Below are 72,089 nucleotides of genomic sequence, written 5' to 3'. Positions count from 1 at the left end.
ATATCTCCGTGACAGGTAAATAAAATAATCATTTACAGTTTGATACAAGAATGTATAAATAGCATGACATAAAGTAACTTTAGAAGGGGTAGTGAATTTACTTACTTCTAGACTGTAGCTAAAAAATGGCCTGAAAGATCTAGTTGCTCCAATCAGACTAACACCACTAGTATATCTTTTGAAACTAATTTCTCAAGTCCGTTCTCGATCTCTCGTATTCTTTCTTTCTTGCAACGCTTTGTCTCGCTCTTTCTCTCTCTGTTTCGTATAAACACTTTCAGAAAGAAGAAAAACCGAGTAGAAAACGGAAGAAGGAAGAATATGTGAAAGAGAAGGGAGATGAGTGGTGAAATTTGTAAAGGGGAAGAGCTCTATTTATAGGAAAAGAAACCAAATACTATTCTACCTTCCATTTTACTATTCCATCTACCAACACTATTATACCTACATTTATCCATCTACAATTCTACCCTCATTTTACTATTTCATCTACCAACACTATTATACCTACCTTTACACATCTACAATTCTACCCTCCTTCTACCAATACTATTATACATATCATTGACTATTCTACATTCCCTTACTATTCTAGCTACCAATACAATTCTTTTTACCATTTACTATCCTATTATTTCACCAATTATCATTCTCTGGTTATCACTCTCTATAACACCATAAATTTCCCAAAAATCATTGGCTAAAATTAATATTAAAATAACATCATCATCAAAATAATCTCTAACTTTGAAAATTCTGGGACGCTACAATCTTTCCTTCTTATTGGAATTTCGTCCTCGAAATTAAAACTTAATTATCACTTTATCCATGAAAGGAGAGTAGGCCCTGATGAATGATTGAGAGAAATATTTTAATTCTAAATCGCTCAATTTGAAGATTGGACGATAATATTATAGGCTTTAATTTCGATGACGAAATTTTAGTAAGGAGGGAAGATTGTAGCGCCCCAGATTTTAAAAGTCTTATTTTAGATATATTTATTTGATGATGATTAGGTAATGGTATTTATTCTTGAGGAATTTATTAGATCATATGATATTAATTTGAAATTATATCTGATTATTTTATTGGGTGATTTAAGAGATATGATAATTGATGACTGATTAATAGAATTTGGAGTATGATTATAATAGTTGGTGATTGATTAAATGAGGACAATAGATAAATTATTTTAAAATGCGAGTTAACCTACAATACTTGCTCATAATCACCTTATCTTTTTCTTTTCTTTTATTATTACTTTTTACTATTTTTCCCCACAACTTTGCCGACTAACCTACCTAATTCTTATTTTTCTTTCTTCTCATTTCCCCTTTTTTCTTCACAGCAGCCCCACACCCACTTGTTCTCTTACTTTGAATTATTGACTAATGCTTTGTGCTTTACTTTCTCTCTCTCTTTTCATGAGGCCCCTACCCCACTTTCTTTTCTTCCTTTCTTATTTTCTACCAACACACTAACCCTTCTCCTCCCCCACTTTCCCCAATGCCACTTATTACCACTCATTGCTCCTTCCATTTTTCTTCCTTCCTTCTCTTACCACACGGTTTGGACTTTCCTTTTCATTTTCTTGACTTCACATACTCTCATTTCTTATTACTTAACGGAGAGTAAGAAACAAGAAGATAAAGAGAGGGAGCTTTACGGATGTAAGAAAGAGAAGACAGAGGGAGAAAGAATGTTGCAATAGAGTGAGAGATGGACAAAGAAGCATGAGAAAGAGAAAGCGGGTGAGGTGCTGAGGGGGAGAAACAGAGATTTAGAGGATGACCAAAAGAGAAAATCGCAGAATAATAAAAATGGGTTCTTCAAAGGTAAAATTCTTCTTCCTTTAACTACGGGTATTTGATTTTAAGTTGAGTAACGGGTCTTAGATGAGAACCTTGCGATTTAATCAGGATGATATCGGGTGGTTTCACTCTTGAGAATTTTGAATTAGTGTTGAGAGTTGATTCTCTATTTTTGGGCTGAGTTATAAAATGTTTTGGGTTGGATTTTAATGGGTTAACTTCCCTAAAGGAGTAGACTGGAGTTAATTGATTTTCGTGAATTGTTATTAATTTAGCTGTGAATAAATAGAGTGGAACAGCAAGATATTTTTCAAGATGATTATTTAGCAGTTTAAAGACTGCTCATAGCTTCAGTCTAGAGGTAAGTAAATTCACTACCCCTTCTAAAATTACTTCATGTCATGCTATTTATTCATTATTGTATCAAACTGTAAATGATTATTTTATTTACCTGTCATGAAGATATGTTGCATGCATGAAGGATTTCTATTTCTTTAAATGCTTATCTATTTCTCAACAAGATGATTATTGTTTCTATTTCTTTAAATGCTTTCTAAGCACAACAAGTTTATATTTGGAAAAGTTTCCATTTTGAGAAGAGAAAGTTGAGAAATGATGATGATTATAAGAAAGAAGAATGATGATAAACCCTCCTACATGTTGCCCTAAGATGCATCAAAAGAAGTACAAAGAAAAATACAAGAAATGAGTTAAATGTTTATGAAATGAGGGCACATGTATGGAGAAGAGTATTTTTTGCCCCAAGATAAGTAAGGATGAGAGGAGTTCGGTACCGATACTCGGATGGAGGTGAAACCACTGAAGGAGGCTATGCCAGAAGGTGGTATTCCATCAACATGACCGTTGAAGGCATCAAGAAAGGAGTTAATTGACGGTCGAGCATGGCTGAGGCCACAGTTCAGTGCCATGGCCACAAGGACCCGCAACCCTCGTACACAGAGGTAACAGTGTACATGGGCCCTAAGATAAGAAAATGATATACTATGATGATTTACAACAATGATCAGATTTTAAAAGATATATATGAAATACCAAACGGTGATGGAATATTAGGGCCCATGTACACTATTACCCCTGTGTACGAGGGTTGCGGGTCCTTGTGACCGTGGCACTGAACTGAGGCCTCAGCCATGCCCGACCGTCAATTAACTCTTTTCTTGATGCACTCAACGGTCATGTCAATGGAATACCACCTTCTGGCATAGCCTCCTTCAGTGGTTTCGCCTCCATCCAATTATCGGTACCGAACTTCTCTCATCCTTACTTATCTTGGGGCCAAAAATACTCTCCTCCATACATGTGCCCTCATTTCATAAACATTGAGCTCATTTCTTGTACTTTTCTTTGTACTTCTTTTGATGCATCTTAGGGCAACATGTAGGAGGGTTTATCATCATTCTTCTTTCTTATAATCATCATCATTTCTCAATTTTCTCTTCTCAAAATGGAAACTTTTCCAAATATAAACTTGTTGTGCTTAGAAAGCATTTAAAGAAATAGAAACTTTCTAGATAGTTCTTTTACAAATCCTTCATGCATGCAACATATCTCCATGACAGATAAATAAAATAATCATTTACAGTTTGATACAAGAATGAATAAATAGCATGACATGAAGTAATTTTAGAAGGGGTAGTGAATTTACTTACCTCTAGACTGAAGTTATGAGCAGTCTTTAAACTGCTAAATAATCATCTTGAAAAATATCTTGTTGTTCCACTCTATTTATTCACAGCTAAATTAATAACAATTCACGAAAATCAATTTACCTGTCATAGAGATATGTTGGATGCATGAAGGATTTCTATTTCTTTAAATGCTTATTGTTTCAATCTTTCCTCCTTATTGAAATTTTGTCCTCGAAATTAAAGCCTATAATATTATCATCCAATATTCAAATTGAGCGATTTAGAATTAAAATATTTCTCTCAATCATTCATCAGGGCCTACTCTCCAATATTCACTTTTATCATGTTGAAATTTCATCTCCTTCTTCTAGGAGTAAATCTTATTCATAGTCTAAAGTCTCGATTTCTGCAATCGTTCATCAGTTCACACTAAAACCTTACCTCAAAATCTTTTCCATTTTTTTTTTTTCAATCTTAATGACAACAATCAAATTATTCATCTCCTTATATAAGACAGTCTACAGTCAAGGTTTAAACATCAAATTAAATAAAAAGTCATGTGATCACTAGTCCATACCTCCAAACATCATAGTCCTCCTTGCAAGCCCACAATAATTTCCTCGATCTAATTTAATCAATCTTACCAGAAAGGTGTAAAAATCTTGAAGAAAATAGAGATATTTAGCCTGAGAAGCATGATCAAGGATAATCTTGCTTCATCAGAAAATAGAGATATTTAGCTTGAGAAGCATGATCAAGGATAATCTTGCTTCATCAGGACATGATCAACGATAATTTTGCTTCAATGGTTTACTTCTGAGAGTATAAGGTGTTGGGTTTGTGAATCAAGTCTTGAGGCTGCATTTTTCTCTTGAGGATATGCTCAACTAGGAGGAAAAGTCGAGCTTTCATTGTATGGAAGGCTATCAGTAGAAGATCTCAGGTGAAGGGGTATGATCAGAAGGCATGTGTTGCAATGGAGAAAGAGGTATGAATTTATAGGAAGGATTTTTGGATAATGAACGAGCGCGTGTGCTGCGCGTTGGCATGACAATTCATTCGGTTGCTCATGCATGGAATTCAAAGTTGTTGAGTGAACAGTAAGTTTGAAAAAATGAGTTCAGTTGAATTTATGACAGGAGAAAGATAGTTAGACTTTTATTAGAACACAGCAAAGCACAGCATGTATTAGAGTGATATCACTATTTTCAATTTCTAAATAATTATTTTAGAAATCCTTCATGCATGCAACATATCTCCATGACAGGTAAATAAAATAATCATTTATAGTTTGATACAATAATGAATAAATAGCATGACATGAAGTAATTTTAGAAGGGGTAGTGAATTTACTTACCTCTAGACTAAAGCTATGAGCAGTCTTTAAACTGCTAAATAATCATCTTGAAAAATATATTGTTGTTCCACTCTGTTTATTCACAGCTAAATTAATACCAATTCACGAAAATCAATTAACTCCAGTTTACTCCTTTAGGGAAGTTAACCCATTAAAATCCAACCCAAAACATCTTATAACTCATCCCAAAAATAGAGAATCAAATCCCAACACTAATCAAAATTCTCAAGAGTGAAACCACCCGATATCATCATGATTAAATCGAAAGGTTCTCATCTAAGACCCGTTACTCAACTTAAAAGCAAATACCCATAGTTAAAGGAAGAAGAATTTTACCTTTGAAGAACCCATTTTTATTATTCTGCGAATTTCTCTTTTGGTCATCCTCTAAATCTCTGTTTCTCCCCTTCAGCATCTCACCCGCTTTCTCTTTCTCATGCTTCTCTGTCCATCTCTCACTCTATTGCAACATTCTTTCTCCCTCTGTCTTCTCTTTCTTACATCCGTAAAGCTCCCTCTCTCTATCTTCTTGTTTCTTCCTCTCCGTTAAGTAGTAAGAAATGAGAGTAGGTGAAGTCAAGAAATGAAAAGGAAAGTCCAAACCATGTGGTAAGAGAAGGAAGGAAGAAAAATGGAAGGAGCAATGAGTGGTAATAAGTGGCATTGGGGAAAGTGTGGGAGGAGAAGGGTTAGTGTGCTGGTAGAAAATAAGAAAGGAAGAAAAGAAAGTGGGTAGGGGCCTCATGAAAAGAGAGAGAGAGAGAGAGAAAGAAAGAAAGTAAAGTACAAAGCATTAGGCAATAATTCAAAGTAGGAGAATAAGTGGGCGTGGGGCTGCTGTGAAGAAAAATAGGGAAGTGAGAAGAAAGAAAAATAAGAATTAGGTGGGTTGGTCGGCAAAGATGTGGGGAAAAGTAATAAAAAGTAATAATAAAAGAGAAAGAGAAAGAGAAAGATAAGGTGATTATGAGCAAGTATTGTAGGTTAACTCGCATTTTAAAATAATTTGTCTATTGTCCTCATTTAATCAATCACCAACTATTATAATCAAATCCAAATTCTATTAATCGGTCATCAATTATCATATCTCTTAAATCACCCAATAAAATAATCAGATATAATCTCAAATCAATATCATATGATCTAATGAATTCCTCAAGAATAAATGTCATTACCTAATCATCATCAAATAAATATATCTAAAATAAGACTTTTAAAATCTGGGGCGCTATAATCTTCTCTCCTTATTGAAATTTCGTCCTTGAAATTAAAGCCTATAATATTATCGTCGAATCTTCAAAGAAATAGAAACTTTCTAAATAATTCTTTTAGAAATCCTTCATGCATGCAATATATCTCTATGACAGGTAAATAAAATAATCATTTACAGTTTGATACAAGAATGTATAAATAGCATGACTTGAAGTAACTTTAGAAGGGGTAGTGAATTTACTTACCTCTAGACTGTAGCTAAAAAGTGGTCTGAAGGATCTAGTTGCTTCAATCTGACTAACACCACTAGTATATATTTTGAAACTAATTTCTCAAGTCCGTTCTCTCTCGTATTCTTTCTTTCTTGCAACACTTTGTCTCGCCCTTTCTCTCTTTGTTTTGTGTAAACACTTTCAGAAAGAAGAAAGACCGAGTAGAAAACGGAAGAAGGAAGAATATGTGGAAGAGAAGAGAGAGGAGTAGTGAAATTTGTGAAGGGGAGGAGCTCTATTTATAGGAAAAGAAAACAAATACTATTCTATCTTATATTTTACTATTTCATCTACCAACACTATTATACCTACATTTATCCATCTACAATTCTACCCTCATTTTACTATTTCATCTACCAAAACTATTATACCTACCTTTACCCATCTACAATTCTACCCTCTTTCTACCAATACTATTATACCTACCATTAACTATTCTACATTTCCTTACTATTCTAGCTACCAATATAATTCTTCTTACCATTTACTATCTTATTATTTCACCAATTATCATTCTCTAGTTATCACTCTCTATAACACCATAAATTTCTCAAAAATCATTGGCTAAAATTGATATTAAAATAACATCATCATCAAAATAATTTATAACTTTGAAAATTCTGGGGCGCTACAAGAGGCGAGTGGAAAAGCACTGACATTGTCACACCACAACACATAGGCAAAGGGTAATGGAAAACACAACTCTTTAAACAACATTCGAATCCAAAATAACTCTACAGTAGTGATAGCCATGGAAAGGTATTCAGCTTCAGTGCTGGATCGCGACACAACGGGTTGTTTCTTGGCGCTCCAAGAAACCAAACAGTTTCCCAAAAAGACACCAAAGCTAGAGGTTGGCGTCGACATTGGGACTCCCAGCCCAATCAGAATCACAAAAGGCTTGAAGTTGAAGTGAACCCTTAGAGTAAAGGAGGCCATGATCAACAGTGATCTTTAGGTACTTGAGGACACGCTTGGCAGCCGTCCAATCTGTGGTCGTGGGAGACTGGAGGTGCTGGCATAACTGATTGACAGCAAAGGAAAGATTTGGGCGAGTAAGGGTGCAATATTCGAGAGCCCCCACAATTGAGTGATATTCAAAAGGATCAAGAAGGGGCTCCCCATCAAATTTGGATAATTTGGAACCTGAAGCGCAAGGAGAACGAGCAGCCTTAGAGCCAAGCATCCCAATACGATGTAGTAAGTCTGCAACATATTTCGTTTGACACAAGTGTAAAGAATCTGCAGTTCCATGAGCCTAAATACCAAGAAAAAAACCAAGATTGCCAAGATTGTATAACCACCAAGTGAGTTCTAGTGACAATAATATCGTCAACATAAACAAGCATAAAAATTTTGACATGCTTTTGAGTGAAGATAAACAGAGAGGAATCCACCAAAGATGAACCAAGATTCAAGAGGGCAGAGGAGAGATACCAAGCCCTTAGTGCTTGTTTAAGACCATAGATGGACTTATGAAGTTTGCAAACAAACTCTGGATGAGCAGCATCAAGAAATCCTTGGGGCTGCTCCATGTAAACCTCCTCCAGCATAGAACCATGTAAGAAGGCATTAGAAACATCCAATTGCTTAATTGGCCAATTATATTGGATAGCTAAGGTGAGCAGAATTCGAATTGTAGAAGGCTTTATCATAGGCCTAAATGTTTCCAAGTAATCCACACTACTCTGTTGCTCAAAGCCATTGGCGACCAATTAGGCTTTAAACTTATCAATGGACCCATCTGCCCATTGCTTGATTTTGTAAACCCAACGATTTCGGATGACATGCCGATTGAGAGGTCGCAAACAAAGAGACCATGTGCCATTTGAGGTTAAGGCAGCAAATTCATTAGCCATGGCAGACCTCCACCTAGAATCTTTAATAGCTTTGGAATAACATGTAGGTTTAGCTTCAGAGAGCACAGTAAGCATAGCAGTAGGAGGATGACGGGTGGCATAGTAAAGCTTGTAATCAACAAAAGTCTTGGGTTGAAGAGAACCAGTGCGAGATCTAGTGGTCATGGGATGTAGAGGATGGACAATTTGGTCTAAGGGAGGGTGTAATAGAGAGGTAGGATTCGAGGATTGTAGAATAGGTGGGGTGGGAGAAATGGGGTGCAGAGGTGGGGCCACACTGGGGGTTGGTGACGGTGCTGTGTTAGCAGCATGAGAATCATGCATGAAGGGAGGAGAAGGTGGCAATGTAAGGATGTCATGCGTGGACTGTGTGGAAGAATGGCTAGGACACATGGAGGGAGGAGAAGAGGTGCTACATGCTGGGTGGGTGGGAAGGCTATGTGCTGTATGTGATAGGATAACCAAAGGCTCATTAAAAGTTGGTAAAGCATGATCACTAATTGGTGTAGTGTGCTGCGTGGGAATGTGTGTAGGAGCAATAATAGTAGTGGGAGAACATGAAACAGGCTTAGGAATAGCAATACTTACCAGGAGAAGGAAAGAAACATCAGAGGATGCATTAACCTTGGATGGCAGAAGTAAATGAGCATGATCCTTGGCAGGAAAAGATTATTCATAAAAAACGACATGCCTACTTAAGTAAACACGATCAGTTATGGGGTCAAGACAGCAATATCCAGCATGACTATAGCCAAGAAAAATACAAGACTTGGAACGATACTCCAATTTATGGGCAGTGTAGGGTCGAAGCAAGGGAAAGCACTTGCAGCCAAAGACACGAAGTAGAGTATAATCAGGAGGTTTGCAAAACAATCTTTCATGAGGTGAGGATTGGTCAAGTACCGGGGTAGGTAACCAATTAATGGTGTATACGGTAGTTAGGAATGCTTCTACCCAGTATTTGTTGGACAAACCAAAATGGGCTAAGAGGGTGAGACCAGTTTCAAAGATGTGGCGAACCTTTCTTTCGGCTAACCCATTTTACTACGAGGTATATGGATAAGATTTTTGATGAAGAATGCCATTTTGAGTAAGAAAATTCTAGAATTGGTGAGATGTATATTCACCTCCACCATCAAATTGAAGTTGCTTGATTTTGTTATTTAATTGTGGCTCCACAAGTAACTTAAATTTAATGAAGCATTGAAAGGCATCAGACTTGTGGTGGAGTGGATAGAGCCAGGTATACCTGGAGAAGTGATCCACAAAGATAATGTGGTATTTGTAACCACTTAGTGAAAGGATTGAGGAAGTCCACAAATCTGTATGGACAAGTTCAAGGGTAGTAGTGGTTATACGGTCTAAGGCAAAAAATGGAAGTTTCTTTACTCTTGCCCATAAGACATAAATCACAAACTTGATTTTTATTGATTGGAATATTAGAAACATGAGAGAGAGGCAGCTTGTATGCCTTTATTACACGGTTGACAGTAACAAAAGAAGGGTGGCCAAGTCTAAAGTGCCACACAGAAATTGAAGTTTTTAACCCAAAGAAAGCAATAAGCACATATTTATTTTTTTATGACCAATTTCTAAACCGTAGAGGATATAGCCCGTTTTCACTCTTGCCTTCCAGAAGGGTTGTATGTGTGTGAAGATCCTTCACAAAAAAGTGAGATGATGTAAGTATAAAATAACAATGGTAGTCCAAACAGAATTTTTGAATGGAAATTAAGTTTGTTGCAGCAATTGGAAAATGTAAAATGTGATGAAGTTGAAAAGGAAATTTGGGTGAGTGAAAGATAGCTGAACCAGTATGCTCAATGCCAAGTCCTGCTCCATTGCCAACCGCTACTGACTCTTGGCCTTGAAAAGGTTGAGGCTGATTGGTTAAGTTCTCCAAATCACGTGTGATATGAGCATTAGCACTACTGTCAGCAAACCATTGCTGCTCTTCAAGTTGTGTGTTGGTTTGGGCTACCATGGCTGCCAACTGAGGTGGAGGGTGACGACCCTGGTAAGAGTAGTTCATCTTGTGGAAACAATCAAGTGCTTGATGACTAGTTTTGCCACAAATCTGGTAGGGGGTACAGGAAGAGGAGTTGAATGGAGACCCATTAAGAGATGTTGTGGGGTGCTGTGGAGATGATGCAGGTTTGCCAACACCAGCATGGTTGAAGGCATTGGGACTGCCTCGTGGAAAGCTAGGTCTAGGAGAGAACCGGTTGTATTGGGGGCCCTTCATTTTTTTGTTAAAATTTTGGGACCCTTGCTTCCCTTTTTGCACGTACAGAGCAAAGGTTGAGGCATCAGGGGCGGCATGTTGCTGTTGATTTAAGAGCATTTCATGGCTCAACAACTCATCCTGAAAATCTGTAAAAAATAGAGACTTGGCTCTAGTTGCCAATGTTTAAGAAGTGATAAATGAGTTATAAGTGGGATTCAAACCATCGATGATAAAAGAGATTAAGTCGTCATCACTCATTGGCTTGCCAATGGCAACCGATTTATCTGCCCAAGATTTGGCAGTTCTCAAATAGTCAGAACAAGACTTGGAGCCTTGATTGAGACTCTAGAGCTGACGTTTCAAATTGGAAACGCGTGAACGAGATTATGAAGCGAATTTGATCTTCAAGGCATTCCACACATGGTTTGAAGTATTCAAGCCAAACATAGTGGACAAAATAGATTTCGAGAGTGTGAGGTTTAACCAACCAAGAAGGATTGATCCTGCCTAACCCAAATGGAGTAGTCAGGATTAGGCATACTTTTGCCTTGCTCGTCAGTGATAAGTTGCGATGGGCATGGGTTAGAACCATCCACCATGTCCATCATGTCATGGCTCTTCAAAATAGGAACTACCACGTTGAGCCATACCATATAATTGTTTTCATCAAGTTTGTTGGAGAAGGGCGTGGGAAAGTTTGGTAGTGAGAAAACAGGGGAAGCAGTGTTTGAGGAAGATCTTTCCATTGAGAAATAAAAAGGAATAAAGCAGAGAAACAAGTAGGGGCGTTAGCCTATTTTGGCTCTGATACCATGAAAATAAGAAGGCTTAGGAGATATTGTTTTTCCTTAATTTTGAATGATTACATACAGTGATTTATAGACACGGCATATGAGTGTATCATTACAAGACAATCCCATAATTAGTAGAATTGTTAATTACAAAGAGTAACCAATTTCCTTAGAGTTGACGTATTGCCTTTTGTAGTTTGAGATCTTTGGATGTCTTGGAGGATTGAATTACGTACAGCCTTGCTTTCCCTTTTCCTGCATGACAGCTTGCTCTACCTTCCTTTCTAGCAAGGTTATCAAATCATCTGATGATATTTTCCTTTCATGGATTAATGCCTTAGTTGTTGCACATTGATTGTTGTGAGTGACAGAGGAGTGGTTTGCGTGATTGCTAGAGACTTGGTTTGGAAAGGTGTGACTTGCTTGTATTGGAAGTAATACTGCAAGGTGATGAGCATTCGTTTGATCAGTGGCTAATAGCTTAACAATACGCTACCGCGTAAAGGGCTAAGAGTGATAAAGAAAAGTAGATTGAGCTTTGAAAAAAGTCAATCGGAGAACCAAGCCCATCCCAACACGCGTCGAGGAGGAAACAAAAAAGAAGAGAAAAAAGCACCCAAAAAAAAAAAAAAACTCGGAATAATCGGAAAAACGAGAGAGGAGGGAATATATGCCTCATTTCCCAACAAAGTCGCACAAGGGGGAGGCAAAACCCCAAAATGCAGGTAGAAATTAAAATCAATACTAATATGCGAGTATGTGACAATAACTTGAAATTATATTTTTGTGTTTTGGCACAATAATTTGTAATTCAATTGCCAATGCAACACTCTATATATGCACATTCCCAAATTACATATTACTATGCATAGACTATAGAGTTTTGTGTGACAATTTGGGTCAATCCCAATATTATGCATACGGGAATTATTAACAACCAATATAATTCACAGAAGCATCAATACAATTATACACAATTTTAATTAAACGGAGATGCAAAGGTCTGTGGAAGAATATAGGCAAGCTAATGTGAGGGCACCTGCTACGGATGAAGAGTCTTCACGAGCACCAATAGAAAAATGGAAGGCACCTCCAGATGGATGGTGCAAAGTAAATTGGGATGTAGGCTTTGCAAAATCCTCGGACATAATGAGCTTGGGCATTATCGTGCGAGATAGTAGGGGTAATGTGCTAGCAACTAGGAGTTTAACACGTAAGGTACTGTTGGAACCAATAATGGGGGAAGTGCTGGCCTCCTATTATGCTGCTTTATTATGTAAGGAGCTAGCTTTGACATATGTTATCCTAGAGGGAGATGCAAAGCAAGTGGTGGACGCAATTGTATCAAAAGGGAATTGCTGGAGTCGTTTTGGCCATTTGGTGGAAGACACGAGAACTGTTCTACTGGCTTTTACAGAATGGAAGTGCGTTCATATAAACCGTACTGCAAATAATGTTGTTCATAAGTTAGCAAAAATGGCAACCTCTGACATCATAGATAGAACTTGGACTCTTTGTATACCAGATTGTATACGTGATGTTATTTTGATGAAGCAATTAGTTCCATCAAGTGATTGATTCTTATAATGGAAATTATATCAAAACACCTTGGGTAAGCACGTCATAATTTTTTTGTCCCTAAGTTTTTTTTCCAACAATTTACTCCCTATGTCAATCGAAATGCCAAGAAAATTCCTACCGTCAAATTTTTTTAACTACCATTAGATTGGTTGAAACACACTATTTTGTCACGTCAGCATAATAATTTTTTTATTAATTTAATTTTAAAATTAATAAAAATAAAATAAAATAGAAGGGGTGGCCTGCGAGCCACCTAAAACCACCCCGGGGGTGGCTCGCGGCCACCCCTTGGGTGGTTTGGGGTGGCCTGCAGCCACCCCTTGGGTTTAGGGGTGGCCTGTACACCCTTGGGGTGGCCGCAAGCCATCCCTAAGGTTTAGGGGGTGTAGGCCACCCCTAACCACCCTTGGGGTGGCCGCGAGCCACCCCTAGGGTTTAGGGGGTGGCCCGCAAGCCACCCTTAACAGCCCTTGGGGTCGTTTTGGGTGCCCTTAGGCCACCCCTAATCACCCTGTAGCTACCCCTAGATGGTTTGGGGTTACACTAACCACCCAAGGGGTGGTTGCGAGCCACCCCAGGGGTGGTTTTGGGTGGCCCATAGGCCTCCCCTAACCACCCAAGGGGTGGCCGCAAGCCAACCCTATGTGGTTTGGGGTGGCTCGAGCCCTCGAGGGTGGCCATGGGTGGCCGGTCACCCCTTCTTCTTCTTCTTCTTTTTTTTTTTTTTTTTTTTTTTTAAATTAAATTAATACAAAATTTTTATGCTGACGTGACAAAACGGAGCGTTTCAATCAATCTAACGGTAGTTAAAAAAATTTGATGGTAGGAATTTACTTGGCATTTCGATTGACCCAGGGAGTAAATTGTCGAAAAAAAAAAACTAAGGGACAAAAATTTTGACGTGCTTACTCAAGGTATTTTGATATAATTTCCTTTCTTATAAAAGATATTCATTTTCTTAAAATAATAATAATTAAACGGATCAATTTTAACAATTAAATTGAGTGTGCAATGTCTGAGAAACTAAGTCATGTAAAATAATAATAATAATAAAATACTTTGTTATAAGGTACGTGTTGGAATATCCTAGAAAAATGAGGGCAAACGGGACACGAAAAGAGGTAGACATCGAACCGATTGCATAATTTTATATTTTTGCCAGAGCAAGCTCGGTCTAAAACATGAAGGAATTCACATTTTATTTTATTGTATTTAAAATAGAGAAGTAATAGGTTTCAATAACTTCTTTATATTTGACCTATATTTTTCTTAAAATTTAATAGATTAATCATTAGATTTATGAGGTTTATTATCCAACTTATGTAAAATTCACATAAGTCCACAAATTTAATAGTTAATTTATAAGATGAGATGGATAAAATATAGAAAATATATTAACCTTTAACATTTATAAAATACATGGTGTCACGTTATTTAAAATTTGCTGCAATCTAGCTATTTATAATGTGAGAACGCATCATCATCTATTAGATGTATAAAATTTAAAATTTAAGGAAAAATTTCACTTACCACCACAGCAATAATGATCTTTTATCATTTTTACAATTATGCTCTTAAACTTTAAAAAAATGTCAATTTATGGTCACAATTCTTTTAAGAGGTTTACAATGTTAACTCTCTTATAAAAATTCAACGTTTATAACTAAAATGTCTGTTATACCCCTATAAAATTTATAAAACTACAAAAGCACTTTAATTGAATGATTAATTTTTTTTTAGAAAAAGCGAGACCTGGTTAAGATAAAGATCATAATAAGAAATGATAACCGATAAGTAAAGTTTTTCCAAAATTTAATTTTAATCATAAAATAATTTCGTCATTTTACTTTGGAGTGAAAGCGACGAATCCCATTGGTAGGTGACCCAGCCTTTACGTCTCTCCCTCCCCTCACAGTCAGTCCCATTTGCCGTATCACCTCCATGGTTTTTGTCCCCTAGTCCCAGGCTCCCAGCTACAGATATTTGTCTCTGCTCTCCGTGACTCCGTCATAATCACACAAGTGTCCTCCATGGAATTTGTCTGAATCTATAGCGTGAACGAAAGTAGGACCAACATTGCCAAAAATCACGCCTCTGACCTCACAAGAAGCTCGGTGTCTGCGCAGTGGGCATGGGTCGCCTTTGCGTATTCGCTGTCAGAACGATAACAAACATTGTGGCGTCGATGCTGACTTCACTTTGATTCAACCGAGAAAATAGGATTGGCTCTCTTTTCCGCTTCCGTTTCCGCTTCCACTTCCGCATTGACGCTCTGAGTCATCTATATATGTCCTACGCCTGGCTGCCATATGGCTTCAGCGTCTTTGATCCACGCGCGCTACGGTTATTCGCTGAGGTTTTGTGGTAATCTTAGGAACGGGACGCGTGGACCTCTAGCCTCCTCCTCCTCCTCCTATCCGCCATCCTCTACGACGTCGTGTTCGTCTTCTTCTTCGTGTTGTTCGTCTTCGTCCTTGAATCATGGTCAGGGATTGAGCTTTTCTTCTGGTAATTTTTTTTTTGTCATCTGGTTAAATTCTTTCTTTGTTTTTGTATTGGTGATTAGTTTGTGTTTCAGAGAGGGCTTTGAATCAGAAATTGAAAATTTTTATTGTTAGAATCATTGGATATGAAAGAGGATTTTGAAATGGTTCTGTTCGTGTGTATGTGAGCGTTTACATAGAGATCACGAGCATCCTCAGGTGTCTTGTTTTGGAAAATTAGTCGATTTTAGACGAGCAAGGTGAAAAATATTTGTGAGATTTTCGGACGATGATATATGGAATTATGATATGGTTTGGAATAGCTTAATTCTGTGATTAAATTGTATTAGGAGCATTTTGCATCTATATAGAGTCCTTGAATGGCAGCATATGACCTTCCAGATTTCTGAGTTGAACATTAGCTTATAGCTGACAGGTGCATTGGACATGGACTTAATTGAATCCTTTTGCCATAAACAATTATTGCCTTGAAACTTTTCCATTCTCTTACTGTTACGCTTATAGCCGACAAGTGCTTTGGACGTAATTGGATTCTTTTGCCATATTCAATTATTGCCTTAAAACTTGTCTATTTTCTTACTATTACCAACAAAAAAGAAAGTCCAAAATAATGAAAAAAAAAAAAAAATAGGAAGGAGAAGAAAAAAAGAAAGTTACTGCTGAAAGCATCTAAAATTTTCATAGCCTGTGTCCAAATGACACAAAATTAGTTTGACAGCTTCCATCGGTCAAACATTGGTCACTTGGAAAAGTGTTTCGAAAGGGAGAAAAATGTACATCTCAAAACTTTAGTACTGTAAAGAGTTAGTACTATTATTTGGTGCAAGAGAAGAATTTGATCAAAATTTTGGAATTTTATTCCTTTTGGTAACCAATGGATGCTCTTCCCAATTTTGATTATCAGCAACGAAAAGGTGAATTACTTGAGTGAACTCTTGTATGCTAAAAAATTCTAAAATTATGAGCATCATCTTATTTATACGTGCATGCCTTTGATGTATTATACTGTCATACCTTGAGTGAGTATGCTCCAATTTTCATTCTCATCGAAGATGCTAGATGAACTTGTGCAGGCACAAATAATAGTTGGAGACATCAAGGCCGTAAAGCTCAAGCTATGGGTACCACCACCCAGGGCAATGCAACATCATCCTGGGGCATTTCAAATTCGAAGAATGAACCCGATCATCTTCTTGTCCTAGTTCATGGCATCTTGGCGAGGTATATGTTGATCAAAGACTATGCTCAAAATAGTATACACAGAGAATAGAAATTGAGGAAGTGAGAGATAAAGGACAGAAAAAGTAGTGGATGGGTGACATATGCTATTCATATGCAGTGGAGTTGTTGTTCAGTTGGGGAAAGATATCCAAATTTTTTAGGCTTCATTCTAGATTATGATCAATTATCTTCTGCTCTAAATTTCCCTTTATCATTTTCCTTTCTTTTTGCTACTTAAGAGTATTAATAGCTTTAATCTATTCAAGAATCTGAAGTCCCTTTTCATCAATTAAGGAGGTACTGGGCGCTGTTCTAAGAAAGTGGGTCTATCAAGTATTTGCCTGAGTAGCATATTTTGACAGAATGCTTATGTATCTGATTAATACCTACATTAAAGTATGATCGTAGAACTAGTGGTGTAGTTGGATGTCATCACGAATCCATGAATGTATTTCCTACTTTGGAAGCTTTTGTACTTGCTGGTGATCCAATTGCTTTTGCTGGTTTTTCCATATTCAACTAAAAAAGGGTTTATTGCTATTTCTTGTTACATGTCATCTTATCAAAAAATGTGTTCTGCTTCGTTCTAGAATATGCATAAGATGATTTGTTAGTACATTGATACTACAGTTTGGTAGAACTTGATAGGCTGATTAGCTATTAACTGAAAGTAACTTCCGTGAATGTAGATTTATATGTAATCAGTAAGAGGAAGGTCTTTCTAAAATGGATAGTATTTCCTTGCAACTTGATATGGTTTTCAATTTTTTTTCCATGCTTTTTTCTTCTTTTGTACACTGTTGGATGTTCTTATGGGCCACTACTTCAGCAATTTTCTTACTAAAAACAGTTTTGATTAATAAGTGATTCTCACTGACGAGTTTCAGGGCAGTTCTTTCATAGTTATGTGTTCCTGGAAACATTTCACAGTTACATTTCTTTCAGGCTTTAATCTTCACTGTATATTGAGTTGACAGATTTTTTGGGTAGTGCAGCCCAAGCGACTGGATATATGTAGAAGCAGAGTTAAAAAAGCGTCTTGGGAGAAACTTCTTGATTTATGGTGTGTTTTAATTCAATTTTTTTTTTTTTTTTTTTTTTTTGTTAATTTTCTTGTGGGCAGTTTCCTCCATTTTTAGAGAATTAATTAAGAAAAGGGTTGGACCTCCTAATTCAACAATTTAGTATTTGTTGAGTGTTTTTTTTTTCCCAGATATATGATGTAATATAAATAAATTGAGAACAGTTGAACAAAACTTGGACTATCCAAAATATGTCATAAAATAGGGTGCAACTTATTGACGTGCATTGACAATTGACACCATAAAAGAGAAATGATAATCACACCACTTAAAAGAACTAATAGTTGATTTTTTAGTGTTACTAATAGTTGATTTTTTAGTGTTTTAATTGGAAGAGATGGCAGAAAAGACCAGGTCAGAGGTGGTTTGGAAAAAAAAAAAAGACGACAAAAACAAAAGTCTTATTCTTGAACTTTGTTCTTAATGAACAATGGTACAAACACAATTGTATTGTGACATGAAAAGTTACAATAAGATGCTAAGAAATATGGTAGTATAATTTTTGTGCATATGATTTTCCTTTCAAAAGCTTTGTGTTAGTGTTGTTTTTTCATGCATGCAGCAAGTTCATCCAACACCTATACTAAAACGTTTTATGGAATTGAGGGGGCTGGAAAGCGATTAGCAGATGAAGTGAGTCTTCAAACTATGCAAAATAGAATTTTCAGCTCCATTAGTATCTAATGTAACCTGTGGTTTTGTTCGGAAATGACTTAATTTTGTTCTATACAGGTCATGCAAGTTGTGCAAAAAACACAGAGCCTGAAAAAGATCTCATTTTTGGCACATTCTCTTGGTGGCTTGTTTGCAAGATATGCTCTTGCTGTTCTTTATACGCCGCTTGGATTAAGTAGTGGGGAACCTGATGATCCTGCCAGTTCTACAGTGGAAAATTCACAAACAGCATGCTCTTCAAGACGAGGTATGATTGCTGGATTGGAGCCAATCAATTTTATTACCTTGGCAACTCCACATCTTGGGGTGAGAGGGAGAAAGCAGGTTGGTCCTCAAGGGTATAGCTCTTTGTGTCTGTTTTATCACAGTTTTGCCGTTTTAATCAGCCTATATTGATGCCAATCTGGCCTACTCCACCCCTTTTTTTTTGGGTTGTTATGTTCAAACTTTGCATTTCTGCTAAATGTATGTGCTCTTATTATTGCAGTAGAGGGTTTTGCATGCGTCTGTGTGCATGGGAAGATAAAGTTGCATTTCCTTATTGTGTGCCAATTTGTCAAAACATTTGGAGTTCTTTTAATTTAGGTCTATAGCTGTTTACTTAATTCTAGAAAAGTATAAGAGTATGCTTAAAAAAAAGGAAAAGAAAATAGAGAAAAAGTATAGGTGTATAAACTTGAAGTAGGATAAATTGTTTCAATTACGAATCTAAGATGTTTTTCTTTTCTATTAGTAATTCAATTTCATTAAAAATGTAGGTTGAAACCCTAGCATACAGGAAGTATACAAGAGAAACCCTCTAATATGGAGAAAAAGAGGAACCAAAAACTCTTAAAAATTGGAAATGGATAGACTATTGAACACTGTTATCATGTGTAGAGGGGTTAGGACAACACATTTTTCAGCTTTAACATCGAAGTCTTTTGATCTTCAAAGCTCATTGCATTCTGTTCTCTCCAATTACGCCACATTAAACACAAAGGAGCCAACCTCCAAACTTCCAGAGCGTTATGATTTTCTATTTTTCTTCTCCATCTCACCCTTCTAGGCATAATCCAAATAATCTTGCAATTTCACAATGAAGAAGGAGGCGATCAATAGATTCCCCACTTTTTTATTGCATATACAGCACCGATACACAACAATGACAGTCCTCTTGCTCTAGTTATCCAAAGTTAAGATTTTCCCTAAGGCCGCCATCCACATAAAGAACGCCACTCTCGAATAAGCCTTAACTTTTCAAATAGTCTTCTAAGGAAAAGAAGAGCTTACAAGAATGGATAACACATGATAGTAAAACTTCTCTTCAAACTTTTTCCTTTTGGAAGGTATCCAACAAGTTCTATCCTTATCTCATTTCCTTACTCTGAGACTACAACTCAAAGAAAGAAGGGACCACTTCCACCTCCCAATCATGCACTGGTCTGATAAAAAATATATTTTGATGAAGATTTAAGGCATATGATTCGCCACCCATGAATCCTTACAACGTGCAATTCTAAATAATTCCGGATAAGAAATCTTCAAGGGATGTTCCCCACAACATAAATCATACCAAAACCTCACCTTGGATCCATCTCCCATCTTATACCTAACAAATTTAGATAAAACTTCCCACTCCCTCCTTATACATTTCCACACTCTCACTTCGAAGGGGCCCACAACCTCCTTAGAATACCAATCTCCCCTTAAACTATCATACTTATTTCCACCACCGATTTCCTTAAAGCCTCCATTTCCATAACATACCACCACAACCACTTTCTTAGAAGAGCTCGGTTAAAGAAAATCAAAATTTTCCCCAATTCTCATGATTTTATCAAAGTACAAATTTTTGACCACGTTAGTAAATGGAACTTAAACTCATCGCCAAGTCCACCCTATAGAAAATCCCTCTGAAGTTTTTTTTAAGTCTATTAGTCATGCCTACTGGAATAAGGAAGAGAGAAATAATATGTTGGTAGATTAGAGAGAGTGCTTTTTATCAGAGTCTCTGCCTTCCTTAGATAGAGAGAGCCTCTTCCAGCCCACCAAATGATGTTCTATTTTCTCAATAATGCCATTCAAATTAGTAGAAGACTTGTAAGAAACTTCCAAAGGAAGACCTAAATACTTTATTGGCAAAGAAGCCATTCGACCCAAGAATACTAGCCAAACCCTTTACATCACCTACATCGCCTACAAGAACTATCTCTAATCTGGATAAATTAATCTTCAGCCCCAACTTTGCTTTAAAACATAAGAAGAGACACTGCAGATGACAAAATTGTTACAATTAGCCTCACAAAATATTAAAGTATTATCTGTAAGACTGTAACAATAAATGTAGCATTATAATCTCTTCATTATTTCTCGACCTCACTAAAAATCCTAATAAGAGTCTCTTGTCCACTGTAATAGACATCATCTTACTTGGTGCTTCCATTACAAACACAAACAGTAATGAAAACAACGATCCCCCTATCTTAATCCACATGAGCTCCTAAAGAAAATAGGAGAACCATTGATGAGAATGGAAAATCACACCATAGATATGCAATGCACTATCCAATCTCGCCATCTCTCCCCAAACCACATCTCTTCAATAAATATAACAGAAACTCCCAATTATCATGATCATAAGCCTTCTTCAAATCCAATTTACGTAACACTCCAAGTTCCTCAGATCAAATCTAACTATTCAGACATTCATTAGCCACCTGGGCGAATCCAAAATTTCTCTACCTCTGTTAAATGCATTTTGTGAACTTGAAACTATCATTCCCAATACTGATTCAACCTCTTCACCAAGACCTTAGAAATAATTTTATACACACTACCCACTAAACTAATAGGACAAAAACCCTTAATCTCCACTGCCTCAACTTTCTTAGGGATGAGGTACACAAAAGTAGCATTAAAGCAGTTCTCAAACTTCCGTTGGCTATGAAACTTCTTATAAACTTCCATGATGTCGTTTTTCAATAGCTCCCAGCACTTTTGGGAAAAGGCCATAGAAAATTCGTTGGGGCCTTATCACCATTGAATTCTCTCACCACTTCCAACACTTCACTCTCCTCAAAGTCTTTTTCCAACCAATTTCTCTTCTCTGCATCAATGAAAATGAATGAAAGGCTGTCTAATTTTGGTAGCCATTTATACTGTTAAGAATACAACTGTTTGTAGAAAAGCACAATGTTCCCTTATTTTTGTAGAGTCAAAAGACATAGTCCTCTTAACAACTAAAGACTCCTTTGTTTTTTTTTTTTTCTTTGCGAAATTGCCACTTGATGAAAGAATTATTATCTCCCTCTCTCAACCAAAGGGCCCTTGATTTTTTGTCTCCAACTCACTTCTTCAAGAATGATAATCCTTTCCAACTCTCTAGAAATATCTTCCTTCCTCAATCTTTTATCCTCAATTAAAGGTCTTTTCTCTGCAATCATATCCAACTCACGAACACCATTAACTATCTCCTTCTGCTTCCTACATTACCAAAAACCTCCTCATTCCATTTCTTTAAATCTGATTTCAATGCTTTTCAATTTTTATGTCAACACATAACTAGTAGAACCCTGATATTATTGGACACCCACAATGTTTTTACCTACTCCACAAAACCCTCTGACTTTAGCCATGTATTCTCAAACTTAAAATACCTACTACCCTGCTTGCCACATCACAATCCAACATCAAAGGAAAGTGATCTGACATAATTCATGGAAGACGTTTCTGACATACATTTGAAAAATGTTTTTCCCAATCCGGAGATAGAAGGAACCTATCAATTTTAGAACATGCCTGAGAATCATGATTATTAAAAAAAGTAAAAATTATCCCTACTAGTGGAATGTCCATGAGGCCCCAAAAAAAAAAAAAAATCTGAAAAATCCAACATTGCTTATGACTGTCTGTGATCACTTGATCTTTCACAAGGGTACCAAGCTACATTAAAATCACCCCCAATACACCACAACACCTCCCACCAACTAATATGGCCAACCAATTCATCCCAAAGACATTTTATTTCCACATCATCATTAGGACCATTCACACCTACAAACGCCCATTCAAAATTCTCAATAACAATTCACGGTTTATTGAATACGCCAATCTCTTTAATTCAAGGTTTCCTCTATTAGAGGACTTCACACTCTAATCTATAACACTACCCACACCGTTTTGATGTTCACTAGCTTAATTGCAGCGAACAAAACCAACAATTGATCCTCAAAACCTTCACTTCACAGCCCAACTACATGACTTTTTTTTTTTTTTTTTACCACCCAATCTGAAGAAATAAGGCACTCTTTGTTCCTTAACTATAGCAAGTGGATGAATATTCAGTCGCTCATGTCCCTTACTCTCCTCATTTGGACAAGTCACTACAACCAAAGATGGACGAGTCACATCCCCACAAGAGAACAAATCTTTATCAACCTCAAACCTATCTCCATTCAAACAGTTTACCCTCTTCCCCTTTAAATTCCGACCTCGAAATCTCCTTCGCCCACCCCATTCTCCAAAAGCACCGGAGGGGTCCCAAAACATAAATTCAAAATGGGCCCTTTACTTTTTTGACCACCATCTACCACCTGTCGCTAATATTGATTGCCCAAGTGAGACTTGACCCTCTAAACTAAAGAACACTCCAAATGCATCCCCATTTCCAAGGATCCATTTACCTCCAAACTTTCTCCCGAACCACCATTAGACGCAATACTCGATGAACTCCCCTATAACAACAACCCACTCTCTTGTCATAGAACTCATTCCTCACTGGCATTAAATATTCCTTCGGTTTTGTCTGTGTAAGACCCAGACATTCCAGCTGCTTCTTCCGTTATCATTTGATCAATTGCCAAGCTTGCCGGAACTCCAGCATTGACTCCCTCTCTGCTGACATCAATAAATCTTTTGGTCTTGTTTGTGAAAGACCCAAATGCTTTGGCAACTTCTTTCGTTGACATCTGAACTAGTGCCGGTACGCCAACATCAACTTCCTCTACAACTAAAATGCTTGCAGCTTCTTGCCAAGGTACCGTTGGATAAGCGTCTCTCTTACTAGCCTTGCTCGAAGCTGTCACTTCTCCTTCCTTCACTCTCCATTTTTCCTTGATTATCGGTTGGGACCGCCGCTGATACATTGCCCCCGCATATCGGGCCAGATTCGTCTCATGTCTTCGAAAGTGTTTGGACTTTATCTCTTTCCTTCACAGCAGCCTTACTGGAGACCAACTGATTCTCCCCATCTCCTAAAGGTTGCCTCCTATCTAACCCTTTAGGCTTATTTAGCCTAGCCGCCACATTAGACCCAAAATCAATTGGGCTCATTCCTCTTAAACCCACTCCTTCATTCCCCGTTACCATCGCCTTATCGCCTACGTGGGCTTACCCATCGAGTTAACAATACTAGGACCTTACCTCTCCACTTCCCTTCTAAAGGAAAGCAACTTCTTTTATAGACCGAAAAATTAGGAGATCCTCCACGTTCAATGATGAAAAGATTAAGTTGTCTTTGCCAGATTGCACACCAAAAAATCTGGGTAACGGCTGCTCCTCCTTCATGTCACAAACTTCTGTTATGCTTACCTTTTGTGTCCCCAAAATATTCACAGTACACCTACTCGATGGCACGGTTTCTTGAGAATGTCCCTTCCCAGCTAAAACCTCCACAAACGACTATCGTCCTATATCCTCTGACCTTGGCATCAACAGAGAGTCATCACGCTTCTTACAATATCTACTTATGGTAGAATCCTCCTTCTCAAAATAATGAACCACCTTCCTCATCTGGACAAGACAACTCCACCCACTCCTTTCTGCGTTGCTGCCCTCCTGCACCATACTCCAATAACTCCAGGAACCTACCATGGCTATTCACACGCTTTTGTGCAACATCCTCTATATTACCCACTCTAAAAGTCCCAAAGAAATCCCGAAGATTGTCTCCTCTAATGAACTCTTCCACCGTCTTTAACAACCACCCCACGCTCGGCATGCCCAATGGTAAACACCTCTGCTCCTCTCGGCAAAAGGAATGCCGCTATTCCCAATCTCAGACAGAATTTCAAATACTTTTGCTTCGACATAGAAAGATAACCCAAATAACCCATGGTTAATCCAAAAAACTACAAAACCACAAAATCCTTAATGATATCATCAAAACACGCCCTCACACGTCGATAGCACTCACGATGCTGGAAACCGGCATCTCAGACACCGGGGCAGAAGGAGGTCCAGCAGTCGCTAGTTGCTCTTGGGAACCAATTTCTGAGGAGCAGGAGTTAGAGTTGAAAAAGGAGCAGCATTCTCCTTCACCTTGTATTTATAATTACGAATCTAAGATGTAGTCTCTGACATTCAAGAGTTCCATTGGTTTTATTACACATTCTCATATAATAATGTCAAAAAATATTTATCAGATAAAAAATTAATGTTAAAAAGTATACTTAAAAAAGAACAAAAAATGTTCAAGTTGTTTACTTAGTTGGTTGCTTGACCCTTTTTCCTTTATTAATTTTGATTGCAAAGTAGTATTTTTTTTGTTATGAGCCAACGACATCACTCTCTATTCCACTTTCACAGGGGAATGAAATTCCATTTGACCTACCTATAGGGCTTTGGCAACTAGTATACTGAATAACACTTATAACACTGTTAATTTTATCATAAAGATATGAAATAATTAAAAAATAATAATAATTACAAATGATCAAAGAATTAAGATACAGTAATCTAATGATAAGAGATTATTCATAAAAAAATTGATAAGAATGATGAGGAAATATATTATTGTGATGAGGGAAGTTGTTGCTGTGAGTTTCACCACAAAATTGTAAATACTGACAACAAAAACAACATTAATTATAGACTATTCTATAATTATTAGTACATGAACAATTACTAATCCTTTTCGACCAGTAGTCTGCTGGATTCATCAGTGACAGTGAGAAACAGCAATTTTTTCTTTCTAAATTATAAGTGCTCAATAATCTTGTGTATCCTGTTATCCCTTACTTATGTTGATGCTTCATGAATTTCATAGAAATTATAAATATTTTATTAAGTTTATGATTCTTCATGACCAGTAGCACCTGACTTCACACAGTTCAGCTTCCCTTTTATCTTTCAATTTTAATCTTTTATGGTTGTTCTTCAGCTACCATTCCTCTTTGGGGTTCCCATCTTAGAGAAGTTGGCTCCACCATTAGCTCCTATAATTGTTGGCCGAACTGGCAGTCAGCTGTTCCTTACTGATGGTAAACCTGAAAGACCACCTCTTCTTTTGAGAATGGCATCTGATTGTGAAGATGGAAAATTTATGTAAGTTAAGAAAGGATGTTATAGTTACCTAAGACATTTTCTTCTCTGCTACTGTAGTCCAATGGTTCTAATCTGTTTTGCTTTGCAGATCAGCCCTAGGTGCTTTTCGATGCCGCATTCTTTATGCAAACGTATCTTATGATCGTATCCACTCATATTATTCCTTTTTAATTTTTATTTTTTTATCTCAATGAGCTGGATGTGTTAACTCTCTTATTATTTGTTCTCTTTTAGTTATATCTATATCTTTAACTTCACATAGATATGGTTGGTTGGCGCACATCCTCTGTAAGGAGGGAATCAGAACTCTCTAAGGTGAGTTTGTAATTTCTCTTCTTAGACTACATCATGTGCTGATGGTTTTAAGTGTTGAGTTATTTATTATTCAGTATGTGAGCATTCTATCAAGGACTGAGATAGAGAGACTGACTAAAAGATAGTGTTATCTCTCTTTTTTTTCTTACCTTTTTTAGTTAGAACAAAAATTAATTGGTTGGTGCAATGGTAGGCGTATAACTTGAGTTTTTGCACTTTTTTTCTTTTCAATTCAACATTTCTTTTTTTGCTTATTTTTCTAGTGCTTTATATACAATTCACTTGAGGATGAATCATTATGGTCTTCTTCTTTTTTCATGTTTTTTCCTAACTATTTTGTCCTTTAGGGATTTTTCCACCAGTTTGCTATTTAGAGGAACGCCTGAATTTCATTCACGATTTGGCTGATTCTAATAGGATTTCTGCATATGAAATAAATGAAGAACGAGCTGAATAAAGCTTTTATTGTAAGCCATGAATATGAATCAGCAGCTTTATAATTATAGAAGTTGATGGTAATGGTAAGGAGTATGATGCAAGTCAAAGAAAGACCATGTCATGTTGGAATTTTCACTTCAGCAACCCAGCCCGGCAATTTTTGCCGTAGCAGCTTTATAGTAGGGATTTCTTGCTTTGGAAATATATAAGCTAGCTTGTTGTACATGAATAGAGTTTCCGCAACCTTGGTTCAGCTTAAGAATTGCAGCTTGTAATCCCTTGAGCCAAATGGGCCCCCTAAAATTGCAGAACAGAAACATATATTGGGTAACAGTGGTGCAGTGCTTGCTCATTTTGGGGATGGAGACAGTGAGCTAACTTAAATAAGAGCAGGACATGCCTTTCGAATGAGGAACATTCAAGTATCTCAAATATGCATGCAAATTTCATAGCATAAGACTCGTATCCGTGAGTAAAATTTCTCTCAGGTGATTTGTTTAGATATCAATAGGAATTTGAAACTGCAGGTTGGACTGCAGGAGGGTATGGGTTGCGTGATTATGGTTCATGGTTCTCACATAAAAGATGTCTTGTGAGTCTTGTTTGGCTGTTGTGAGTTGTCTTTCAATATTTCTGGTACAGAAATATGCAAGTTCTTAGTTATCTTTTGGGCAACTTTTCCAAATGCTGTAATACTCGTATGATCTTATAAATCTTGGTCTTTCATAGTATCTTAAAATATGTGATTAAATCTCCAGATATTATAATATCTATTATTTGCTGGAATCCAGCAATTTAGAAATGTTCTTTGCAAGAGTGTTTCACATGCTAGAAAAAACAGTTACTGAATTATTTTTGTTATTGAAACTGTAGAAATATAAACTTTAAATCAAGAGTCGGCCCTTATGTTTATGCATCATCCTGACATTTCCCATTTAATTAGAAGCCCCCTCGCCGATCTTTGGATGGTTACAAGCATGTTGTTGATGTTGAGTATTGTCCCCCAGTTGCCTCTGATGGTCCCCATTTTCGTCCGGAAGCAGCCAAAGCAAAGGAAGCTGCACAAAATACACCCAACGTGGAAAATACAGTGGAATATCATGAAATTATGGAAGGTAATATCAATTTGCCACAGAAACTGATGATGTGGTAATTCTTTAATGAGATTCTTACTGTGTGACATGGCAACAAATAATGAAAGTTTTTGTTTGTTAACAGAGGAAATGATACGTGGATTACAGCAATTAGGATGGAAAAAGGTTGATGTCAGCTTTCACTCGGCACTCTGGCCCTTCTTCGCCCATAACAACATTCATGTACTGACTCCACCCAACTTTTCATTTGGAGATGTTTGTTTGCTCCTCTGGTTTCAGTCTTTAATTTGATTCTTGCATGAATTTAGGTGAAAAATGAGTGGCTGCACAATGCTGGTGCTGGAGTGGTTGCTCATGTTGCAGACACCTTAAAACAACAAGAATCTACCCCGTTCATTTCTGCCGGCCTATAGCACATACAAGTATAAAACCACAACCGCCCGTCTCCCCCAATCTCTTTCTTCTTCTTGTTTGCTTTGTTAGTTAGTTGCTTCTTTTTTTAGTCAGCTAAGTAGACCATAGCTGAAACTTTGTGAAACAATCACATGATTCAATGTAAAATAATTGTATTTCCATTGGTCATTGAACAAGTTGATATATACGTCGTGTTGTCAATTTAGGCTTCCATGTGGCGTGCCAATAGTACAGTATTATATGGTGAAAACAATCGATTATTGGGTTTTTCCTTTTGTTTCTTTTCGGTTTTGGGTAGAGTTATTTTAGTCGTTAGTATTACTAGTTTCATTGTGGAACCATATTGGCACGTAAAGGCAGAGTTGTAAAATGATAATAAGTGTAGCATTACTTATTAATCTGTTGTGTTGGGTCTAGGTTGATTTCATGCTTAAAATATTATTATATTACTCCTATCACTACAAAAAAAAAAATTTTTTTTTACGGAAATTTTCTGACGTTTCTTGGTGTCTGACACGTCAGAAAATTTTTCTGACGTGTCGTTTCTGACGTGTGTTGATTGTCAGAAACGTAGGTGTTAGCAAAAAAATTTTACTGACGTGTTAGAGGGTAGAACGTCAGAATTTTCTGACGTTCTAATATACCACACGTCAGAAAAAATTGCTGACGTGGTAAATGTTACCACGTCAGAAATTTTTGACGTGGTAGAGATGCCACGTCAGAAAATTTTTTGACGTGGCATTTCTACCACGTCAGAAAATTTTCTGACGTGGTAAATTTTTTTTTGACATGAATTTTCTGACGTTCTAATGTACCACGTCAGAAAATAAATTTTTTTCTTTTTTAAAATTTTTTCTGGAGTGGTCTAGAGATTAAATTAATTTAATCTTTATTAATTTAAATTAATCAGAAATTTTTTCTTTATTAATTTAAATTAATTTTCAATTAATTTTTTTTTTTTTTAGGAATTTCTCTGCACCCCACTCGTGTGGCCGGTGCAGAGATTTTCGTTTCTCTGCAGGAGAGGTGCAGAGAAACGAAAATTTTTTTGCTTCTTTTCTCAATTTTTTCTTTCTCTCTTCTTTTTTCCGGCCAGCTCGATCTCCATTTTCTCACTCTCTCTCTTCTTTTCAATCTCCATTTTCAAAAATTCAAACCCAAAAAATCTTCAAAAAATCAATCTGAAAACCCAAAAACCCAAATGCCAAACTCAACAAATCTTCAAAAACCCAAAAATCTTCTTATCTTCTAGAAGAGATCGATCTCTTCTTCTTTCTCTTTTTTTCTTATTTTTTGTCTTCTGCTTCTCTTCTCCTCTTCTCCTCTTCTTTTTCTTCTTCTTCTTCTTTCTTCTTCGATTTGCTGCTTTCATTGTTTCCCTCTAGATCTAGAGGGAGCTGCCGTGCAATCATGTGCAGAGAAGCAGGCCAGGAGATTGAGAGAGGAGAGAGAGAGTGTGTGAGAAAACGTGCAGATCCAGAGTGTGGAGAATTAATTAAAGGGAGAATGAGAGAGGAGAGAGAGTGGGAGAAATAAACGATGGGGGAAAGAATAAAAAGAGTAAAAAGTTGAAGGAAAAAAGAAGAGGGAAAACTTTTAAAATTCCGCCCATATTTTTGCAAGAGAGAATTTCTGACGTGCCATGTGTAGCACGTTAGAAAATTCCTGACATGCCAGGTGTAGCACGTTAGGAATTTTCTGACGTGCCATCAGGAGTTTTTATAAAAAGATTAAAATCTAATTAATATATTTTCTGAAGGGTAAAGCATCACATCAGAAAATTCAGAAAAAAATTATATGATTATTTATTTATATATATGCAATAAATAATTAATTCTTGTATCATAATTTTCTGACGTGGCGGTGTGCCACGTCAGAATACCGCCACGTCAGAAAAATTCTGACGTGGTAGTGCACCACGTCAGAAAATTCTGACGTGGCACACCGCCACGTCAGAAAAATTCTGACGCAGCAAACGTGGCAATGTCAGAAAATATATATTTTTTTATGTTTTAAAATTTGTAACAATTTTCTGACGTTGGAGTATTTAACACGTCAGAAAATTCTGACGTGGTACTATTCACACGTCAGAAAAAAAAAAATTTCTGACGAAGTAAAATTCCAACGTCAGAAAATTAATGACGTGGCAACAATACATGTACTGTAGCCACGTCAGAAAATCCTATTTTTTTTGTAGTGTATGAGGTTTGCTGGATGGTAGGTCATCTTAGGTGAGAATGCAAACGAACGAGACTAATGGGGTTGAAACTAGGCTATGGCTTGAGTCGAGGGAGTACGTGTGAATCCCTTGAATTGTGCACCATTTAGATATTTCCTATCGGGTGCCCTAACGGTAGAAAATAATTCTCTCTATTTCAAATCTTCTCCATTTCTTTCATTTAGTGTATTTTAAAGGGTAGTCATAGGTTTGCTGGATGGTAATGGTAGGTGAGGATGCAAACGGACGAGACTAATGGGGTTGAAACTAGGCTATGGCTTGAGTTGAGGGAGCACGTGTGAATCCCTTGAATTGTGCACCATTTAGACCCTTTCTATCGGGTGCCCTAACGGTGGAAAATGATTCTCTTCATTTCAAATCTTCTTCATTTATTTCATTTAGTGCATTTAATGCACTACTATCATTAAAAATTTTGGACAACACTACTCTTCAAAATGAACTAAAGAGTAAGGTGTTATTAATCATTATAAATATTATAATCATATTCAAATATGGATTTTCAATGTCGGGTATGCTTGTCATACTTTTTTTACTTCATAATTTTATTTTTATTATTATTATTATTATTATTATTTTTTTAAAAAGACTATTCGAAGACAGTAATGTAATAATGATCGGATAAGTTGATATGAGATTGGGAATCTTGAATCCAAATGCCATATATTGCGGAGTAGATTTTAATTTACAGTATGATATTATATTGAAAGCATTGGGTTTCAAATTACATTATAATATATTATTATATATGTCTTACAAATTTTGACAGATTGACAACGTGATCGGGAATGGGATGAAAAATGCTTTTTCTTAAAAAAATAAAAAAAAAAAAAGAAAAAAAAAAAAAAGAAAAGGAGGGGATATATCAGTGACCTAGCATGACAAATCACTCTTCGTGGGCACGAAATGTCTACTCTTATCTTAGAGTTTTCTCATAACACAGTTTTGAACTTTTTTTTAAGAACCAAAAAGAAAAAAGAAAAAGTTTTTTTAATATTTTTATCAAGCCAACAAATTTTATTTTTTATTTTTTTTTTTTTGCCTAAAAAACCTTTTTAAGCTTTTTAACGCAATTCAAACATACTTTGAATATTATGAGTATCAAAACCCACCATTTTGAGTTGCTGTATTTTTTTTTTTTTTTTGGTAATATATATATATTTTTTATGATGTGGAAGTGATCAGCTGTTGGGTAGACAATTAATTGTGTTGTTATGACACGTGTTTAATCTTAAAGTATTACTACTCTTAATACACATTTATTCCACATTTTATAGGGGTTGATTGATATGAAGTGTTTAAAGTGATTTTCATTTTATTTCTTTTAAATGACTGAAATTATAAGTTATTTAAAATACAGCAAATTAATCTTTTGATAAGAAATTAACATGATAAATGAATCTAATTCTTTAAGAATCGTTAAAAAGTAATTATTGCATTGTTGCCGTTGTGTTACGATAAACACAATTTGCTTTTCCTGCTAGGGGTGTATAAGCGGTTGTTATTAGTGGTTATTGGCTAAAACCACAACGGTTCCTCTTATGCGATTAACAGTTATTTTTATAACCGGTGGTTAGCGGTTATTAAAACCAATAACTATCAGTTGATAATCATTTTTTTATATATGGGTTTTTTATAGTGTTTTGAGGTTTCTTTGTACCTCTTTTTTGGGATTATTTTAAATAAATTTGAAATTTTATTTTAAATAATAAATCCAAAACATTACAAGTCTAAAATCAATCCAAAAAACACAAAAACATTATATTAAGTATTTAATATAAGTCCCTAAGAGGTAGCTCAATCGGCTGTGGATCATGCCTCATAAAGCGGAAGTCACTAGTTCGAATCCCTCCCTCCCCCTTCCCTTGTGTGGACATGTCAAAAAAAAAAAAAAAAAAGAAAAAGTATTTAATATAAAAGTATAAATTATTATATATAAAGTTAGACAGTTAACGGTTATTAACCGCTTATAAAAGTGGTTATACAGTTAGCTAGGCCATGTTACAGATGAAAAAAAGGCATTTTTCTAACGAAAGAAAAGGATTAGAATATGACATTCTTAAAATTTTTAAAGGGAAAATTGCACTTTAGCCCCCCAAAGTTTGGGGTGATTTTCAATTTGACCACCAATGTTTCAATTTTTGCAATGCACACCCCAAAATTTCTATATTGCCCCTAATTTTTTTTTTTTTATAAAAAAAAAAAAATAAAAATTTAGAAGATGGCCAAAGGGGTGGCCATATTTTTTTTAAATTTTTTTTTTTATAAAAAATAAATTAGGAGCAATATAAGAATTTTGAGATAACACTGGTCGAATTGAAAACAATTTGCAAGTTTGGAAGGATGCATTGCAAAAATTGAAACATTGAAGGTCAAATTGAAAATGTCCTCAAACTTTGGGCGGTAAAGTGCACTTTTTCCCTTTTTTAAAATATGAGATTCTTATATTTTTAAATTTGAGTCATTCATTGCATTAACTGTTCAAATAAATACAGGGTTTATGTGTTATGAGGCACATGAGTTTGACATGTTGAAAACTAAAATTAATTACCTCAGTAATACACAAACTTCTACATTGTTTAGACCGTTAAATGTAATTGATGGCTCAAATTTAAAAATTTAAAAATCTTTTATTTTAGGAAATTTGTGGAATCTCAATAAAAAAATTAAAAAAATATTAATAATAATAAAGCCATAATTTTCGAACCCTAAAAAGAAAAAGCCCATAAATGTGACGGCCTTTCTCCTGCTTTGAGCTCCAATTCCACCACCAGTGCTGACCCACCCCCATCATTGCTCTTCCATCTAACGTCACTCGCGCGTCAAGTCTCGTGAACATCACTGCCCAATTAGATACCCTGCGGGCCGCAGAGCTAAGTTCACCCGAAGTGGCCGCGCATGGGACATCCACATCATCGTTCTTTCCTCCCACACCGTGCTTCCCCAAGTTCTTTCCTCCCACACGGTGCGCACCCAACCAAACCACCCATCTTCCTCTGCTCATATTCTCAGTCACCCACACACACACATACAGAGATAGGCGATGGCGTTTGGAGAAGAAAGAGAGAACTTCGTCTACATAGCCAAGCTTGCAGAGCAAGCCGAGCGCTACGACGGTTTGTCCCTTTTTTTCTATTTTTTGAAAAAAAAAATTCCGTAGACCGAATAATCTGTTTGGTTGCTGAGAAAACCGCTCTTACACTAGTATATTTTTTCCCTGCGTTTTCTCGGCAGCGGAACTGGTGTTACAGTTTGTGTTTTAGCCTTAATCCTTTGGGTTTTGGCAGAAATGGTGGATGCGATGAAGAAAGTGGCGAAGCTGGGAGTGGAGCTGACCGTGGATGAGCGGAACCTGCTGTCCGTTGGATACAAGAACGTGGTTGGAGCTCGCAGAGCGTCGTGGAGGATTCTATCGTCGATCGAGCAGAAAGAGGAAGCCAAAGGGAACGATCGGAACGTGGAGCGGATCAAGGAGTACATGCACAAGATAGAGTCCGAGCTCTCCAGAATTTGCAGCGACATCATGATCGTCATCGATGAGCATCTCATCCCTGCGTGCATGGCCGGAGAGTCCACCGTGTTCTTTTACAAAATGTGAGTGATTTCTCTTTGGTGATAGCTGTGGTTTGGGGGATTTTAGTTCTTTGATTGGGTGGGAGTTAGGTTTTTCGGCGTGGTTGCAGGAAAGGGGATTATTATCGGTATTTGGCGGAGTTCCAGACTGGTGATGAGAGGGAAGAGGCTGCTGATCAGTCGAAGAAAGCGTATGAGGTAATGTCGGTTTTGGATGCTCTTGGAATGGGTTTGTGCTTTGTTTGTTGGCTAAGAAAGTGAAGGAACATAAAATGAAGGAAACACAAATTATGAACCCTAGCCTAGATTTTTATTTTATTTTATTTTTTGTGTTCTGTCACCACCAAATGTGTTAAAGGTTTGATTTTGATAGTGGAAATACAAAATGCAAGTCTATATGATTTTCTTGGCTGTCATTTAGGCTATGTTGTTATTAATTTAAATTAAAAATGAAGATGAATAATTGGTAGTTGATCATTTGATTGCAAGGATGTGTACGTTATGAATTTGTGGTACGCTGTGTAATTACTTTGAAGGTATTTGTTTTCAATGAAGAGTTCATTCTGTTTCTTGAATTTCTTTTCCCCTTATGACCTTTCATCTCATTTTTGGAAACAGAGGTTGCTTTTGACCCTTGTAATATATATATACTCTGTGGATGATGAAAAAAGTAGAGAGAGTTTGAATGGTTATACTGGTTTGAGGGACAAACTCTTGGCTCTGTTTTTTCTGTAGAATGCTAAAGTGGTTTCCAAGTCTTTTGACCATTTGAATTGGCCCAATCTGTTTACCTCCTGCCTAATTTTTTTTTTTTTTTTTTTTTCAGACAGCTTCTACTACAGCAGAAACTGATTTACCTTCTACTCATCCCATCAGACTGGGTTTGGCCTTGAACTTCTCTGTGTTTTATTATGAGATTATGAACTCTCCTGAAAGGTATAAGTATGCTATTCTTTTGTTCTTTGCTGTTAATTTATAATAAAATAGTTTCTTTGTTTGTATGTGTGTGTGGGAGAGAGAGAAAGAGAAAGTTTACTTGTTTGTACCTCGTGCATGCTAATTTTGTACCTCAGGGCCTGTTACCTGGCAAAGCAAGCTTTTGATGAAGCCATCTCGGAGTTGGATAACTTGAGCGAGGACTCTTACAAAGACAGCACGTTAATTATGCAGCTCTTGAGGGACAACCTCACATTGTGGACTTCTGACATCCCAGAGAATGAAGGTAATTCCTGTATCTTTCTAATGTAAATTAATGTTACCTAGACTTTTACTTGTAGTGATACTTTAGTCACCACTACCAATTTTCATCATTTAACATCTTCTTAGATAAAAAGCTCGTGTTATATCTGTTGTATCAACTTGTCTATCTTTTTGCAAATGTAGGACTTATCTGGAGGTAGTGTAAGAGTCTCTGAGTCAATTTGAGTATGAGATCTCAAAATGATAATATAACATTTTGAAAGCAGAAGAAGGCCGAGGAACCTTTTCGATTCAGATCCAGAAAACATGCATTGCTATCTAGGGTCTTGAATAGAACCTGTTTGGTTATGTTCATGTGTACAGTTACATTCAGGACTAGTTGAAAAATTAATCAAAGAGGGTATTTTAAAGAAAGTAATAATCTGAGTATAGTTCAGAGAAAGACAATTGATGTGGATTCTTTTGTCCCTACTGGCGTTTGAAACTGGCATATATATGCTGTCGTATTGTCAAGTGCCTACTTGGTAAGTAGGGATCATAGGTTTCTTCTTTAGCTCTTCGTGTTATCTACAACATGATTAGGGCCGGCAATTTTGACACAACCCGCGAACCCGACACGAACACGATACGAAAAAACAGGTATTGGGTTTAGGCTTATCGGGTCTACCCGATTAAGATCCGGTAATTTCGTGTCTGGCGGGTCGACCAGCTAGACCCTGAATTTATTTATTTATTATTTATTATTTTTTTTCTAAAGGATAAGCTGATAAGGCAGAGACACTCTAACTAAGTAAACCTAAAGGTCCTAAACCGTGCCTCTGCCTCTCTCACTCTCTGCTTGCTCTCTCAAAATACTTCATTCCTTGATGCTTCATTTTCTTGAAGTATTCATCCATCTTCTCAATATTTCCAGCCTTTCCAAACACCTCAATCACTGTATTAAAAGTAACAATTGTTGGGGAGAAAGACCATTTCTTCATATAATCCATAACGGAGCTCATCTTCTCATACATGCCCGCTTTCCCATATGCTCAAATATACAAATATCATATTTTGTGTTGAAATATACATAATTCTTTTTTAGTGGAATGTAATTTGAGCAAAATTAAAATTCTTTATACTAAAATTATTTTAATAAATGAACTTATTCAATATGCTTGCTTGTTTTAAGTTTAGGTGAAATCATGAGTTTAGTAATTTCTTTTGGAGTACAATTACGGTCACTTTCCATTTTTTTTTTTTTTTTGTTTCTTATCCTTTATTAAAGCCTTTAATATCTTGGAATTCAATTTTTTGCATTGACTGTATTGATGTATTATTATTACAATTTTTTTTTTTTATTTATTTTATTTATTTTTTAAAATTTTATAGTTTAGGGTTTTAACGGGTCGTGTCTACCAGATTAAACCTGGTTATTTTAAACGGGTAAAACGGGTCGTGTCTGTATATAGGCTAATTGTGTAATGGGTACCTACGGGTCGTAATCGGGTCGTGTCAGGTACCCATTTTGTCACCCCAATTTACATGATGCAATGGTGTATCATGTTTAGTCCTGCAGAGACTACTGAATGAGTGATTGAGGCACTTGGGTAGAAATTGTCAGGTTTCAACCCTCGTCAGTTGTTGTAGTTATCATCTCTATCTTATTGTTCATGATATAATTGCATTTATGATAGATTGAATTTTTACTTTTTCAGATTGTAGTGGAATATTTTATACAATTTTTCAATTTCTTTCTATGGTTGGAAATCTTGTAAGAATATTTTTCTGCCCTATTATTGGACTGTGCACCAAAACCACTAGTATTATTTATTTAAGAGTCCAGAATTATGCTGAATATGAAACCGTGTTCCTATGCGTAGATTTGACATTTTACCTTATTTATTGATACTACAAAGTTTTTCTTGCACATGTTCTTGTACATCTTGAGGAGGTACAATTGTCACTTTATTTTACCAGGAAATATGAATGTGAAGTTTTTTCCTTCCCCTTCTCAATTTAGGAAGTCTGCCATGTTACTGTTTGTGTATCTGTTGGTGTTACGTTCGTATATTTCTAAGAAGTACTCCTTTTGGAGAAATGCTACACTTCTCCAAATTTTTCTTCAAAATTTGCTCCCCAAATGATGTGTCAGAATCCTATGTAATCTATTATTTTGGGAAAATGTGTCACCATTTCATAGGATTGTGACACAACATTTGGGGAGCAAATTTTAGAGAAAATTTTAGAGAAATGTAGCATTCCTCATTTCATCAAAGACGTTATGTTGACAAAATATCAGGTTTGTTTTCTTTGTACTTTAGAATTATCTAAAATTGACCTAGTTCTCTTCAGTACTCCTGGATGTCAGAACTATTTTCAGAAACCGTTCATCTATAAAGGATGAGTTAGGTTATTCCTGTTCCATAAAATAGAGGATTTTGAATACTTATGCTGATAATCTAAATAATCTTATGATTCTGTCAAGATCTTGTGGAACTGTGATTTGAACTTGGTTTCTCCCTCTTACTATTGTTCCAAACCCATCTCCTATAATGCATTATGTTTCCTCTACTGTAAGGTTATTTTATTGACCTTTTGCATTAAATATTGATTATGTTTCTGGGTGAGTCGGTATTTTCTGTTGTTTCTTGTATTGCAGCTGAAGAAGCTCAGAAACTGGGCAGTTTTGCTAAAGCTGGTGTAGGTAAAGATGCAGAGGTAGCTTATATGCTTTTTAGCAATGATTTTTGTTATGTTTTTGTCCCCATTTCTTTATTAATTTTATTTTGGCAGTGAAGTGAACTAGTCCGTGGCTTGGGGTTCAAAACGTGACGGGGAAAATTGTTGCCTGCTGAGCTCTAGGGTGCCTTTACCCCCCCCCCCCCCCCCCCCCCCCCCTCTCTCTCTCTCTCTCTCTCAAGAGGAATTCTGGTTCTATCCATTTGTTGCTGTCCTGTGGCTTTTATCTTTGTGATTGTAGTTTCTCTTTGGATTGTCATCCCATTTACAACCTCGAAAGTATTTACCCTACGTGATGTTGACTAAATCTTCAGGTTTTAAAAGATGTCTTGATGCATCCTTTTCTTCATATTCTTCTATTGATATTATGACACCATTTAGAGTATGATTGGGATTGTATTCAAGAAATAAAGCTTTTTAGCAAAATCTTCATTTTTAAACTTTTGCTAAATGTGCGTTTGTCAAAAAATGACATAGCCATAAGCTACCATACTCTCATACTATTTTTTACATGTTTTTGTATAAATCAACACATATCACTCCTGTATTCATAGAATTATACTCCAATTCTACCGACGGACTGTTGTGCCCCGACTGCTTAGAAGCCCACGAAGGCCTCAAGAGATGCCTATACCAACAAAGCCAAAATAAAACCTGACGGCCTCAGACCCCTGAGTATACTTGCTAAGGTGCAACGCTTTGTAATTGATTCTCTCATTTCTAGCTAGCTCACTCAACACCTGAAAGAGATCACTTTAGTAACAAACTATTGGTGGAAGTCCCTAAAACCCTAGAAAGCAATGGAAGAAGCGATTGTAACACCGTTTCTACATTCAAAAGATGACGAATAGCCTAAATAAAGTGAGTAGTTTATAAAGATAGTTATGAATGTTAAGTCTCATATTGCTTACTTATTAAGTGAAACTGAGCTTTATAATGAATTATAAAAAAGTTTCAAAATTGACTAGTCTTTTTAGAGTGATAGCGCAAATGTGGCTAACGTTTTTACATGAGTCGTTACGATGACAAATCTATATAAGAAAATGATGTTTCCGCACCATATAGAGAGATATATGCACATAAATATACTTACCATTTTATCTAACTTTACTCCCTCAAAGAGAACTTTTACCGACCTGGGTGTTGGACTGCTCTCGGTCTTTCAAGATCGGGGTCTTTCTATAGACTTGTCCATTGTTTTATAGGTGGAGTTTTGTCGTTGACTCATTGTCCGTAAATCTATTTCAACAGTTTGCACTATCTATGGGTCGATAGTTCTCTTCTCTTCGAATAGTTGGGTTAGACTGATGGATCTCCTCCTTGTTTTCACCAGGTGAGCGAGAGAAGAGAGGGAGACCCGAGAGGGTGTAGGCGAGAAAAGAGAGAGAAGGGAGAATGGAGAAAAGAAAGAGGAGGGAGGAAAAAGAAAGAAAGAGGAGAGGGAAGAAATTTTATGAGTTACCCTGTTCTGCTAGGATTTTTAGTTAAATTTTATCAAAATTTTCAAAATATTCCTGTTTCTTTTTATAAAAAAAAAAAAAATTGCAAAAATGAGGAAAAAATATTGCAAAGATGTTTTTTCTATAAAAAATAAATAAACGTATGAATCTTTACAATTTTATATTTTATTTATTTCTAATAAAAAAAATTGGTATTTTGAGAATTTCAACGAGATTTAACGAGAAATTCTAACATAATGAGATAATTGAAAATTTGATGCTTTTAATTGAGAGTTTTTAAACTTTAGGAGCACTTTTAAAATGCGTGAAAGTTTAAGAGATATCTCTTAATAATTGTATATCTAGACATCATAATGCCCGAATATTAATATGATGATATAAATATATTCCTTTTGTTTCACCCACCATCGCCACCCCTTTAACTACACACGGTGGCATAGCACTGCACGCTGTGACAATCGTGACTATCTTCGCCTGATGTTGCATGGCATACAAAGTCGCTGCCTGTAGCAACTTTTGTGGCGATGATTTGCCGTAGATCCATCATTCATCGCAGCGCTAGTGCTCCATCACAGCGCAAAGGTGCATATTTGCCCCAACTCCATCACTACCTTTCCTTCACCACTTGCCGCTCGGTCTCATTATGACATAAAACTGCTAGGTGTGGTGTCATAGATCTATGATGCCACACATCTGTGCTATCACTATAAAATGATTAATCAATTTGAACTTTTTATAAAATTCATTATAAAGTCCAATTTCACCTAGTAACTAGGCAATCTGGCCCGCACGGTTTTATTATTGAGTTTACCTCCAAAATGCCTCATACCATTTAGAGAGAACATATTCCATATAAAACACATCATCTTTTCCATACCCAGATAATGTGGGATGTCACAATCACCCTTCTTAGGACCCAACATCCTCGTTGGCGACCCTCATCGGCTTGTGCACGGTCCCCTATATCAGTTTGGGCTATGGCTCTGATATCATATGTAATGGCCCAGGAAAAAGCGATAGCCACGTTTGCGCTATCACCCCAAAATGACTAGTCAATTTGGAGCTTTTTTAGAATTCATTATAAAGCCTAATTTCACATAGTAACTAGGCAATGCGCGACTTAAAACCTATGACTATCTTTATAAACCACTCTATGTAGGCTTTTTTTCTCATCTTCACGGTGTTGCATTTACATTTGCGCTTCCACAATGCTGCGGAGGTGCACACGACGCTGTTTTCGTTGCGCACGCGTGGTTCTACCGCTATGCTTTTGTTGTATGTCGTGTTTTATGGTGATACACATAGTGTGAATCGTAGTGGTGCATTGGGTTGTGCAGGGCGGTGGTGCGAGCAAACCACCACTAGAAAAGGCCGATGCGAAGCCAGCATTGCTAAGCACCCACTCAAAAAGCCACTATTTTTTTTAAAAAATAGATATATACAAAACATCCGATGATACCATTGTTTAGAAAACATGTGGAACAATATTCCCAATGATCGTATTCTATAGAAAGCAAGATTTTTTGGACATTGAAATGAGGTAATTACTACATGTAGTGCCCTTTCAAATCCTCTTCGTACTTCAAAAGATATGCCTTACTGTAACAATATTAACCTTGGGACTATTTTCAGCTGCGTCCAAATCAGCAGAAAAGGAAATCCAATGTCTGCATGGCTTAACATTATAAAAGAGTTTAATTAGATCTAAAATTTAACTTTATACCTTCATAATGCTAAGAAAGACTAAGGGTGTGTAGCGGGTTGAAATTAAGTTTAGGGTTTTTTTTTTCTTATGTTTTTATTGTGTTTTGTTCATGTTTATTTAAGGGTTGGATTGAATTTGGAATCCTAAAACAATTACAGATCATACCAACATACCAGCCTGACACCCTATTAAATTTTTTTACACTTTGTGATACGAAATTAACATTGTAATACATAAATAATCATTTTAAGTGTATTTATATTTCATTAGGAAACTTGGGAAGATCATACGTAATAGTTATTGTTAAAGTATTGATTAAATAATTAAATTTACTCTTCTTATAAGTTTAAGTTTTTGGGATAAATGGTAATTTAATATAATTTATATTCCTCATGTTGGACCTCACTTATTAAAAAGAAATTTGATCCCACAGGTGAAGAAGAGTGTTAAAATATTGATTAAATAATTAAATTTATATCTTCTTATTAGCTTAAACTTTTTGGTAAATTGTAATTTAACGCTCACGGTTTGTTTTTAATATTTATAGGAAGCTGATCTACAAACACACAGTACAAATCAGTGAAGAAAGACACATCCTTGAAAATTAAGGTAGTAGTATAGTGTCATTGTAAATTTGTACATTGTTATGAACAAATTTGCGGCGCAGCCATGTTATTTTGTCGGTTGTGGTTTTTAAGACTACCTATTATTGGTGGAACTATTCTAGTCTTTCATTATTATTAAAGAAAATGCAGAAACTTAATAATAAGTTAATATTCAAGACAAAGAGAGATTCAAGGAATTGAAGAGCGAGTCAAATAATTTTTTCCAACCACACATAAACATGGAAACAATGACAACCTCAAACAAATAACAAGCCAACAAGAAGGTCTCAACAATTCTCCACCAATAACTTGCATCATTTTCTTTTATAAAAGAGAGCCTCATTTTTTTATACCTAGTCCTCTAAACCAAATCTTCAACCCAAATAAGAAATTAGGGCAAACTAACCAGGAAGAATGGCAAAGTCTATTATCCTTCAGGCCGCCGCCCTTTGCTTCCTGTCCCTCTTCGGTTTTGCTTATTGTGAAAGCCGCTTCTTTGTGGAGGGAAAAATTTACTGCGACACTTGCCGTATCCAATTCGTAACAAAGCTCAGCACGTACATGAAAGGTAACAATTTTATTTTTTGATGAAATCAAAAGTAGTCTAAATTGTCTTCTTCATTTACCTTCCATTTCAATTAAATATTTTACGTGTTGGGTAATGTTAAAATATAAATTAAATCATTAAATTCATTCATTTCTATCGGTTTCAGTTTTTTGAGGTAGTGATGATTTAACAGAAACTACGTGTTGGTGTAGGTGCAAAGGTGGCCTTGGAGTGCAGGAACCGTGAAGGTGGTAGCTTATTATACAGCAGCGAGGCTGAGACTGACGAGTCGGGAACCTACCGCCTTCCAGTGGACGGAGAACATGAGGAAGATATTTGCGAAGTGGCGCTGAAGAAGAGCAGTGACCCTAAATGCAGTGAGGTGAGCAAGGATCCTTTCCTCAAGAAAAGCGCAAGGGTTGCCCTTACAAAGAACAATGGCATTTCATCGCCAATACGCCTTGCCAATCCTCTTGGCTTCCTGAGGGAGAAACCTCTTCCTGAGTGCACTGAGACCCTCAGGGAACTTGGAATGACTGTCGACGATATTCTCCAATAAAGATGATAATTTCACATAGGGACTCCCTTTAATTTGTTATTGAATAAATTGAGTTTTTTTTCTTGTTCTTTTTCTTTCTTTTCTTTTTTTTTTTTTTTTTTTTTCTTTTCTTTTACGTATTACGAAAAGAAAGTTATGAATGTGTCAATGAGAGGGGTTTTTCTAGCCTTACTCCTACTTTTATTTGTCTTGTAGGCTAGCACTCCTTTTGTTATAGTTTGTGGGGTTTGGATGTTCATTTCTAATCTATTGTTGTCTGCCATATATATATATATATATATATATATATATATATATATATGTGTGTGTGTGTGTGTGTGTGTGTTGCGCTTAATTAAATTATCACATGGTTTGCTTGCAAAGGAACCATGCAACATAAATGTCTTGGACAATAAATTCTATATCATAAGAACTTTTCGAAGGTACATAATTTTTCCTCTTGGAAAAACCAAGTGTGAATCGGTATCTAACCAAAATTTTATAAATAATAATAAAAAAAGGTTTCGTTGTAATGCAGCAATTTGTTTGTAAATGAGAATTTTGAAAAAAAAAAAAAAAAAAAATTGTTTTGGTTTGCTTACCCAAAACAACTATTTTATCATTTATTTCTAATCATACTTCATGGAAGCTATATAATATACGCCTCCTCCTTGATGAAAATTTCTTCTATCAAATGAATTTTAGACCAGTTTGATTTTTCATCAATGAACTCCTTTACTTTAGCTTCTCTGTCAAGGATCCTTGCAGGAGACATTATATGATATAGGAGATTGTAACCATCTATCTCCCTATATTTTTAACAGATTTCCGTTCCCCACTCTCCACACTAATCCTTCTTTTAAAGGGGATTTTGCATTTCATATACTCTCCCAAACATAAGATGGTTTCCACCCAAGGTTAGATTCCAAAAATGTCCCATTTGGATGGTATTTCCCCTTAAATACTTTTGCCACCAATGTGTCGCGATTGTGAAGTAGTCTCCACCCTTGCTTCGCCAGTAAAGCCATATTAAAGCTTTCCAAATCTTTGTATCCCAACCTACCCCTAGCTTTTGAAAGCCCCATTATTTTCCAGCTCACCCAAGCAACTTTTGAGTCGTTTTCTTTATGGCTCCGCCAAAATTTCATTATCATTCAATTTATATCCTTGCAAAAAGATTTTGGCAATTGAAAAACACTCGTAGTGTAAGTAAGGATACCCTGAATGACCGCCTTCAGAAGAATTCCCTTCCCCACCTATGACAAAAAGTTTTATTTCCACCCATTTATTCTATTCAATATCTTCCCCTTTTTTCGAACCGAATCCTCTCCACATGGAGAGGATCCTGCTCCTTTTTTTTTTTTTTTTACTCTATTCAAATGAGGATAGAGATTACTCCATATCCTCCCCTTGATACTTGTTAAGGTACTTATTCTAGACATGCCTATTAGAGCTCGTAAACCCAAGTATTTGTCATATCTCTATGTTGAGTTTACCCCCACAAAAGAGAAACTATGTTCTTTTGCTCCTCTCTTTATATTCTTGCTGAAAAGGATAGACGTCTTTCGTTATTTAAATTTTTTCTCGATGATTTCTCATACAACTCCAAAAGCTCATGTATTTTAACACATTCGAACATGTTTGCTTTACAAAACAACAAATAGTCATCCGCAAAAAATAGATGATTTAATCTCATGTCACCCTTGGTGATGGGAATACCTTATAATTTTGTCTCTCTCTACCTTCTGAAGAATAGAACTAAGCCATTTTGCACGCACGCACCAAAAAAAAAAAAAAAAAAATGGTGACAAAGGATCTCCTTGCCTGAGCCCACGAGAAGGAATTATTGTGCCATGTGGTTGCCCATTAATGAGTATTGAGTAGGACACTGTTTTGACACGTATCATAGACAACTGTATCCATCTCTATGCAAAACCGATCTTCCACATTATGTCCTCCAAAAAATCTCATTTCACTTTGTTATAAATTTTACTAATATCCAACTTTAAGGCCATAAACTCCTCCCTTGCCTTTTATTCTAGCATCCACGATGTGAAACACCTCAAAAGCCACCAAAATATTATCTGTGATGAGCCTCCCAAGAATGAAGGCACTTTGATTTGGTCCATTTGGAGATATGATCCGTCTTTGTCAGCCGCCAAATAATGATAGCCCGTAAAATAAAAAAATGTTGGTGACATTCAATATCTACAATAGCTTTGTTTTTGTGTTAATTTGGAAGTTAGGTCGTACTGGTGTTGGACACTGATCATCATTATTAGTTAAGAAGTTTGGGTCTGCAATTACTTGTTTGGGACCATTCAGCAAACTTGATATAACCAACATCCCAACGGATTATAATTACATTTCCCTTATTAAATTTCTTTTTTTGGGCGAGGTTTTTTGTCTTTCTGCTACTTTTCTCGTAATGATAATCTCAAATTCAATGGTAATTTTAAAAGCCACATCACATTTGGAAAGACTCTAGGGGGACTCTAATCCTCCTTATATCATTACTCTCATTTTAATTAGGGGTGAAAATGCGGGTAGATAATAACCGCCCGCATCCGCTATCCGTACTTATCCGCAATCCGCTACATGCATATATAGATGTGGATGTGGATAGCAAAAACTAATACCCGCAAATACAGATGCGAATAGAGGTTTTAGGGTATGCAGATGCGGATATTATTTGCATTCGCATTCCTTTATATATTTAATATATATTATATTTGATATATATACATATATATTATATTTAATATTTTTTAATTTATATTTGTTAGATTTGTAATTTACGCTTCTTATATTTGCTAGATTTGTAATGTTATTGGCTAGAAACTAAATATTAAATAATGTATGTGATGAAAATTTATTGGCAAAATGATTAGAAAGTGTGATATGAATAATATTATTCAACTATAAATAATGTCTTTTTTTTTTTTGGTATTTAGTAGAAGCAATAATTAGTGAATTACATTCCTAAGGGATAGTTCAATCGGCTGTGGACCACGCTTCATGAAGCAGAGGTCACTAGTTCGAATCTCCCCGCCCCTTCTCTTGTGTGGACATGTAAAAGAAAAAAAAAAAATTAGTGAATTACAATTTCAAGGTCTAAAATGTTCATGACCTCAAATGCGAATAGCGGATAATATCCGCAAGGATGTGGATAGTAATCGCATGATGCGGATGCGGATATCAATAACCATTACCCGCATCCGCATTTTCACCCTAGTTTCAATATTAGTCCCAGGCATCAATGAAGCAAATAGAACGTTTTGCATACTATATTCAAGGGGTAAATTTGGGTCATGTGCATGTGTGCGTGTGTATAGGATGTAAGTTGAGGGTGTCAACACTACAAAAAAAAAAAAAAAAAAAAAAAAGGATTTCTTGACGTCTCTATAGTAGCCCATTTTTTGCTATGTCACTATTTAGTGACGTGTTACTTAGTGCCACGTCAATAAACACTTTATTAACGTGTTGAATTTCACACGTCACAAATTAGTGACTTGGCAAATTCAAGACGTCAATAAATAGCAACGTGTCAAATATTGCCACGTTGCTAAATTTAAATTCGATTTAATTTTTTTAAAAAATATTTAATTTATATACTTTAGTGATGTGGCGATTTGTGCCACGTCAATATTTATTGACGTGTCATTTTGATACGTCAATAAAGAGTGACGTGTCAAAATGACAAGTCAATATTTTTTTACGTGTAAAAATGACACGTCACTCTTTATTGACGTATCAAAATGATACATCAATAAATATTGACGTGTCAAAATGACACATCAAGAAATATTGACGTGTCAAAATGGCCCGTCAATAAAGAATGACATGTCAATCTTTATTGACGTGTCATTTTGACACGTCAATATTTCTTGATGTGGCAAATCATTTTATTGACGTGTCAATATGGTTTATTGGCGTGTCAATTGACGTGACACGCCAATAATTATTAATTACAAATATTAATTATAATATCATTAATAATATTTATTATGTGTTTCAAAAAAAAAGTATTAGGTAATTAACACAACTTTTTTTTTTTTTTTTTTTGAAATGGTACTTACTTCTCTCATTCATTAGGAATAAATTTCTCAAGCAACACACAATCCTGGATACAAGCAGGGGGTATCCCTCTCCAGACTATGTCATCACCTATTACAAGAGCTTGTTTTGCCAATGTGTGGGCAACTGCATTAGCCCAACGTTTTACATGACTAACCTCCCATAGAGGAACACTTAGGAGACCCATCTTAGCCTCATTAATCACCATACCATAACTAGTCTAGCAACTAGTCTCCCTTCTCAACACTTGGATCACTTCCAAAGAATCCCCTTCAATGATAATGTTGGAGAACCGCATCTGTCAACAAAATTCCACCATCTTCCATGCCCCTACTGCCTTGGCAGTAGCTGGATCAATGATATATGGTTTTGTCATGCACATTGCCCCAATCACATCTCCATTTTGATCCCGTGCTACTACTCCCACCCCCATTCGCTCTCCTGGCATATCAATCACGGCATCCCAGTTGACTTCAATCACCTCAGTCAAGGGCTTCTTCCATCGTGGCTAGGGTTGAGCAAATTACCGACTAACCGACTTCCGACCGATTTAGACCGACACCGACTGTTACCGACTAGATGGTGGACAATAGGCGGCATGATTTTTTTTATTCCGAATTTTTCGGTTCGGTAGGTGGAAGAGGTTTTTTAACCGAACCGACTTTACCAACCGACTTTCGACCGACTTTACCGACAAATTTGTCACTTTTTCACATAGCGACATTACCGAAACCGACTTTACTGACTTCCGACCAACACCAACTTTACTGATCGCAATTTGGTTCGAAATGCGAAATAAAATAAAACTTTGCAGAATAAGTCAGTGAAATAACCGACTTTACCGACATTGTCGGTTCGAAAGGCGAAAATAAAATTTTTCTACCGAAACTGACATTACCGACAGACGCTCAGCCCTAATCGTGGCACCACAGGCACAATATTGAGCACTCCACCTCTTCTTTGTTCTTGCTCTGTCAACCTGTAATTCTCTACTTGAGTGGTAGCTATTTGGTTTGCCCTAGTTGGCGATATAAATTCTCCTTCAAAAATAAATTTGTTTCGCCTAAACTAGATCTGATGAGCTATAAAAACAAAAATCTGAAGTTCTTCATCATCCAACCTTTCCTACAGTTTCTCAAAAAACTATAAAAAAGTAATCTCATCACTAGAGCATTTATGAAACAACTTCTTATTCTCCACCCATACATCACGGGTAGCAGGGCAACTCCAAATTATATGCCCAAGTGTCTCTGTACCAACTCCACAGATGGAGCAACAAGGATCATCAGCAATTTTTCGCTTGGAAGATTTTCCTTAGTAGGCATTATGTTACTACATGATTTCCAAAGGAACATCTTGACAGCTCTTGGCCCCCTAAAGTTCCAAACCGTCCTCCATAATTGAGTAAACTGATTGGAGTTTGATGTGCTCCCTCCCAAACCATCCCGGTGCTCCTTAGTAAGATGGTAACCACTACGCATAGAATACTTGCCATTTTTTTGTGCCCACCCACACAAACTTGTCCATTGAGAAATAGGGCTGATCGCCATCCTGCAAATACTTTTGGCCTCTTCCTCCATGAACACCTCATGTATCATATTGGTCTTCCACCATTTAGTATCTTCATCAATAAGCTCACTCACTCTAGCATCTTTATCAAGGACGAGTACAGGAGATTGGATAGAGAAGTTGATGGTGAGTCTAACCAACGGTCCCCCCAAATTTTAATTGAACGACCATCTCCAACTCTCCATACTAGACCTTCCCGCAGTAACTTCCTTGCGTTCCATATACTCCGCCATGCGTATGAGGGATGCCTTCCCAAAGATGACTCTAAGAAAGTACCATTGGGAAAATATTTCTCCTTATAGATTCGCCCAAGAAGCGTATATGGTTGTTGAATTAACCGCCACCCCTATTTGGCAAGCAAAGCTAAATTAAGGCTCTCCAAGTCCCTATAACCCAAGCCTCCTTTATCTTTAGCTCTTCCGATTCGGTCCCAACTCATCCAAGCTATCTTCGTTTTATTTTCCTTTGAGCCCTACCAAAACCGTCCCATCATAGAGTTAATGTCTTTACACAAGGTTTTAGGTAGTTGGAAAACGCTCATTGTGTATGTTGGAATGGCCTGTATGACTGCTTTGAGAAGAATCTCCCTCCCTGCTTGTGAAAGAAATTTCTCCTTCCACCCATTCATTTGTTCCCACACCCTTCCCTTAATATCTGCAAAAGCATTCAATTTTGACCTCCCAATCAAAGCTGGTAATCTCAAATACCTCTCATACCTCTGTGTAGCACTCACCCCTACCATTGTAAGAATTTCAGCCTTGACATCCGGAATAGTATTTTGACTGAAGAAAATAGCTGTCTTTCCATCATTCAACTATTGTCTAGAGGCTTTTTCATAAATGTGCAATGCTTCATGAATCCTAGCTAGCTCAGCAACGTTTGCTTTACAGAACAAGAGACTATCACCCGCGAAGAAGAGATGACTGAATTGAGTACCCCCTCTAGTAACCGGTAGAGCAGTGATCGAACCTTCCCTCCTTGTACATTCAATTATAGTACTAAGACCCTCCGCACACAACAGGAAAAAATATGGAGATAAGGGGTCACCTTGTCGAAGTCCCCGTGTTGGCTGAATCTTACCATGAGGCTTCCCATTGATAAGTATGGAAGAAGAATCCGTTTGGATACAAGTCATGGATAGTGATATCCATCTATCTGCAAAACCCAATCTCCGCATGACTGTCTCCAAAAAACTCTACTCCACACTATCATAGGCCTTGCTCATATTGAGCTTGAGCGCCATGAAGCCTTCTCGACCTTTCATTTTGACATCCATAGTATGGAGTGCCTCAAAAGCTACTAATATATTATCAGTTATCATACGGCCTGGAATGAAAGCACTTTGGGATGGAGATATGATAGAAGGCAACACCTTCTTCATCATATTAGCTAGTACTTTAGCAATAAGCTTGTAAATGACGTTACACAAACTAATAGGACGGTAATCTGTAATATGAGTTGGATTTTTTACCGTAGGAATTAGAACTATGTACGTTCTATTGATGTCCTCATCAAAGCTTTCATTATTGAGGAAAGTCAAAACAGCCGTGCATACATCCTCCCTCACCGTCTGCCAATATCTTTGATAGAATGTGGCTGCAAAACCATCCGGACCGGAGGACTTTAGTGGTTGCATTTGTGATAATGCTACATCCACCTTTCCTGCTTCAAACCTTCTCAACAACTGAACATTCATAGCATTGGTCACTCGGCCCTCCATCCCCCTTAGACACTCCTCCACTCCGTCTGCTTCACCTGAAGTAAACAATTTCTCATAAAATTGGACAAAAGCATTCCCAATCTCTTCTTCTTATTTCCACTCCTAACCTTCAGTATCTGTAATTGGACAAAAGCATTACCAGTTTTGCTTAGACCTTTGTTTCCATTTCATGTCTTCATGTTCCAGTATGAAGTCAATCTCAGCTTGTAAATTCTTTATTGCTTCCTGGTTGCTTGGACCTTCAACCTTTTGTAGCAACTCCAGCTCCTTCATTTTCTTCTTCAAAGTCTCCTCAACTTGGCCAAATTTCCTCCTACTCCAACCGGTCAAAGCTGATTGGCATTGCTCAAGTTTAGTGCAGACTGACCTGATTGGGTTTCCTAAAAAACCAATGCTGCCCTATGCGTTTTGTGTGACAGTCCCACACTCCTCATCCACCCACCAACTTGCCTTAAACTTGAAGCCTTTATTTGCACCCCTTCTTTAACGGACCTCCTCATTGAACACTACCATAACCGGTTTGTGATCCGATGTTTGGGCCGCCAAAATTCGAACTTCGACTTCTTTGTAGATCGCACCCCACTCCATATTTGCAACAGCCTGGTCAAGCCGCTCCTTTATAAAACTACCATCACTGCGGCAATTACTCCACGTATATTTAGAACCTATAAATCCTAAATCACTCAAAGAACACCCTTCAAAAGCCATACAAAAATTGTCCATTTGCCCTTCCTTCCATAAAAATGCTCCTATCTTTTCGCTTTGATCTGTGATTTCATTAAAATCACCTACACATAGCCAAGGTTGAGGAGAAAACCGTTTGAGATGATGCATTAGCTCCCACGTTTTCTTTCGCTTTGCTGTTTCCGGGTGACCATATAAACCAGTGAACTTCCATTGCTTGATTGTTTCCAGCTGTGTTATGACCGCATTAATGTGGCGCCGTGAGTAATTCTGTATTTCCAGCCCCATATCTGCCTTCCAAAGTAAAGCGAGACCCCCACTACGCCCCACAGGATGAACCACAAATAAGCCATCGAATCCTAGCTTAACTCATAACCACTCCATTCTCTGTTTCGTGCTTATTGTTTCATTAGAAACAATAAACCAGGCTTCTTTTCCTTTACCAGTTGGCAAATATCAGGAATGGACCTAGGGTTCCCAAGCCCCCGGCAGTTCCAACTTAATAGAATCATGGCGCTTGGCGAGGCTGACTTCTAGCCTCCGCCAATATCTATGGGATAGAATCCTCACCTTTTGCCTCCAACCGGGCTTTCTTCGCATAGTCTGTTCCCACTCCATCCACCTCCACTGCTATTATCTTCCGTTTAGTGTTTTTTCTCCCTATTTTCCCATTCTTAATACCTTCCACCTCACTCCCCCCAACCCCTCTAGCCCTTCTTTTCTACGTCTTCACTAGTAATTCCCCACTCCTCTTCTCTTCCATCTCTTGTTTTCCTTGTAAATCCTCCTAGGACAAATTATCCTTTAGCATCTGCTTTTGTATTTCCATTCCGTTTGCATGGCCCTCTACGACAGCTGGGTTTACCATCTCCTCCACATGCGCATCCACTTCCATCGTGAGCAGTGCCTCTTCTGAAGACATAAAATTTCCTTGCTCCTTTCCTTCACGTTTACAAGGCCAACTAATAATATCTGCAAGCCTATGCTCTTGTGACTTCCCTCCTGCCAAAATCAGCCCACCCAAAGGAGTGACTCGTTGACCCTTCTGGAAACATTTGTATTCAGACACATCAACATCCATTTTGTTCCCTTCAACTGGTCCCACGCTTTGATAATTCAATATTTGCACAGGACTCCCTCCACGTACAGCCTCCATGTTCGCTCTATTACCCTCGTCCTCCGGGATTTGTGTTGAATTTTCCCCCTTCTGCTCCGAAGCACAACTGCTTCGCCCCTCACAACCGTTATGCCCCTGCAAGGTTTGTCATCGAAGTTTTGCCACATGTCTTGCCACCACCCCTTCGCCTCCGACCCTTGGGAATTTCCAGCCACATGCGGATCTCCACCACCATTCTCTCCCCCCACTCTGCGTCTAAGATTGTCAGCCCTCAAATGTACTCCCCATTGTTTAGTACCACCCTCTGCATGTTGTTGCGATTGCTTCCTCTCAGTGCATCCTATCTCTCGATGAAGTATTCTTCCACATGTGAAGCAGAACAAAGGCAGCTTTTCATAGTTGAAAAAAACCCAATGTATCTTCCCATTTAGATGTAATGCTCTCCCCCGCCCCAATGGCTTTCTTAGGTCAATCAGAACTCTGATACACAGGCAGTGTCCCCATCCCGTTCCATCTCCAACCACATCTATGTCCTCCACCTCCCCCAAAGAAACTTCTAGCTTGGTCCCCACCATCTTGTTCATGCACACCAACGGTAAATCATGAACTTGAAACCAAAAAGGTGAGTAAATAAATTGCATCTAAGATGGAGGAACATTCCCATCAAAATCATTCAAAATTAATATATGCCTATCGAAAGACCATGGTCGTCCCTCCATGATATGCTCCTTATCCACTTTTACAGAAAATTCAAAAATCCAGGTGTTCTCTTGAACCTCTTTGAAAACCACACTACCCACAATCCTCCATAACCGGGAAAAAACCATCTTGAAAGCCTCTTTGTTTATTTTCTTCTCCTCCCCTATTCTCCCCACCAAACAGTGCTCTCCTCTTTCCCTTCCATTAGCGACCTCCCCTTTAGATATTGAGATCCCCTCCCTTTCACCTCCAATAAACTTAACCTTTCCACAGAGCTCCTCAATGCCGTCAGACATTGCTTGAGTTCGATACTCTTACCTTCTACTCTATCCTCCTCGATCATAAAAACCAGAAGATTGGCACCTTGTCACTAAGTTTTCTCACGAGAACCTAGAGAGGACTCACAAGGTAGAACCCGTAATTAACACAACTTAATTGGTATACAACACCTCGTTCCCCTCGGTCCAATTGAAATGAAATTTAAGCTGGTTCAAAGCAGCTTTAAGTTGACTAAAGCCAAAACTTTCTTGTTCAAAGCATTGTTAAGCCGGATGAGTTCCAATAAAAAATTGTTTTGACTCCGACCAGCCTCATGATTCAATCCTTCAAACTTATCCCTCTCAGAATGGAACCCCTCTTCCGATCCTCACACTTAGGCAACAGTACTGAAAGATGAACAAATATCAAATAATTTAAAAAATCATATTTAAAATGGTTTAAATGGTATCGTGTAATATGTTGATGGACTTCACCAAAGAGGCTCTTCTGTAGTTGGGTTGGCTGTAATATGCACAAATGGGTCAATCATATCTCTAACCTTCTCTAGATTCTCACATTTAAGTCAATCATATCTCTGACCTAGATCGATATGAACAATAGATCATGTCTTATATATTATGGATGAGCTCATTACATTAATCTTACATTAAAAAAAATATTTGTCAACATTATAGATGCTTTAATTATCTCGATTTCATATATCAGATTATGAAAAACGCCATGCTGACATGCTGACTCCAAATATCAATTAATGCAGAATTAACGTACAAATAAGAAATGCTACGTGTTTGTTGTAACATCAAAGAAAATGACAAGACAAGATAAAGAAATTAGGGAAAAATATAGTTTACCCTCCTAAAGTTTTAGGAGTTTTTTAATTTTAATCCTAAAGTTCAAAAATTGGCAATTTAAACCTTTCGTTACTAATTTCCGTTAAATTGGACTGAATTAAAAAAAAAAAAAAAAAAAAAAAAAAAAAAAAAAAAAAAAACTTGAGGGTAATGATGTAATTTCATAGATTTTCGTCCATTTAGACGGAAAAATTAAACGGAGGGTTTAAATTGCCAATTTTTGAACTTTGGGGTTAAAATTGAAAAACTCCTGAAACTTCAGGGGGGCAAACTACATTTTCCCCAAGAAATTACAATATGTGAAACTAGTTCTTCAGGAACTATGTATGATTCTTCTCTATTATTGTGTGTTTTACATACAACTCAATACTCCCTTTTATAGGCATGGAATCATAATGGGAGGTTAAGGAATATGAAACAAAAGGGTACATCAATGTTATAAGAATTCTAAAAGATGACATGAGTGTAGAATTTCAAGAGATGAAACTAAATAGTCATCCACCAAATGCAAGAATGTATTCATAACACTTCCCCTTGGATGACCATACACTAAGAATATGCCTCGTTAAAACCTTGCCAAGTAAAACTCAGTGGGAAAAAAAACTGTGGCGAAGGAAAAAGAGTACAATATTCTTGTATGTCTTCGTATGCTTTAGGACTGCCTCATTAAAACCTTGCAAAGGAAAACCCAGTGGGAAAAACCTTAGCGAAGGAAAAAGAGTACAATCAGCATAATCATTTTACTCCCCCTCATTAGCATGAAGAGCTTCAATTGTTTATGATGAAAAATCCTTCAGTCGACGCATTCCAATGTTATTCACCAATTTCTTAAATGTTGCGGTTGGTAATGCGTTGGTAAATAAATTTGCCAAATTGTCACTTGATCGTATCTGTTTGACATCAATATCACCACTCTTCTGGAGCTCATGTGTATAAAAGAACTTTAGTGAAATATGTTTGGTTCTATCACCTTTAATATATCCTCATCTAATCTGTGTGATACAAGCAGCATTATCTTCATATAAAATTGTCAGACTATCTTTGATTGTGGATAAACCACTCTTTTCTCGAATGTGTTGAATTATTGATCTTAGCCATATGCATTCCCGACTTGCTTCATGAATTGCAATAATCTCCGAGTGATTTGAAGAAGTAGCAACAAGTGTTTGCTTGACAGATCTCCATGAAATATTAGTACTTCCACATGTAAATAGATATCATGTTTGAGATCTACCTTTATGCAGATCAGAAAGAAAACCTGAATCTGCATATCTAACTAATTGTGAACTTGAACTTCTTGAATAAAATAATCCCATGTCAGTTGTTCCACAAAGATAACATAGAACATGTTTGACCACATTCCAATGCCTTCGAGTTGGTGCAGAGCTGTATCTTGTTAGTAAATTAACTGAAAATGCTATATCAGATCGTGTGCAATTTGCAAGATACATCAGAGCACCAATTGCACTAGGATATGGTACTTTAGGACCAAGAATTTCTTCGTCATCTTCTCGAGGGCGAAAAGGGTCTTTTTTCACATCAAGTGATCGAACAACCATTGGAGTGCTCAAAAGATGAGCTTTCTCCATGTAAAAGTGCTTCAGGGCTTTTTCTGTGTATGTTGATTGATGAACAAAAATTCTATTTGGAAAATGTTCAATCTGTAAGCCAAGACAAAATTTTGTCTTTCCAAGATCTTTCATCTCAAACTCACTTTTTAAATAAGTGGCAGTTTTTATGAGCTCTTCTGGAGTCCCAACAAGATTTAAATCATCTACATAAACTGCGATAATAGCAAATCCAGATTCTAATTTCTTAATGAAAACACATGGACAAATTGGATTATTCTCAAATCCTTCTTTCAATAAATATTCACTAAAACGATTGTACCACATACGTCTGGATTGTTTTAACCCGTATAAAGATCTTTGTAGCTTGATAGAATAAATACTTCGGGATTTAGAATTATATGCTTCAGTCATTTTGTATCCTTCAGGGATTTTCATGTATATATCATTATCAAGTGATCCATATAAATATGCTGTAACCACATCCATTAAACGCATATCCAAACTTTCTGTAACTACCAAGCTAATCAAAAATCTAAATGTAATTGCATCCATTGTAGGGGAATATGCTTCTTCATAATCAATATCAAGTTTCTGCAGGAAACCTTGTGCAACAAGTCTTGCTTTGTATCTCACAATTTCATTTTTCTCATTCCGTTTTCGTACAAATACCCACTTGTATCCAACAGGCGATACACCTTTAGGTGTTTGGACTACAAGTCCAAATACTTCACGTTTTGCTAGTGAGTTCAATTCTGCCTGAATTGCTTCCTTCCACATTGGCCAATCATTTCTATGTCGACATTCTTCGATGGTTTGTGGTTCAATATCATCAATACTTCTGGTAATGTCAAATGCAACTTTAAATAAAAATATGTTGTCGACAACAATTTTGTTTCTATCCAATATTTCTCCTGTACTTACATAATTTATGGAGATCTCATTATTTTCAGGTATCTGTTCCTCTTCAAGGGGTAACTCTTCAGCAGATTCCTCTTCGGGGGATTTCTTTCCAGGAGAATTTTGTACAAGAAGTTCGGATTGATCAATTTTTGTTGCTTATTTTATGGGTAAGGCCTCTTCATGAGCACCGATTTCATTTCCTTGTGCTTTTCTCTTCCGGGGAATCTTATCCTTTGCACCAATAGGTCTTCCACGCTTCAGGTGTGCTTTAGACTCATTTGCTGCTGCATTAATTGATTGTCCTACAGGGACTTTTATCTTCGCTGGAGTATTAGCAGCTGGAATGTGAGACTTAATTATTTTCTTGTTGTCAGTAGCAGCTGGAATGTGAGACTTAATTATTTTCTTGTTGTCAGTAAATACATCCGGCAATTGATTTGCAATACTCTGCAAATGAATGATCTTATGAACTTCTAGTTCACATTGATTTGTACGGGGATCAAAATGAGATAACGTCGAATTATTCCAAGTGATTTCTTGTTGTGCTTCTGGCAACGACTTTTCTCTCCCTAGTGATGGGAATATGTTTTCATCAAAATGACAATCTTCAAAACGTACTTTAAAAATATCACCAGTTAAAGGCTCAAGGTATTTAATGATAGAAGAAGAATCAAAACCAACATAAATTCCAAGTCTACGTTAAGGTCCCATCTTAGTGCGTTGAGGTGGCGCAATTAGAACATATACAGTACAACCAAAAATACAAAAATGAAAAATATTTGGTGGTTGACCAAATGCAAGTTGCAAAGGGGAATATTTTTGGTAAGTTGTTGGTCTGACCCAAACTAATGATGCAGCATGTAATATTGCATGTCCCCAAGCAGAAACAGGTAATTTTGTTTTCATAAGCAAAGGTCGGGCAATTAACTTAAGTCGTTTAATAAACGATTCAGCTAAACCATTATGAGAATGAGTATGAGCAATACGATGTTCAACATTAATTCCAATTGACATGCAATAGTAATAAAATGCTTGAAATGTAAATTCACTTGCATTATCCATCTGAATAGATTAAATTGAATTATCCAAAAATTGTGCTCGTAATCTAATTATTCGAGCAAGAAGTCTAGTAAATGCAATATTACGAGTAGAAAGCAAGCAAACATGTGACCACCTAGTTGATGTATGTACTAAAGCCATAAAGTATCTAAATGGCCCACATGGAGGGTGAATTGGCCCACATATATCCTCTTGAATCCTTTGTAAAAATGATGAAGATTCAACAATTACCTTAGAAGGGGATTGTTTGATAACAAGTTTATCTTGAGAACATGCAACACATGGATAATCACTTGGTAAAAGAATCTTCTGATTCTTGATGGGATGCCCATGAGAGTTCTCAATTATTCGACGCATCATAATTGTTCCTGGATGTCCAAGACGATCATGCCAAAGCATAAACATCTTTGGATTAGAGCACTTCTGGTGCATCACAACATGTAAAGCATGCAGTTTTTTCAATATGAGCTTCTGGCCTAAAATTGTTGAAATAATATAAAGATATTCATCACTACCTTCATTAGTGGTTTCAACATGATAACCATTTAGACGAATATTCTTAAAACTGATTAAATTTCTTCTAGATTTAGAAGAATACAAAGCATCATTAATACAAAATTTTGTTCCTTTTGGCAATATGATATTCGCTCTTCTAGAGCCTTCGATTAGGTTTGATGAACCTGATATTGTATTGACACTAGCTTTGTTTAATATCAAGTATTGAAAATATTTCTTATCTCTAAGAATTGTGTGCGTTGTATAACTGTCTGCTAGACACAAATCTTCACCAATCATCTTGGAATTAATCATTCCATCAATATGTCCCATACATCTATATATAAACAAAATATATATTAAAATTTCATTAATCAAAAAGAAAATAACAAAATACAATTAAATTTGACAATGTAAACATACTGTGATTAAGACATAAAGAAAACATATTAATTGTTGTAGACATATTCATCACCAATCAGAAGATCAATATTTGTGTTAGAGTCTACAAAGAAATCAGAAACATCAAGATGAGTGTTACCCTCTCCATTTAGAGTATCAAGAAAAATTGGAGAATCTTCAGGATTACTGTGATTAGCAAAATTCATTTCAATCCCCTTTTCTTTTATGGAGGCTTGATATAGGTCTACCATATGTTTAGGTGTACAACAAGTACGCGACCAATGTCCTTTCATACCACACCTATAACATTTACCTTCATAGTTCTTTGTAGGTTTATTCTGTAAACCTTTGTTTTCATTTTGTTTCGCTTCAGTGTGGCTCCACTTCTGGTGGTATGGAGTATTTCTTTTGTAAGAATTATGAGTACGTTCCCCTTGACCTCTATAATTTTTTCTACCACGTCCACGTCCACGACCACGGCTTCCTTTATTACCATGAAATGAGGTTCCATTTGCTTCAAGAAATGGTGTAGAACCCGTTGGACGAGATTGATGATTTTTCATTAATAACTCGTTGTTTTGCTCAGCCACTAGAAGACAAGATATCAGTTCAGAATATCTTGTGAAATTACTCTCTCGATATTGCTGCTACAGGAGCACATTCAAGGCATGAAATGTGGTATATGTTTTTTCTAACATATCCACATTAGTGACAGTTTCTCCACACAATTTTAATTGTGAGCTGATTTTAAAGAGTTCAGAGTTATAGTCACTGACACTCTTGAAATCTTGCAACCTCAGGTGCATCCAATCATAATGAGCTTTTGGGAGGATAATTGTCTTCTAGTGCTCATATCTCTCCTTTAAATTATTCCACAAGGTCAAGGAATCCTTTACCGGAAGTACTTAGTTTTTATATGCTTCAGACATATAAAATTATAAGACATCATATTCATAGCATTAATATGATAACATTCTAGTTTATATAAATCTCACATGGATATGCAAATGTTAGAATGTTAATTAACAAAATAGATAATAAGATTACTAAACGTTAAAGAAACTTACAATAAATTGAGAATATCTCACGGATAGCTTTTGATGTTGAAGATCAAAAGAACATAACAATTGGCTAGAGCTTCATGCTAATAACGTGTTGTAAAATCAAAGAAAATGACAAAACAAGATAAAGAAATTACAATATGTGAAACTAGTTCTTCAGGAACTATGTATGATTCTTCTCTATTATTGTGTGTTTTACATACAACTCAATACTCTCTTTTATAGGCATGGAATCATAATGGGAGGTTAAAGAATATGAAAAGGAGAATATGAAACAAAATGGTACATCAATGTATTATATGGATGTTATAGGAATTCTAAAAGATGACATGAATGTGTAGAATTCCAAGAGATGAAACTAAATAGTCATCCACCAAATGCATGAATGCATTCATAACAGTGTTCTTTTAGTCTTTTTTTTTTTTTTTTTTTTTTTTTTTTTTTTTGACATGTCCACACAAGAGAAGGCAGAGAGGGGGATTCGAATTAGTGACCTCTGCTTCATGAGGTGTGGTTCACAGCCGATTGAGCTACCCTTTGGGGACATGTTCTTTTAGTCTTAATTAAGTATATAGTATTTATAAAAAATAGGTGATCAAATTTTTGTTTTTTTTTTTTTTTTTTTCCTTTTAGGTTTTATGAAAATAAGAACAATTAATATATATATTATTTAATTTTTTGTCTTCTTTCTTGACGTGTCACATGTTAACACGTCTCTAAAGTTTCCTTGGCAAGGTGCGCACCAACCCTTCCTTCTTTCTCTTCTCTCTCTCTCTCTTGTTCTTCATCGGCGTCGATCTCTCACCCACTCTCTCCGTCAAGCTCGATCTCCCACCCCCTTAGGTGTGTATATATATATATATGGTAGGTATAGTATGTACATGAACATGCATGCAAGTTGTATACTTAATGCTAGTTTTGATGTTGTTTAGGTTTTGCAAATTTAGAGGCATGTATGTGTTAAAAAAAAAAAATAATAATAATAATAATAAAAAATACAAAAAAAAAAAAAAAAAAAAAACCCAAACAACAAACCTAGCTAGATTTATTTAATTGGAAGTCCCCATATATGCCTAAAGATTTTAAATTTGGACTAGTTTTGATTTTGTTTAGGTTTTGCAAATTTAGATTATGTAAATGTTTAAAAAAATAAAAAATAAATAAACAACAACAACAACAAACCTAGCTAGATTAATTTAATTGGGTTCCTAAGAAGTAGTTCAATCGGCTAAAGACTACGCCTCATGCATTTAAATTTGGACTAATTTTGATTTTGTTTAGGTTTTGCAAATTTACATTATGTAAATGTTAGAAAAACCAACTAACCTAGCTATATTTTTTTAATTTAGGGCCCCCTAGCTATTAAGTGCATTTAAATTTGGACAAGTCTTAATTTAGTTTAGGTTTTGCAAATTGAGATTATGTAAGTGTTAGGAAATTTTAAAAACTTATATATATATATATATATATATATATATATATATATATATGTAGCCTAGCTATATTTTTTTAATTTAGGGTCCCCTAGCTACCAAAAGCAATGAAATTTGGACTAGTCTTAATTTAGTTTAGGTTCTACAATAGATTATGTATGTGTTATGTAATTAATTTCTTTGTTTGAAATAGGTGATTTTTATTTGTGAATTTGTTTGTATATATGAATGGTAGGATTGTTATATTTGAACATGCATGCAAAATATAAGGTAATTTGCATTAGGTTTTATTATTATTATTATTATTATTATTATTATTATTAGTATTAGTATTATTTTATTGACGTGTTAAAAGTGTCATGCCAACAAAGTTAATGATGTGGCAATTTTTGACACAGTTATTGACGTAGCAATTTTTGATAGGCCAATAACGTTGTTGACATGTCAATTTTGACACGTCAATAACGTTGTTGATGTGTCAAAATTGCCACGTCAATAACTTTTTAGACGTGTCATGTTTTGACACGTCAATATTATTGACGTGTCAAAACATGATATGTCAAAAAAAATTATTGACATGCCACTAAACGCCACGTCACCATTTAGTAAAGTGACAAACAGTGACACGTCAAAATATCCTCATTAGTGACACCCTTATTTTCCACGTTGGGCATACGTCAAAATCGACACGTCAAAAATTGGTGGTCAAGAAAAATTGATTTTTTTGTAGTGCAATCATCTCTAATTACTAATGTGACACCCATTTTAATTTGAATAAAATTTTCTCTGCAGTTGTTTGCTTAGCTATCTATAAATAGAAAAATAAAATGCTTGATCTCTTTGTTGAAATGACCAGCCCATAGCATGGTGAAGATTGTCTTCCTATATATATATATATATATATATATATATATAAACTCCCCTCTGAACTTCACGTGTTTTGAAATTACATCTTCAAAGTTCAAAAAATTTCAATTTAGTGTATCGAACTTCTAATTTTGTGCAATGTCACCCCCTCCGTTAGGTTTTTCCGTTTAAATTTTGTCAAAATTTTTAAAATATTAATTTTTTTTATTATAAAAAAAAAATTACAAAGATTCAGGCATTGGTTAGGATTTAATGAAAATTTCAAAAATACCCACGCGTGAATGTTTGCAAATTTTTTTTTTTTTTTTTATAATAAAAGTGGTATTTTGGACATTTTGACAACATTTAACCAAAAAAAAAAATTAATGGAGTGGTGACATTGCAAAATTTGTAAATTTTTTCCTAAAAAACGAAAGTGAGGATGGTTGGGCAGAGAATCAATATCAGATGACACCTGCTTCCTGGATTAATTCCTGTGATCTTATGCACTAGATCTTGCAGCACTTTTAAGTAATAATTCCCAAATTCCTTTTTATCTAGTTTTGAGAGTGGCATCAATCATCATCCTATTCTCCAATTCCCATTATTCTACTACGAGATCATGACATATACATTAGTCATATGACACCAACACCAAGCATGTTGATTGGCATGATGTTTCTTGTTTCTCCAATTGATTGGGAGACGCATTTGTTCGACCAAGGGCATGTCTAAAATAAAGTAGCCCGTTTGTGTTATGGCATATATGAGTTTGCTCTCCATTAATGCATGATTCTTGCCACAGAATCTCATGCTTGTGCTCGGATATCATACCCTTATAATATATATATATATAATTTTCTACATACTGCAACAATTACTTAGATCATATTTAGAATTGCATTTAAAAAATAGAGCTTTTAAATAATTTTTTTTTTTTACCAAAGCTTGCTAAAAGTACGTTTTGACTATTTTTGGACCCTTAAAAGAGTTTTCATTTTTTTTTTTTTTACCAAACTGATATTTTTTTTCTTCAAACGAAATTTTTAAGTATTAAAAGCACTTTTATGCCACTCAAACGCACACTCAAACATGCTCTTAATTAATAACCTAAAACAAGTTCTTGATTTTAATCAAATAAAGAATCCAACTCCAAGATAAGGGCATCTACAAAAGCAACTGTTGATTATTATGTACTATTAAGTTCCTAACCGTTCATGTCATGTGTAGATAGGCTTCTCTAAGCTTTTAAGTTTTATCGATAGGGAACTTCTTAGTTGCTAGCTCCACTGAATTTCTTTAAAATTGTTGTAGGTGAGATTATATAAAAATAATATTGAAATTAAAAAGAAAATTTCGATAAAACTAATCTAAAAGAGACGCAAAACTATCAATTCTTTTTGAAGAGATTCGAGCTAAAGGTTCATCATAAAAACACATTTCTTTTTATAATCTCAAGTGTATGTGAATTATTGATGTATTTGTTGAGAGATTAAACAGTTATGGAGTTTTTACCAAGAGTACATTAATATACATAGTTGAACACAACTCTAGTTCAAAAGCCTAAGATAATGGGCTAAGATTGTGTTCAACTATGTATATTAATGTACTCTTGGTAAAAACTCCATAACTGTTTAATCTCCCAAGAAATGGTATCAAAGCCATGGTTACCTTCTTGGGACGGGTGTTTGGATGCGTCGGGTTTGGAGTTGTGTCTCCATCTGCAACTCTTGACGTGAGACACTCTTGGAAATGTAAAAAGACTCACAAGCGAGGGAGAGTTGAGTCAATGTAAAGAGACTCACACATGAGGGAGAGATTGTTGTGAGTGCACTTGTAAATGTCGTGTCCCACATTGAGAAAATATAAAAGAAAATAGTGCTTAATATACCTAAGCGGACCTTAACCCATTAATTTAGGCTTTTGGGTTAGAATTGTGTTCAACTATGTATATTAATGTACTCTGAGTAAAAAAACTCCATAACTGCTTTAATCTCCCAACAGTATTGGTGGCGGGCACTGCTTGAGCAATAGTCAACCAGAAGAGGCATAGACACTACAAAAAAAAATAGCATTTTCTGACGTGGCTATAGTACATATTTTGTTGCCACGTCATTAATTTTCTGACGTGGGAATTTACCACGTCAGAAAATTATTACAGATTTAGCAATTTTAAAAAATTATATATTTTCTGACGTGGTAGTTTGCCACGTCAGAAAATTATATATATATATATATATATATATATATATATATAGATCATTATTTTTTTTTCAGATTGATTTTTTGATTTCTTGATGGTTGGTTTTAATTTTTCGAAGATTTTTTCGGTTTGAGTTTTTGAAAATATTTTCAAAAACTCAAACCATGGTGCAGATCTGCACCATGGAGATCGAAAAGAAGAGGGAGAGAGTGAGAAAATGGAGAAAAGGGAGAGCTGGAGAAAAGAAGAGAGAGAGAGAGAGAGAGAGAGAGAGAAAATTGAGAAAAGAAGAGAGGGAGTGGCCATGGTGCAGAGAAACACATTTCTCTGCACGGCAGCTCCCTCATGCAGAGGAATTCCCAAAAAAAAAATTCCAGAAAAAATTTTAAAAAAGAAAAATTAATTTTTTATTTAATTTTTCAATTTTCTGACGTGGTAGTTCTCCCACGTCAGAAAATTTTCTGACATGGCATCTCTACCACGTCAGAAAATTTTTCTGACGTGTGAGACAGTAGAATGTCAGAAAATTCTAATGTTCTACCCACTGGCACGTCAGGAAAAAAATTTTCCTGGCACCTATGCTTCTGACAATCAACGCGCGTCAGAAGCGCCACGTCAGAAAACTCCAGTGAGAAAAAAATTGTTTTTTTGTAGTGAGAATCCTCTACTCGAACCATGCTTGACGGAGGGCTCGAGCAAATCTATAAGAGGGGCTAGAATTAGTTTCTTGCCATTCTGAGTTTTGAGTGTTGTTATATATAAGAGAGTCATGTTACTGAGAGAGTAGTTTTGAAACAATGAAATTCCATATTCCTTTTGTTCAACCTTTGTTGGGTTTGTGAATTGAAGACATGCACAACTTTTCTCTTCCTTTTATGGCTTCTGCCAAGTCAAATGCCTAAGGATTAATACAAAAACACGCTCCTTATCAAAGTGGAATTTAGTTTTCTATGAAAATAACGCTTTACTAATACCTTATTAACCTATGAAACTCTCATTTTTCATTCTATTAATCGAATTAATATTTTATTTAATTACTTATTTGTTTATATTAATTTGCACTACCACCAAATACAAAAAATAAAATATGAGGATTTGGTATTATGAGTGTACAAGCTAAGAGTCATTAATGCTAAAAACTGCTTTGGTGGGTGGTTGGCAAAAATCGTTAACCACCTTCGATAGTGCGGTTAGTGGTTTCAAGGAAGATGGAGGCAATTAATAACCGCTAACCACCTATGTTTTATATTTACACCAAAACAAGATCCTTTTGAAAAATTTGTATAGAAAAGAATTGTCATGTTACTATACAAATTTATTATTTGATTATTTTTCATCAACAACACTAAAGCGTAAAAAAAGGCCCATTTCATAAGGCGGTTTGGGCTTCAATAGCAGCTAAACTGCTAACCACCTAAGGCTATATAATTACCATTACAAAAATTTAATAAACAGCTAAGACAATGCATGTAGCGACAATAACCGCTATTTGTAACCGTTTGTTTAATTAGTTTATTTTTTTTAGGCGGTATTATTAAATTAGTTGTGAAGTAATGCTATACATCATCCTTTATCACCGCAAAACTGATATGAGATTAGTTAATTAGTTGAAAATTACGCCACATAGACTTTAGGGTGATAGAATTGATGTTTTGCATTACTATTAGTTGCACATCTCTGGTAGTACGCTTAGTGGGATTTCTCCGGGGAGGGGGGGGGGACAAAAATTTTCTACAAACCCGTCTAATAGGTTGCCACGCGTCTCTAATCATATGTCTCTCACATGTTTTCTTTTAATGAACATTAACGGCTGAAACCTAATTTAACTCTATTAACTCTCCTTATACTTTCAATATAATTAAGGACACATAACATCTACTAAACCCGTCTGTAAAAATTTCCTACAAACGGGTAAATTTTGTTATGCTCAATGTACTACTTTTGAAAAGAAGCGCAAAAGGCAAAAGTTTCGGATTTCCTCAATTTCAAAACTATCCGACATAATGAACTTTTGAAAATGCTTATCATAATTACTTTTTCGACACTACAGTTATTGCTTTTTTGCCTTGTATATTTATTTACCATTTATAAAATATTTAGTTTAGGATCTGCTTTATCTTCATGTCCCCTTTTTGTGGTGAGATTGCGACCAAAAAAAAAGTTAAATGATTCTACTTATTGCTTTTCCTTTCTGTATTAATATTTATTAATTATGTCTTTAAAAAGTAGTTTAATCCATTAAAATCATACTTAACGAATAGAGGTCATTAATTCGAATTTTCTTCTCTCTCTTTGTGCGGACATGTCCAAAAAAAAAAAAAAAATTTATTAATTATATAAAAACATTTGAGTTTAAAATATATTTTTTTTATCTTCATCTTGCCCTCTTGTTTTTGTTTTATTTCGTTAATAGATTACCTTATTTGCCGTTTTCCTTAGTTAAATAATTCTGTAATTCAGTAATTTTCCCAATTATTTAAATAAAAAGCTACATAACCATAGCTTGGGAAAAATCATTTTTGAAAAAAATATTCTAATATGATACAAAAGTAAAAACAATTTTAAAAATATTTTGTGTTTTGAGATGTATTTTGTGTTGTTTGCTGATGCTTTTGTTTTCGGAGAAAAAAAAAAATGTTGTGTTTTGAGAAGTCTTTTGTATTGTTCCTTAATGTATTTATTTTGAGAGAAAAAAATAATAATAATAATAATACAAAAATGTTAGCAAACATGGTAAAATCACCATATATATACAATTTCTCTATTTAAGAAAATATATGAAAATGGATATGGACAGGGACATTTTTGTTCCAAAAGTCGATGTTTATTCACTTTTTGAGAATCATGGAGACAATGAAGCATCACGAAATTACAAGTTATATATATATATATATATATATAGATCATTTTCGTCCTTAATCTTGAAAAATAAAATATTATTAGTTGAAAATAAGTTATTGTTAGGGAAAAGTACATTTTGCTTTTATGAATTACAACGCCTTGATACTTTTTCTAATAAATTATCAATTGTGACACTCAACCCCCATGAACTATTATTTTGAATTCAAAACTCTTATTGTGTCAGTCAAATACGTTAATTCATATGATTTATCGGTCACTTTACCTCCATTATTATTTTATTCATCTAAGTTAACGTGTTACAATTAATAATTTATGCAAGAAAAAGTGAAAATATATTGTAATTTATAAGGCAAACGGTACTTTCGCCTTCTTGTTACTTGATTGTGACAAAAGCCCTTGTGAAAACATTATTTTTCTACGATGCTCGCACGTGATTGATTATTGATAGATGTCCAATCTACAAAGAATTCCACACCATTTTGCGAGGAGAAAAATTTCATTAATATCAACACCCTAAATTTACAGTCAACGTACAATCAGAAACGTTTATGTAAAATCATGATGGTCTTGGCCCACATATATCAACACCATCGGATACCATACATTCATGCGATTGCACTGATCCATTCATGCCATCCACTTTGCCCGTATCAAGATGAATTAGCATCCATTGATCTCCCGTTCCCTCATCAAGTTGGATAAATTTGGATTATAGCCGTCGGATCGGATTGATTTTGGCCTATACATAAATGGCACGGAAAACGATGGTCAACCAGCCTATTAATATATTCGTTTCGATCTGAACAGCGATAAACGAATAATCATTGATCTTCATGCTGCTCTCCAATACAAAATACCATCCCTAATTAATATTATTTATCATTAATACATAATTTAATTAACTAAGTTAGCCTGTCTGTATATACAGTACCATTAGGCTATGTTCAAGAACTATATATATCATTTTTTTTTTTTTTTTGATCTTGTTGATATTACTGAAAAAAAAAAAAAAAAAAAAAAAAAAGCAAGATCAAGGGCATGCTTGACCACCTGAGCCACTCCTCTGCCGTTTCGCCGGAAAAACATGCCGGTAACCGCCCTGTGCGGCGGCCATGACATGCCACCCCTCGACGACTCCATCGAAGTCAAACTGTTGCAGCCCATCAGCAGATTCATACAAGCAACCCTCAGAGAACCCACCAAGCCCGCGAGGCGGCGGCTTGGTTTTCCGGCGGCCGGCACCGATCGGCACGTTCCTGAGAGCCCCACCGGCGGTCCAGTACCTCTGGCAGCCCTTACAGAAATGCCTCGGCTGGTTGACGTTGTAGTTATTGAAGTAACAAAACTTAGTCTCCATGCTCTTGCATCTCGGGCATGGTATGATCTTATCTGGCCTCTTCTCCACCGTTTGATCATCCCCCTTCTCTTCTTCCTCCTTCACCTGTGATCTACTCTGCAATGTTATCGTCGTCCCAAATAGCTTGATTCCATTTCCGGCCACATCTTGGCCGGCGCCTTGAACGTTAGCCATAAAAGAGAGAGAGAGAGATAGAGAGAGAGAAATGGGAAAGAATAATTTGACAAGAGAGAGAAGCTTCGTATGTTTAGCAAAGGAGTTTGTAGAGATGGTTAAATATATAGGTGAGGTCAAAACCGGAAAAGCATGGCATAAAAATGAGAAAATAAAAGTGACAGTCGCCAAAAAGGGTAGGTTGGTGGAGAAGAAAAGCTGAGGATGAGCTTTTTGTACACATCATTACTTCACGTCATCATCGGGCAGTGTTGAAAAGTCCAAATATTGGGTCCCAGTCCAGGCAGGTTGCGTACAACGTGTCAAAGGTCATCGCTAGATAGATAGAATAAAGAGATAAAGCCGCTTCTTCCTTCTAAAATCAACTTCTATTCTACTCTTAACCAAAAAAGTTAAAAAAGCAAATAAAGAGATAAAGCTAAGCTTTTGAGTCTTTTTTTTTTTTTTTTTTTTGGTTTGAAAATTCGCCATGCAATTTGTCAATTACTTTTAATGGATTACTACGCCACATCATAAGAAATTGCTAACTAGTTTCCTTCCCAACATTAAATATATCTATGAATATATTCCTAACGTTTTATAATATATAGACTAAAGGGTGTCTTTATCATTGCGATTTTAGAAATAAAAAGTGCGACTTTATAGGATTGTGATTACATCGTTATTAAAGTATTAATTCATGAGTTTGAACTTCTGCTATATCAATTCACTCAATTTAATTAAAATATGTCACGGCCTTACTTATTAAAAGAAATTTTGAGTTCACAGGTGAAGAGGAGTGTTAATGTTTTGATTAAATTATTAATTTTTTTTTTTTTTATATTAGTCTAATTAAGGTTTTGGGATAAGTGGTGATTTAACCGTTACAGATCGTTTGTTTTTTCTAAAAAAAAAAAAAAAATACAAATGAGATTTGAAAATGTAGAAAATTTGCGTTTTCAAATCGCAGATAAATAGTAATGCGTTTTTAAAAACACAATTTAAAATGCTAAATTGAACTTTTAAATGCCAAACTACAATTTTACTAAATGCTTAATTACATTTTTAAAATTCATATTTTTCAAATTTCATTTTTTAAAAAAAATTGAAAACCTAAACAAAAACCAAAAAATATCTTTTACCATCTTCCTCGAGGTTAAAGAGGGAGTGGATATGTATCACAGCACATCGGAATAACAATATAAATATATATATTTATATAATATTATATTATTATGGCCATGTGTATATATATATATATATATATACGTGATTACACTTTTAGTAACTTTACCATAGATATGTAAAAAAGAAAAAGAAAAAAGTGGGACACTAATGAGATTAATAATTAATAATGTTGGATTTTCCAGGCGTAGTGATCCATAAAGTTGGATGCTTTAATAGTATTGCAATTCCTTTAAGGCTTCAAAGCCATCTTTTCAGGCTTCAATGGATTTGATGATAAACTTTTGTTGCATGGACTGGACCCTTTTCATGGCTTAATGTTGCATAGAGAGAGAGAGAGAGAGAGAGAGAAAGAGCTATGGAGATGGAGATGGTGGTCCAGGGAGCTTTGAGTTTGCAAGTGTTATGGAAAGTAGGTTGAAATGGGGTTTCTTTAATGAAAGAATCTTTTATTTATTTATTTGTTTAATGCAAAAGTAGCTCTTTTCCAACACCTTTTTCTAATTTTATAATGCAGACGAAGAAGCATTTCGTTTCTTTTGCTCGGAAAGAGATGCATGCACTTTTTCTTTAGGATGCTTTCCAAGTCTACTTTCATTTTTAAATCAATAATAAAGAATACTTCATATGCATTATTATGGTATATGGTGACTTTTTTCTTTTTCTTTTTCTTTTGGGAGCAACATATAACCATCATATCAAAACAAAATAAAACATCAAAAAGAAGAGGGTGAGAAAATCCAACAAATTAATACCACAAAAATAGTTATTTTAGTGCATGAAATTAAAACTACAAGGAAAATAAATCTAAATAGAGTTGGTCCCATAATTCTTTAACTAGAAAGCAGAAAAGAGGATGGTATTGATTGTGGTATGTGATGCAGTTCGATAAATAAATCGCTCAAAAAAATGCATTGGGACTTAGGGTCGTAATTCGTGTTCGCATGTCGGAATCGAGTCATATCAAGGCATGTGTATAAGATTATATCGGTCTATCATAACCATACCCATCTAATTAAATTGGTCAAATCTCTAAATTCTAACCCTTTAATTTTGTATTAAGTTCGTGGGTTATGTCAAAAATTGACAGTCATAAGATGTCACATATCAGGTTCGGGTCGTATCGAGTCATGAGTATAAGATTATATATATAAATCAACCCTAACCCGACTCATTTAATTAAACATGTTATATTTTTCAACTCTAAACCCTTTAATTTTGTATTAAATGTATAGATTGTGTCAAAAATGATCGGTCCTAAATGAGACTCCACTTTAATATCCAGATCAACTAACCAAAAACTGTTGCTTGGTGCCCTATGTATCTAATTTAGAAGTTTCTTTTTTCTTTTCTTGGCTTGTGTAAGTTGGAAATCTTGCAATTTTCTTTCTTTCTTTTTTAAAGGAAAACGAGTGAATTTTAATTAGAAACTTGCAATTGTTTGCAAACAGAGACACGAATATATTCATGGGGGCATCTATTCCACATATAAGGGATCGAATTCCATCTTTAATTAATATTAAAAGATCGACATGGGTTATAGAAAAGTTGAGAAGGTTACCATATATTATATACACACTCCATCATTTTTTTTAAAAAAAATAATAAATAAATGTGTGACGAGGAGAGAAAAGAAATAAAAGTCTTGATGGTCCGCGTAGTTATCCAATCCTTTTCAAAAAGAGAAGTGCTCTTTATCACATTCTTCTATAAAATGCTTTTCAATGAATATAAAGAAAAATTTGGGTGGAGTTTGGACAGATTAAGAAACATGTTTTCATGCCCTTATCTGCGTCCCTTAATATTTGAATAGAGTTCAAAGATTTTGAGACAATCATGTTTCTATCTCTACTTTTTGTTTTAATGATTTTACCACTTTATGCGACTCCTATTGAGAGGAGCGGGTCATTTTTTGACGTACTTTTTACTGTTTGTATGCATTATTTGCACTATATATATATATATATATATATATATATATATATATATTATTTTGAGTCTTGTTGTTAGGGAGATCACCATTTTTTCATAGAAAAGAAAACCGAAAAAATAAAAAAAAAATCATGTTGCTTGCTGTATGGTTTTTCATGGGCAACTTGTTTTAATTAAATTAGGCACGAAAGTCTTGTTTGATTACTTTTCTCAAATCAACGTGTAAGGTGAAAGCTTTGGTGTATATATATATATATATATATATATATATAGCAGCCTAGAATCATATAAAAGTTGTGGTGATATTGTTGAAAAGGGTTGCCATGTTGTTGATGTATGCATTTTACCGGTCACCCATTTTCTACCAAGCCGTAGAAGACCAAAACTTCTCCCCTTCCCCCTCATCCTCCTTCTCCTCTCAGAAAAATATATATATATATATATATATATATATATATATATATATATATTAAATCAATGTCAATCACTTTTTAGGTTTTTAGTTTTTTGCAATCAGTTAAAATGAATTTTAACTCATTTTTCAAATATGTCGTTTCATCTGCTTTCAAAGTTCTAACATATATAGCCATATCAAAATACAAATATATTCTTAAAAAAATCGAAGGAAAATACTATAGTTATCAAATAACAATCACTCTCTTCTAGTATACAATCAATTGACTTAAGACCACGTTCAATTGTTTTGGTTTATTACTAGATGACATTGAACTTTATAAACAATTATAAAGAAGTTTTAAATTGACTAGTCATTTTGAGATCATTATGTAGATGTGACTAACGCTTTTTCCTGGGTCATTACGGCCACCCTTGAGCAACTTTCTCAATATTGAAATTATAAGGTGAGCTTGTTTACTAAGTGAACTATATATGTTCAAAACTTGTAAGTAGAGGTGGGGTGAGCTGAGAAGGCAATCAAATTGTGTGTACAATAGATTATCACATAAAACATTTTACACTTTCCTTTTCATCCAGCTCATTGAACACCCCTAAAATGTTTTGGTAAAACTCTGCATATGACATTACCATTTACTCCAAGGACAAAAAACAAGAAGAAAAATGAAAAAGCTAACTTTCTTTGTTTACTTTGTATGTGAAAGTTTTTAATAGAGAAGTTTGGCATCAATGGCTAAAAAAAAAAAGATCGATTTCTGGTTCAACAAATCACTTTCAATGTGAAAGGCATTAAAAAGGTTTCCCACATTGCAAAGAAAAAGAGAAAAG

At 35.7% G+C, this 72,089-nt stretch overlaps 5 protein-coding genes across 9 annotated transcripts; 4 read left to right on the top strand and 1 right to left on the bottom strand.

Moving 5' to 3' along the window:
• Positions 1 to 12,171: 12,171 nt before the first annotated feature.
• On the top strand, positions 12,172 to 12,756 carry LOC132169743 (uncharacterized). The gene has a single exon (XM_059580726.2). It carries the CDS (start codon positions 12,172 to 12,174, stop codon positions 12,754 to 12,756), a length of 585 nt encoding a protein of 194 aa, XP_059436709.2.
• Positions 12,757 to 14,743: 1,987 nt separating this feature from the next.
• LOC132170218 (Hydrolase-like protein family) lies at positions 14,744 to 28,018 on the top strand. Of its 3 annotated transcripts, none has more exons than XM_059581112.2 (11): positions 14,751 to 15,267; positions 16,337 to 16,484; positions 17,480 to 17,547; positions 18,129 to 18,199; positions 18,299 to 18,565; positions 25,383 to 25,546; positions 25,635 to 25,690; positions 25,809 to 25,861; positions 27,246 to 27,414; positions 27,518 to 27,615; positions 27,702 to 28,018. In XM_059581112.2, the coding sequence occupies exons 1-11, from the start codon at positions 15,069 to 15,071 to the stop codon at positions 27,804 to 27,806; spliced, it is 1,398 nt and encodes a 465-aa protein (XP_059437095.2). In that variant the 5' UTR covers positions 14,751 to 15,068; the 3' UTR covers positions 27,807 to 28,018. The 3 variants fall into 3 exon arrangements, with proteins under 3 accessions (XP_059437096.2, XP_059437095.2, XP_059437094.2); XM_059581111.2 differs by having other exon boundaries at positions 27,243 to 27,414; XM_059581113.2 differs by lacking the exon at positions 27,702 to 28,018 and having other exon boundaries at positions 14,744 to 15,267; positions 27,307 to 27,414; positions 27,518 to 27,608.
• Positions 28,019 to 32,904: 4,886 nt separating this feature from the next.
• Positions 32,905 to 37,678, top strand: LOC132170219 (14-3-3-like protein C). 3 transcript variants are annotated; one of them, XM_059581116.2, is made up of 7 exons: positions 32,905 to 33,159; positions 33,331 to 33,637; positions 33,727 to 33,814; positions 34,443 to 34,552; positions 34,690 to 34,838; positions 37,458 to 37,502; positions 37,592 to 37,678. In XM_059581116.2, the coding sequence occupies exons 1-7, from the start codon at positions 33,087 to 33,089 to the stop codon at positions 37,597 to 37,599; spliced, it is 780 nt and encodes a 259-aa protein (XP_059437099.1). In that variant the 5' UTR covers positions 32,905 to 33,086; the 3' UTR covers positions 37,600 to 37,678. The 3 variants fall into 3 exon arrangements, with proteins under 3 accessions (XP_059437099.1, XP_059437098.1, XP_059437097.1); XM_059581115.2 differs by having other exon boundaries at positions 32,906 to 33,159; positions 37,458 to 37,516; positions 37,597 to 37,678; XM_059581114.2 differs by having other exon boundaries at positions 32,908 to 33,159; positions 37,458 to 37,516.
• A 4,007-nt stretch (positions 37,679 to 41,685) lies between these two features.
• On the top strand, positions 41,686 to 42,421 carry LOC132172750 (Pollen Ole e 1 allergen and extensin family protein). The gene is made up of 2 exons (XM_059584311.2): positions 41,686 to 41,875; positions 42,067 to 42,421. Exons 1-2 carry the CDS (start codon positions 41,722 to 41,724, stop codon positions 42,411 to 42,413), a joined length of 501 nt encoding a protein of 166 aa, XP_059440294.1. The 5' UTR covers positions 41,686 to 41,721; the 3' UTR covers positions 42,414 to 42,421.
• A 24,829-nt stretch (positions 42,422 to 67,250) lies between these two features.
• On the bottom strand, positions 67,251 to 67,808 carry LOC132172385 (Dof-type zinc finger DNA-binding family protein). Its single transcript, XM_059583875.2, has one exon. The coding sequence runs from the start codon at positions 67,749 to 67,751 to the stop codon at positions 67,251 to 67,253; it is 501 nt and encodes a 166-aa protein (XP_059439858.2). The 5' UTR covers positions 67,752 to 67,808.
• Positions 67,809 to 72,089: the final 4,281 nt, after the last annotated feature.

The sequence above is a fragment of the Corylus avellana genome, chromosome 1, assembly GCF_965113065.1.
Source record: "Corylus avellana chromosome 1, dhCorAvel1.hap1.2, whole genome shotgun sequence".
Lineage (NCBI taxonomy): Eukaryota > Viridiplantae > Streptophyta > Magnoliopsida > Fagales > Betulaceae > Corylus > Corylus avellana.
This window is presented reverse-complemented; position numbering and strand designations above follow the sequence as displayed.

What these genes read in the sequence shown, in the direction of transcription:
- LOC132170218 (XM_059581111.2), top strand. Translation starts at nt 15,069, where the DNA reads ATGGCTTCAGCGTCTTTGATCCACGCGCGCTACGGTTATTCGCTGAGG. An exon ending in GGGTGAGAGGGAGAAAGCAG is followed by an intron (nt 18,566 to 25,382) that starts GTTGGTCCTCAA and finishes GTTGTTCTTCAG; the next exon opens with CTACCATTCCTCTTTGGGGT. An exon ending in ATATCATGAAATTATGGAAG is followed by an intron (nt 27,415 to 27,517) that starts GTAATATCAATT and finishes GTTTGTTAACAG; the next exon opens with AGGAAATGATACGTGGATTA.
- LOC132170219 (XM_059581115.2), top strand. Translation starts at nt 33,087, where the DNA reads ATGGCGTTTGGAGAAGAAAGAGAGAACTTCGTCTACATAGCCAAGCTT. An exon ending in AGTCGAAGAAAGCGTATGAG is followed by an intron (nt 33,815 to 34,442) that starts GTAATGTCGGTT and finishes TTTTTTTTTCAG; the next exon opens with ACAGCTTCTACTACAGCAGA. An exon ending in TGACATCCCAGAGAATGAAG is followed by an intron (nt 34,839 to 37,457) that starts GTAATTCCTGTA and finishes CTTGTATTGCAG; the next exon opens with CTGAAGAAGCTCAGAAACTG.
- LOC132169743 (XM_059580726.2), top strand. Translation starts at nt 12,172, where the DNA reads ATGCAAAGGTCTGTGGAAGAATATAGGCAAGCTAATGTGAGGGCACCT.
- LOC132172750 (XM_059584311.2), top strand. Translation starts at nt 41,722, where the DNA reads ATGGCAAAGTCTATTATCCTTCAGGCCGCCGCCCTTTGCTTCCTGTCC. An exon ending in GCTCAGCACGTACATGAAAG is followed by an intron (nt 41,876 to 42,066) that starts GTAACAATTTTA and finishes GTGTTGGTGTAG; the next exon opens with GTGCAAAGGTGGCCTTGGAG.
- LOC132172385 (XM_059583875.2), bottom strand. Translation starts at nt 67,751, where the DNA reads ATGGCTAACGTTCAAGGCGCCGGCCAAGATGTGGCCGGAAATGGAATC.